The 72,089-nt window shown below is 39.3% G+C and overlaps 1 protein-coding gene and 1 long non-coding RNA gene across 10 annotated transcripts; both read right to left on the reverse strand.

Moving 5' to 3' along the window:
- Positions 1-13,598: 13,598 nt before the first annotated feature.
- Positions 13,599-18,475, reverse strand: LOC110890850 (MATH domain and coiled-coil domain-containing protein At3g58210). Of its 3 annotated transcripts, XM_022138495.2 has the most exons (7): positions 18,347-18,475; positions 17,970-18,099; positions 15,997-16,166; positions 15,647-15,925; positions 14,691-14,867; positions 14,405-14,568; positions 13,599-13,819 (listed from the first exon to the last, which is right to left on the reverse strand). In XM_022138495.2, exons 5-7 carry the CDS (start codon positions 14,798-14,800, stop codon positions 13,662-13,664), a joined length of 432 nt encoding a protein of 143 aa, XP_021994187.1. In that variant the 5' UTR covers positions 14,801-14,867; positions 15,647-15,925; positions 15,997-16,166; positions 17,970-18,099; positions 18,347-18,475; the 3' UTR covers positions 13,599-13,661. The 3 variants fall into 3 exon arrangements, 2 of the variants coding, with proteins under 2 accessions (XP_021994187.1, XP_021994186.1); XR_004872640.1 differs by lacking the exon at positions 17,970-18,099 and having other exon boundaries at positions 18,347-18,442; XM_022138494.2 differs by lacking the exons at positions 15,647-15,925; positions 15,997-16,166; positions 17,970-18,099; positions 18,347-18,475 and having other exon boundaries at positions 14,691-14,995.
- Positions 18,476-23,411: 4,936 nt separating this feature from the next.
- On the reverse strand, positions 23,412-29,260 carry LOC118484098. 7 transcript variants are annotated; one of them, XR_004872642.1, is made up of 6 exons: positions 28,853-29,260; positions 27,569-28,733; positions 26,061-27,021; positions 25,374-25,623; positions 25,187-25,246; positions 23,412-24,506 (listed from the first exon to the last, which is right to left on the reverse strand). It is a non-coding gene; the product is annotated as an uncharacterized LOC118484098 (long non-coding RNA). The 7 variants fall into 7 exon arrangements; XR_004872644.1 differs by having other exon boundaries at positions 27,569-28,157; positions 28,853-29,257; XR_004872645.1 differs by having other exon boundaries at positions 27,569-27,918; positions 28,042-29,256.
- Positions 29,261-72,089: the final 42,829 nt, after the last annotated feature.

Raw genomic sequence — 72,089 nt, forward strand, 5'->3', positions numbered from 1 at the left:
TGGCTTACGGACCGTATGACTAAGCCCTTACGGTCCGTAAGGGAACCCGGTCAGCTTACGGTCCGTAAGGCTAATCCTTTACGGTCCGTAAAGGGTGCAGCCTACTTCCTAGCCTAGCTGAGTTCGGTTGTAGCTTAGGTGATTCAACAATTTCAACAAATAAGAACTGAGCAACGAATTAATTAAGATAATTATCAACGAGGGTTTGCCCCCTCGAGTTTTAGGGGCCCTGATCCTGATTCCGATTGTTTCGGAAATTTCAGGGTTTATGCCAAATTACTTGGGTGTCTTAATTAGGGTTTTCTTATTGGATAATTATTATCCTAATTACGGATTTTAGTGACAGTTGTTACAGTTAAGACATTGTAACTCCTTTAATCAATAAAACAAAATTTCAATTTTCCATGTGTTATGAAACAATGATTCTGTTACAACACTCCCCGACGATTCCGCCATGTTTTGTTGTTTTACGTGGTCGGGGTGTGACAGGTCTGTCTAAACCTCTCTAAACCTTAAATGAAAAACGATAAGCAGCTCAATATAAGTTGTATCAGTAGGCTCACAATCATTTTAAAGTGTGCAGGGCGATATAAATCTTAAATCGACTGAAGACTAGGTGGGAACCACTCATTGGCATATGGTCTTAGTACCGAAATTTCGTTTGATAGATTGCCGAGGTTCTGAGATATTCGGTCTTTATGCTGCTTATCATCTGGGTTTCATGGTTGTATCTTTTACCGAAAAATAACGGGGACACAAGTCTAGATCTTCCATGATACTATACATACGTGTACATATTGCATTCGACCTCAATAAGTGATCAACCATCACATGTCCCTCAAAATAAGTTATAAAATATCACATTTATCCGGGAGTCAAGTTCGTCTCTCTACTGTACGAAAGTACTGACCTGTTCACGGACTTGCTCCTGTGCCCTCATGCATATGAAAATCAAGTTCCTCATTAATAAGTGATTCTATCACATAGGGCTTGTTTTCAATCAAAATAAGTGAGTATCTCACATCATATACGGTCAAACAGATGATAAATGGTATACTCACCGGTAAGATGAATCCTCGTGCATACCTTGACACGGGAATGTGTCGTGTGTGGATGAACACCGGTCTGTAAGTATAAATCATACCTTAAAGTATCCCCTCGCCATGATTACATCTGATAAGTTGAGCTTAAGCGGACAACAATACCGATAATCGCTATAGGATGCTTATCTAAATGTTAACTAATTGAACAAAAAGAGCGTTTTGGCATGACCGTACACTGATATGATTCTTTTACCCTCGAAACTCGCAAAAAGAATGTCTGTATATATTTATTTGCTGCTTTCAGTTTCTGCATCTTTGTATATATTTATTTATTGTTTTCCGTCTATACATTTGAAAAATGAAAAATACCAAAAAGATTTTAGGTGTGTTTTAATATAAACTTTATAAAATCCAAAAAGATTTTGCTTCTAGTTTATTTTTGATTGACCGATGTTGGAACTCGAGTCTATCCTACCCAAAATCCTGATCGTAAGCCGGAAAACAATTGCACCTTCATAAACGTTCGAAGTTAATAAGTTTTGAAAGTTAAAGGATTAAAATTGATCATTTTCTAAACTTTCAAACTGTTGTCGGTCGGTGTTTGATTGAGATTTGATCTCATATGTGTCGTCTGTTTAATTTGTCTATATTCCAAACGGTTGTTCTCATTGCGTGTTTAGCTTTCTTGTATGTGCAGATGCGACATCAGAACCAGCTAAAGACGAAGAGAACGTGTCAGATGACAAGCCGTAAAGTGAAGACATGACGTTGATGCAATCAGAAGATCAAGATGATCGGGTTGCAGCTGATCACTCATCAACACCACAAGGATCTGAAGAATTGACAAGTCAAAATATTCACGAGCATGACTCAATGGAGAGTTCATTCTAAGGGGGAGTTTGTTAACACACTTTCTAAATGAAATGGGGAGTTTGTTGATACACTTTCTTCTCACGACGCGTGAAGACTTTGAAGATCCTCCGACATGAAAGACACAGAAGACGAACCATCACAAAAGACGAACCATCACGAGTAGCGTCCAAGGGGGAGTTTGTTGATACACTTTGTGTGGACGCGACTCGGCTCGGTTCGACTCGGATCGGTACGACTTGGTTTCGACACGGTTAGGTCCGGCTCAAGCCCGACGTCACGACATTCCTCCGTCGTGCGCCCCACAGTTCGACACGCGAAGCACGGAGAGCCGCGGCCTTTCCCGCCAACACATCACCATGACATCACCTTAGTGATGTCATAATGATGTCACAGATTTGTCTTATGTTGAATTTATGAAAGTTGTCAACAGAAACATTATCTGGGCCGTAATTCACTTCATTTGGGCCGAAGACTTGAATTGGACTTTGACTAGTATTTGGGCTCCACTACAATCGACGAAACAAAGAATAAGATTAATATGTATGTCGACGAAACAGATAGTGTTTCGTCGACTTTAGTGTTTCGTCGTGGCTTCGTTGCGTTTCGTCATAGTCTGTGTCTGTGTCTATGTATAAATACCCCTCACAGTTTCTGTGTGAAACTGATGAGAGCATACTCACCGTGAGAGGTTTACTTCAAACATTGTTTTTATATGTTTGTATCGGTTCTCATCCCGTTTAATCAATAGATTGTGTTTCTTTGGTTAAACCATGTTGTTTATTTTACATTGTGTTTGGTTTGCACCGTCACGGGGATTCCGCACCCGTTACCGTGTTTGTGATAAACAAGGATAGGGTTTTCGTTATCGATCCACCGGAAAAACGGGACCTACATATACAAGACCTATAGGGGACCTATACGATACTTATACTACATTATTCAATTCGATATGATATGATATTATACTACACCTATAGGCCTATACGAGACTTAAACAACACTATACGATACGATGCTACATTCATAGGCCTATACGAGGTCTATACGAAACTTATACTATACAATAGTTAAAAAAGTTTTTTTAAAGTACTTATTATTGAACTTTGATAAAACGATAAATAATGTATAAAATTGTCCCCTAAAAAAACCACCCTTTATATACGCTACGTATAGGACTATACGCGACGTATATAAAGGGTCAAAAAAGCAAATTTTACCACTAGTTTGGGGTAGAAAAAAATTGACCTTTTATGTACGCTACGTATAGGCCTATACGCGAGCGTATATAAAGGGTTAAAAAGACAATTTTACCCCTGGATTTGGCTGCATATACCCCCAATCCAGGGGTAAAATTGTCTTTTTTACTATACGCCGCGTATAGTCCTACATGTGGCGTATACATGGGGTAAGTTTGGTAAAAAAGACTATTTTACCCCCGGATTGGGGGCTATAGGTAGCCTAATCCATGGGTAAAATTGTCTTTTTGACCCGTTATATACGCCGCGCATATAAAGGGCTTTTTAGAAGTGTTTTTATACATTATTTATCGTTTTATCAAAGTACTTTAACAAAATAAATAAATTAAAAAATTGTTAAGTATCGTATCATATAGTATACGTCTCGTAGCCCTTATATAGGCCTATGGATGTAGTATCGTATCATATAGTGTAGTATAAGTCTCGTATAAGCCTATAGGTGTAATATAGTATCATATCTTATCTCTTATCGTATCGTATCCTATAGTATCATATCATATAGTTTGGTATCGTGTCGTATCCTATAGTTACGTATCGTGTCATATCATATATTGTACTATAAGTCTCGTATAGGCCTATATGCCTATACGAAGCGTCTATAAAGCTAAAGTTTGGTGTGCAAATAGGCATCTTGGTGTGCCAATATGTCCACCCTTAGTTAATTAGGTTTCAATTAAGATAATATTAATTTTATCTTTATCATACTAGAAAAATTATAACGAAAACAAGGTATTTAACTATTTATGGCTTTAGGTGCTTGAAACCGGTTAGTAAAGCATTTAGCAATTAGAGATTTTGATGAATAAATATAGATCTAACAGGAAAGAGAATGGAAATGGAATTGTCGTTCTTAGAGCCATAGGTTCTTGAGGAGAGGGCTTGGTTTTAAGGGCTTATGATTCTGAAACTTTTAACGAAAGTGAAGAAAATTGAAGTCCAAGGAGATAGCAAAAAGAATAACTGAATTCCCATATGTGTAGCCCCTTGAAAGATCACAACTAAAAAGCGATAGCACAACAACTTCGTTTCTGGGAAGTCGTGTTTTAGAAGCAGTTTGGAGGTTGAATACTCAATAGAAATGAGTGAAATTGGTGGGGATGATTTTGGGTTAGATAAAAGTTTACTCTAGAAAAAGAATCACTAAAAAAGACAAAGAATTGAGTGAGATATGGCCTTGCAAAGTTGGGTATACGAATCTGGCAGATTCGCGAATGAAGAACACAAAGTAAACTTGAAGAAAACTCTTGAATTTTTATCAAAGTTGAGAACTCTGAATTTTGTTGTGAAGAAAGAGTTTCTTAAGAGGTTCTTTTGTGTTTTCAAATGTATGAAATAAATGTGGATACATGTGAGCTTTATGACAAGTCTTCCAAACAACATCATGGTCATACCTATTCCCAATACATGCAAACTCTTTTACAAGCAAGAAGCAAGAATTATTTGGCACGGGGCTGCGAAGTTTTCTGGTGAATTCAAGTGAGGGAAGGTGTAGTGTATTTGTCTTATAGTGGTTTGGAGGCTTGCATGAGTTAATCAAAGGCGTAACTAAGGCTAAACAAGGGTTAATTTATATGTTTTATGTAGTTTTAAGCCTCTAAAATTGTTTAACACATTAGACAATGTCAATTAATTAATTACACATAATCTAATATTATTTAGGGTGTAAGAATGTTAATTAGTGAATAAATTAACAATAACACGCGAAAACTGCACAATAAAACTTTAACGTATCAAATTATGGTTTTTACGCAATTTTGCACCTAGTCACATAATAATGCCAATAATTTAATGTTCGAGTCATATTGGAACAATTCCAATTATTAATATTCACTAGGTTATCACCAACGTTTGTTTCGTTTATTAATACCGCTACGTGATACGACAAAAACTAGTATTTATTGGGAGTTAATATTCACACACCCCTCCTCTCTATCTCTCTCTGTTGGTGCACTTGTGTCTGTACTTTGTCTGTATTCGGTCACGATGTAAACGATGTCCTTGTCAGTCCTGTAAGTTTGACCAAGTCAACTGTCCTCCTAGTTTGACTTGGCCAAACAGTTAGTATATGGTTATATATTGTCTGTCTCGAAGGATGAGACATCGAAGGATGATGTGGATCCTTCGATGTGCTCGAAAGTTAACCTTCGATAGTTAACCTTCAATAGATGCAGTTGGATCTCGAAGGATATACCATCCTTCGAGGTATATGTGTATCGTTCGAGAGCTGGATACTCGACAGATGATCTATCGAGCAGTCCACTTGATCCTTCGGTCAGACCTGCTGTGTATGGGTATAAATACCCATGCAGTGTGTGTTAGAAGTTAGACTTGAGAGTGATAGATGCACACAGAAAGATAGAGAGTTTCCTTGAGAGCATTCTGTCCAAAAACACACACACATACTTGAGAGTTTGCAAGTTAGATTTGTAAACATTGTGCTTGTAACCGGAACCTTCATACGTATTAATACAGTGGTGTTAATCGGTGAACCTTGTGTGTTGTGCTTTATACTTGTTTCATCTCGGTTTGCTTGCTAGCTTGGATTCCGCACTCGCTAGTGGGTTAGTATAACAAGGTTTAGGTTCGTCATCCTCCGAGAAGGGACCTACAAGTGGTATCAGAGCTAAGGCTCTTTACCTTGTTTAAAACCGGGTTTTGTTCAAGTCTTGGGTTAGTTTTCGTCAAATCTAGAAAACTAACAGTCGCTGTGTTCTTGATGATCTTATCATCTTCATATTTCGAAAGATAAAGTTCATCATTTTCTTCATACTTCGAAGGATCATCTAAGAACCTCGAAAGATCAAACAGTTCCCGAAGGATCAAGCAGTTCTTCGAAGGGTCATCCTTTCATTATTCGAAAGATCATAAACAATTCGAAGGGTCATCCTTTTGCTTCAAAGGATCATCTATCCTTTCGAAGGGTCATCTCACAACAATTTCGAAGGATCCGAAAGATCAATATTATCCCAACAACTTCGAAAGATCAAGATATTTGTGGGATTAAGATCTGTTTGTTTCGAAAGATATTTGTTGTTTGTTGTGCACCGCCCACTTTCAGATCAGATATATTCGAAAGATATTTTGTTGATTGGTGTGCACCGCCCAAGTGACCAATAAGCTTTGTTTGTTTGTTGTTTGTGTTCACTGCCCAAGGCACCGCCCCAATAAGCCAATAAATTTTGATTGTTTGTTGTGCACCGCCCAATTGATCATATCAGATTATTTTGTTGCCAACCCGCAGATCTTTCATACTTTGTTGCCCACGTGTCGGCCCAAAGCACCGTCATTTCCACCGCCCAAGTGTCCAATAAGTTTTTTTGTTGTGCACCGCCCACGTTTAGAAAATCACAAAGCCCAAGATCTGCTAATCATTTTTCGTTTGTATCAACTTACGAAAGATCATCTTTCGAGACCGGTTTGGTGTTTGTCTTTCTTGTGATCCTTCGGTTGATCCTTCGATAATTTAATCCTTCGTCAATCATCTTTCAAGCTATTGATATAGAATTTATTTTTCTTATCAAAGATGAATCCGAGTTGGTGGGGAACTCCGGCTCCAGACAGTGGAAAATATACAAGTTCGGGTTCCACTCCCTCATGGTTGGGTACACCGACTCCAGACAGTGGAAAATACACGTGTATAAGTTTATCTCCATCATGGGCCGAATCTCCCACACCACCTCGAATTACTGCAGAAATGTGGGCATCAGTTACCAATCAAAGGCAAAGTGAACCGAAAATAACAACAGATTGGTTTGGCAATCCAATACAAGTTCCTGTAAAGCCGGCTCCAACCACAGACTTGTATGGAAATCCATTACCCCTAGTTGGTTTACAACACCATCGTTCTACTATAGAACCATCATCTCTTGATCCAAAGAACAGTAGTCAGACAAAATCGGCGTTGTATGCTGAAATTGTCAAAGATGCAAGCAATGGTGAATCCTCGGGAAATGATAACAGTTTCTGAACGTGATAGAAGTTCAGATGAAGATGTTTCAACTTCAGTTGAGGGTGATACAACTTCAAGTTCGAGCAAGGATGGATCTAAATGTGAATCATCAATGGAGGTTATTAATTCTGATGCAGAAAGGCCAACACCTGAGAGTGATTCCAGTCAGGTATGTGTCGATAAACCCACTGCTGTAGATTGTGATAATTGTGCTAGATTAAGAGTTAAGTGTGCTGATCTAGAAGCAAACATGTCTGAGTTGCAAGGCAAACATGATGCTTTACAAGCTAGTCTGTTTGACTTGCAAGACAAACATGTTTCATTGAATGCCAAGTGGTGTGAATTGCAAAGCAAACACGAAGCTTTGCAAGAGAAATATGATGTGACATTTATTCACAACCAGAAGTTGACCGTGGATCTTTCAAAATGCACTGAAGCCAACATGTTTTATGAGAACCATGAAAAAGAGTTTAAGTCGGTAATTGAGAACTTGAAGAAAGATAAAACCGAATTAACAAAAATGGTTTCGAGAAAACAAACTGACATAAATTTGTATATATCTCGCCTTGAGACTATGCAAAAAGAGATGGCTTGTGTGAAAACCGAAAGTGAGGCGATCCAACTTAAGCTAGACAGTTATTTGAGCTCTAGCTATGTGTTGGATCACATCATTGACGTTCAGAAAGAAAAACGGGATGTCACATGCATAGGCTACAAGAAATGTCCACCACCAGTGAGACACAATTATGATGCAATGCCTGACGAGGAGGATAGAGTGTTCTTTGAACCATCTGTTCCTCTAGATGTAAAGGAGTTTGCAACAGGACTTGGATATAAGAAGGAAGTATCATCAGATTCAGATGTGTCAGCAGATACGTGTGTGTCTTCTGCTGAACTGAATCAGGATCCTCCAGTCATTACTGAGGATGCTGATTCTTCTGATGATGAATCTGATAATGCTGTCCCAGCAAAGTCTGATGCGGAAGTCAAAGATGGGGACATACCTCTCGAGAATTACATTCTATGTGATCCTCCTGCAAAACCCGCTAAGACTGTTGCAATCGAGTCCTCGTCTGCACAAGAGTCGGAGGGTGTGAACTTGCTGTACACTCTTGTTGGTGATGATAAAATTTATTCAGACAAAGATTTTCCGATTAAGAATGTTAATCAATCATTAATCAGTGAAGTCTTTCAAAATTCGACAAGTAAGTTTTTGGGAAAGACAGGATCACGTGTTACAGTTACACAGTGTCCTCCTATTCCAAAGGCTGAAATTCGAAAACAATATGGCAATCAGAAATTACCAACAGAGAAGAGGCAGCCAAATCATACCAAACCTAAAGGAAAAGCACCGACTCAGGGTCAGAAGAAACAGACCCAAAAGAAAAACAAGAATGTGAACTTTGTGAAATCTAAGGGAACGGACAAAATCGAAACTTTTGAGAACAAATCTAACTTAGATTTTGTTAAACAAGCAACAGTGTTGAAAAGAAATGATCCAAACTGTTCAAAACCTAGTACCTCGGGATCACAAAGTTCATCATCGTCGGCAAGACGATCACATGATGCTTCGGGGATTGTTGAACGAAGATATTGTTTTGAGTGTGGAACAATTGGACATATCATTCGAAATTGTCCATATCTTCATAAGTTGAAAGCAAAGGTTGATGATCCCCGTGAACAAAATCATGCCGCCCAAGAGAATAGAAAAGGCAAACAGGGCGAAAACAAGAAAAAGGATCGGAAGATAAACTTCGTGAAATCAAGAGGGACTGATAAAATTGATACTTTCCAAAACAAATCCAACAAGGATTCTGTTAAACAAAGTAAAATTTTGAAAAGAAACAGTCAAAACAACTATACACAACATACAAACGGTTGTGATGTAGGACCAAGTACCTCAAGATCACGAAGTTCATCATCCAGCTATTGCAGTTATGATACTCCGAGGTTTGTTGAGCGGAGATCGTGTTTTGAATGCTGTGAGTATGGACACATCATTAAGAATTGTCCATATCTCACCAAGGGAAAGTCGAAAGTTGATGCCCCCCATGGTAAAAATTACCATAAACGATCTGTTTCACCAAAACAGGACCCTCGTCTTGTTAAACAACGAGAAAAGAAACAGAAAAAGAAAAAAAGAAAAGAAGTTGAAAAGGTTTTAAAACCGGAGGTCATCCAAACAAAATCTGTTAAATCAGATGTTAAACATGAAAAACATAAACAAATTTGGATACCAAAACCGGTAATTGTTTCAGGGGGAGCTACATCAATTCCGAATCATCGGGAAATGGATGTTACAATTCTCGATGATGACGGACGACCCAAGTCAGTGAAGGCTTGGGTCCCCCTCTCCAACTAATCTCTGAATGAGTGTGCAGGATGTTCCAGGAGGAACTATTGATAGTCTTAGGATTGTTGATAGTGGAGCGTCCATGCACAAGTTTGGCGACATAAGGCTCCGAAATATTGTTATATCTAGGAGAATGTTGTTGTCATTGATGGAGAGGAAGGAAAAAGAAAAGAAGACAAAAATGTCTGATGAAAGAATGTGGCTGAATGAAGTTGTAGAATTCGATCAAATGAAGAACATGCCAAAAATTTGGTCGTTATGGTTTTTGATCGGGTTCTCAGGAAAGAATACAATGAAATGTGTGCAGATGCCGTGGCGTGGATTGAACATCCGCACACCACTTCTGAAAGAGAAAGACAAAGATCTTCGCTGGTGGAATATGGAAGACCAGCCGGACCCGGAGGTTTATGATCTTGTTGCTGTCAAGAGATTTCTCAGTAGCTGCAAATTCGACTTTGAAGTCCACACCGGGTGGATATCCAATTTGGGAGAGCACTCAGATTCCTTGCAATGCACGAAGCAGTTGCAGGATACGGTTTTTAAAATTTCTAATCTCTCCTATACTTGTTGATTTTTACGCTGCTTTATGAATTATATCATCTCATACAGCACTCTTTGGCCTGACACGTTGATCTCGAATATCACCTCACACGTGATTGTTTCTCTATGAAACTCGTCAATGTTGTCAAGGTCCACACCGATGACCAACGTGCCGACTTATTTACCAAAGCATTTGACAAATCAAGATTTGACTTTTTATTATTGGTAAACGGCATTAAGGTCAAGCAAGAGTAAAACCAACATCGGAAAATCATTTTTGTAAATATCTTTGTGTTTTAAATTTCTCTTAGTTTATTGATTTTAGGGGGAGTAAATCCAAAAATCTGAAAATCCAAAAACATCGAAAAATTTCAAAAACACAAAAACAATAGAAAAACAAAAATGAGTTTCCTGGCGAGCAAAAGAGAAAATGATAGTACATCAGTGGTCTATCCAAACCTCTTTAAACCTTAAATGAAAAACGATAAGCAGCTCTATATAAGATGTATCGGTAGGCTCACAATCATTTTAAAGTGTGCAGGGTGATATAAATCTTAATCTGACTGAAGACCAGGTGGGAACCATTCATTGGCATATGGTCTTAGTACCGAAATTTCGTTTGATAGATTGCCGAGGTTCTGAGATATTCGGTCTTTATGCTGCTTATCATCTGGGTATCATGGTTGTATCTTTTACCGAAAAATAACGGGGACGCAAGTCTAGATCTTCCATGATACTATACATACGTGTACATATTACATATTGCATACTGCATTCGACCTCAATAAGTGATAAACAATCACATGTCCAATCAAATAGGTGATAAAATATCACATTTATCCGGGTGTCAAGTTCGTCTCTCTGCTGTACGGAAGTACTGACCTGTTCACGGACTTGCACCTGTGCCCTCATGCATACGAAAATCAAGTTTCTCATCAATAAGTGATTCTATCACATAGGACTTGTTTTCAAATCAAAATAAGTGAGAATCTCACATCATATACGGTCAAACAGATGATAATCGGTATACTCACCGGTAAGATGAACTCTTGTGCATACCTTGATACGGGAATGTGTCGTGATGTGGATGAACACCGGTCGGTAAGTATAAATCATACCTTAACGTATCCCCTCGCCATGATTACATCTGATAAGTTGAGCTTAAGTGGACAACAATACCGATAATTGTTATAGGATGCTTATCTTAATGTTAACTAACTGAACAACAGGAGTGTTTTGGCATGACCGTACACTGATATGATTCTCTTACCCTCGAAACTCGCAAAAAGAATGTCTGTATATATTTATTTACTGCTTTCAGTCTTTACATTTGAAAAATTCAAAAATACCAAAAAGATTTTATTTCTATTTTATTTTCGATCGTACGATGTTGGAGCTCGAGTCTTCGTTACCTGAAACCTGACTGAAAACCGAACTGACTAAATCTTCATAAACGGTCAAAATTTGCAGATTTTGAAAGTTAGAATTTAAAATTTATTAAACTTTCAAACTGTCGGACGGTGTTTGATTGTGACATGGTCATACGTGTGTCATTTGTTTATGCTAACTATATTCCAAGCAGTTGTTCTCATTACGCGTTTAGATTTCTTGCATGTGCAGATTCTAAAGGCTAGGAGAACATGGTCGATGACAAAGCTTCGGAATGAAGACACGACGTGAAGGCACTCAAAAGATGAAGATGATCGAGTTGCCGCTGACCATCATCAACACCACAAGGATCTCACTTCATAAAGATCAAGTATTTCACGAGCATAACTCAAGGGGGAGCTTATGTTAAGGGGGAGTTTGTCAACACACTTCCTACATGATACGGGTAGTTTGTTGATACACTTTCTGCTTTCAAGACGTGAAGACTTTGAAGATCCTCCGACATTGAAGACTTGAAAGGACATCAGAGTCTTGAAGACACAAAGATCAAAGATGATCAACATCGAGACGAATCTACAACCATAGAAGATCGAGACAAAGCTACAGCCAAGGGGGAGTTTGTTGGTGCACTTGTGTCTGTACTTTGTCTGTATTCGGTCACGATGTAAACGATGTCCTTGTCAGTCCTGTAAGTTTGACCAAGTCAACTGTCCTCCTAGTTTGACTTGGCCAAACAGTTAGTATATGGTTATATATTGTCTGTCTCGAAGGATGAGACATCGAAGGATGATGTGGATCCTTCGATGTGCTCGAAAGTTAACCTTCGATAGTTAACCTTCAATAGATGCAGTTGGATCTCGAAGGATATACCATCCTTCAAGGTATATGTGTATCGTTTGAGAGCTGGATACTCGACAGATGATCTATCGAGCAGTCCACTTGATCCTTCGGTCAGACCTGCTGTGTATGGGTATAAATACCCATGCAGTGTGTGTTAGAAGTTAGACTTGAGAGTGATAGATGCACACAGAAAGATAGAGAGTTTCCTTGAGAGCATTCTGTCCAAAAACACACACACATACTTGAGAGTTTGCAAGTTAGATTTGTAAACATTGTGCTTGTAACCGGAACCTTCATACGTATTAATACAGTGGTGTTAATCGGTGAACCTTGTGTGTTGTGCTTTATACTTGTTTCATCTCGGTTTGCTTGCTAGCTTGGATTCCGCACTCGCTAGTGGGTTAGTATAACAAGGTTTAGGTTCGTCATCCTCCGAGAAGGGACCTACACTCTCTACACATACATAGATAAATATAGAGAGAGATAGAGTGAAAAGGGTGCGAGAATAAGATGTAGGGATGTGATAATAGTGATAGCCGTATATTAATACCTCTACGTATCGTGACAAAAACTAGTATTTATCGGATGCAAACCTATGCATTTATATGTTTCTTGCTATACTTCTATAGACTAAATTTAATCCTCATTAAGACTAAATGTATGCAATTAGTGCTAAACATGATTAAGTAGGTGTACGGATTAATGTGATTAATTGTCGGGTGTCACATCGGTGATGTGGTACCAACTTGGCGTCTTTATGGTCATGTTGTGAGCGCAATTCGATACGGCATCAATATGGTATGGACCCATGCACATTGATCTATGGGTGAAATATCTATGCACCTATATGTAGTATTAATTAATCATAATCTCTTAAACTTTAGTTTCATTTGTGCGATTACTATATATGTTACTCATATTTCTGTTAATTTATTGCATTTACGATTACTCCTTGTATTGGTTCATTATGAAAGGTTTGAGTATTAGTGTTTAAGAAGACTTTTATATAATTGATGTTATAGCAATTGTATGTAATTGTATCTCTGATTGTTGTACATCTTAACATTTATGAAATTATGTTATGTGCTTGTTGTTCAACGCATCCTGTCTGGCATGTTAAAGATATGTCAATGAATTGTAAACTCTTTGTTGACACGAAATATCTATAGTGCAGTGCAACCACAGACCTACTAAATCATATTGATCGAATATTGAATCACGCGTAGGGGTGTCAAAGAGCTGCGCCAATTGACGCGATGTGAGGGTATAGGCACGGTTTCTTAACATGAAGAGGTTTGATTCGAACTGCGCACTTTGCAACTTATTATACATGTAATGATCCATATGAACTTTATTTAGCTACAGTTCCTTATTGTTAAATTTGACAATGACATATCAAATGTTCTATATGAATAAACTTATCCAAAGACGGTTACCTCTCCATGGATGGCAACCTCTGCCTCTATACAACAAACATCTTTTAACAACAACCCTCTATTTGTCTGAAAGAACGTGCCATGTGTTATGAATCTTTGCCAACCCCATTCCGGATTTGAAGCGCTAAACCAGTAGCTAGCTGCAATTTATGATCGTATTTGAGTTTGTGATAAGAATAATATTGACAATCATAATTCAATTTGATGGTTTACATATTATTGTTACTTAAAAAAGTAGTAAATATAGCGACTGATCTGCGACATAAATGACAAAGTCACAATATTAGCGACCACACCAACTTTAGTTGTAAACAGTATGTTTGTGAAATTTGGATATTTTGAATTCTTGGATAAAATTTGGATATTTTGTGAACTTGGAAGTAATATATGAATATTTAACATTCTAAAAGAATAAAAAAAACTAGAATTTTATTAAGTAATGTTGGCTGTAAAAACAGTCACTAAAAATGCCGGTCACAAACAATTTGCAAACTGGCCACTCAATATTCGGTCGCAAAACCGTAACTGAAAATCAGTCGCTAAGTAGAAGTCAAAAATCGGTTGCAATATAAGACCAAGATTGTGGTCACAAAAGCAGTCTAAAATGTTCACATCTGGATTTGACACATACATCTTTGTGACTGCAATTTTGATCACAAATCGGTAGCAAACGGCTATTGGCAACCAAAATACCCAACGTTCACTCATGTAAAGGATACATATACCTTTGCCAGAGTAATGCCTTGAATCCAGCTGATCCACCATACGAAGAGTAAATTCTGCGAGTATCTTAGTTCCAGATGGAAGCTTTTCAGGTTCAGCCAGAGCGAGTTTTAGCGATATATAGCCACCAATACCACCTTTCCCGTTAGGATATAGCTGCAACTTCCTGCACAATTGCAAGTTACAAACATCTAAATAAATTTGATCAACATATGATATGATAACTTATACCCAGTCATCCTTGGAGCAAAACACGCGTTAGATTCGCGTAACAACAACGTTGTTTACCATTTGTGATCCCCGATGTTGAATACATTGGAACTTTCACAGTCTGCAATTACTTTCGTGTAGTTGCTGATTCTCCATGTGCGCTTGTAAATAACTGCATCCTTTACCATTGACAACGACTCGGTTTTGCCTTTGCTTCGCTCTTTGTGGACATACACCTCGGCTCCAAACACGCAGCTGTCTCCGAGAAGGTACCCGTTGTTAGAGCAGAGCCGGTCCAAGCTTTTTGGAGGCCCAAAGCGAATATTAAAATTGGGGCTCTTTTGAATACATATTAATTTACTCACCATCTTAATGATAATTGATAACTCACCAATATTACTAGATTAATCGCTTAATGAGTCGATAACGTGTTAACGAACATGGATCCATTACACTTTGTTAATGGAAGAAAAACATAATTTGTTAAAATAAAGTTAAATGACGCCGAGTGATTAAGATTCCAGAAATTCAAAAGATACTAATTGCCATGTTTCCAAAAAAAATATTAACAATTATAACAAACTTGTTGAGACTATCTAAGAGTTAAAACGCCAGTAGCACAAAAAAGTGATAAACTTATTCTTGTTTCTAAGGGAACCAGTTCTGATTTTGAATTTTTGGTTGTGACCAACGACTATTTGAAAGCAAATTAGGATAACATAATTTACTAATCAACTTTAATAAACCAAAAAGACAAAAACCACTATTAAATTGATGATTTTGCTAATAAAACCCAAAAATCTTAACAAATAAAATCAACATAACAATAATCTTAACAAATAAAATCAAAATAAACCTAAACCATTAAATTAAAATATATCAATTAATAAACACTACAGGCTACAAACCATGATAACAAAGAGACTGAACATTAGATTTATCCATTGTATTTTTTGGATCTGGCCCTACGGAGGCTTCTCCAATTTAAAAAGAAAAAAAAAATAAGGTTTAAAAATTGATACTGGGAATCGAACCTGAATCTGGGCTTTGACAAGCACGGAATGATTACCACCACACTACAGGGATCAGATTAAACAAGCTAATCAAACTTAATGTTATTATACATAATATATAAACATAATATTTTTCAAATAGAGGCCCTAAACTTTTGGAGGCCCAAAGCGGTAGCCTAGGTTTGATACACTGACGGGCCGGCCCTGTGTTAGAGTCACCAAATTCTTCAAGACTGATGAATTGATCAAAGCCCCATTCAGTTCTCAACCGATGAAATCGTCTTCCGTTAATCCTTTCATCTGGATGACAAATGTCAAATGAATGTCAATATTATAACCACTAATGCATAATTGACCAAAGAAGCTGTTACCTTCAAGTTTTAAGTAAGTATCATTGTTCTGATCAAGTAGAAATATCTTGAAAGCACCATAAACCTCCCAACCGGGTGCGAGTGAGGTCGTGTCCGCCATGGCTAGGTATACTGACATGAATTCTCCAACTTTTTTACTCTTGTTGCCATTTGGGTGAATCACCAACTTCCTGCAAGTTACAAATGTTCTACTTGGTCAACATGTTTCTCTATGAAAAGTGACTGAAAAGAAAGGAATCTTATCTGAAATTTTATCCTTAGTATCACTGACGGATTACAGAGGGCTAGTCATCACTAAGTAGTTATGACAGTCAACGACGATTGGATGACCAACGTTGATGGTTGTCGGTAATCCGTCTATGATAAACTCAACTTTGTTGGTTAGGACATCTGTTGGTGATTACAGGTGGTTGTTTCAATTATATCCTTATACAAAAACCAACTGGTGTCGGTTAAAACCAATCATCGAACAACTCCCGTCGGTAAGAAAAGGCACAACGTTTCGGTTCATATACTTATGCAATTAACTAAGGCGCCGGTAGAAAAAAACAATATTAATATATAGAAACCCAACTTTACACTTTTCTTGCCGGAAAGTAACCGACGCGCGACACTCTGTTCGTAATTCAAACCCAAAATCCATCATGTTCGACATCAAAGCAACATACTTCTCTTTATTCATTTCCATGACTATCATTTTCCAACCGTAATTCCACAATCAAGTCACGTTTTGCCGGCGAGGGTGATTACTTTCTCACCCAAAAATCACCAGAATCGTTGTCAGATTGCGACGCCGACCATTCCGATGCAGATTTCGTTGAAATTGTGACCGAACCTTCCGGAGTTCCGGTCGTTACAGACGGTTTAGAATCTCAATCTCACATACTTTACGTTATATGTTTCTACGATTTTTTTTCATTTAATTGGTGGTACTCTATTTTGAATTTGAATATTGGTATGATTTGTAGTATACAAGGAAAGGCCTGTGGCTTGCAAAAAGGTGTCTTCTTTATATATGTTTAACCGCCTACAATTTAGGGTGTTAATTGGGTTTATCGTTCAAGTTTTTGATAGTTCGGGCCGGTCTATTTGGTAGTTTGAGTCTGGATATCTTTGTTGATTTAAAAAAAAAGTTGGTTTACAATTGTACATACTGCACTTTTGTTCCAAAAGATTCCAATCGTCGTGCTGTTTGAAAAAGTTAATATAATACAGGCCAACAGTTGAATCGATGTTGTTCGGGTTAATCGGATTACGGATATATATGGCTTTTGATGTTCACTCATACAGAAACAGAGATAGAAGATTGGTTTCGCACGGTTGCGAGGGGTGTAAATCAGTCTTCAGGTTTGTGCTTCATTTTGTCGCCGTTTGTAGAATATTTTGTTTTGAATCCGGTTGATTTGGTCGTATTGTAAGTTGCATGGGCTAGCTTCTAACGGTTAGAATATGAAGATTCGTTTGATCACATTAGGAGACACGACCCGTTAGGACATTAAGTGTAACACATGGTAAATGTTTAAGATGGGTAGTATAGGCGGGTCAGGTAAAAAGGTCAACATGCGCGATTAAATGGGTTGGTCAGGTCGGGCCACAAACACTTTCGGTCAGTTTTAAAAGCTTTTTATATATAATTATGCTTTAATTATGTCCCGCCGCAACGCGCGGGTTGGCGTCAACTCGTTTTCCAACATTTTTAAAACTTAGTGGGATCCGTTGATGATCCACAGGGGCGTCTTAGAGGGTGTGCACGGTGGGTGACCGCACAGGGCCCATATTCTAGAGGTGCCCATCTTTTTGCTTATGTATCGTAGTTCGATTAAAGGTTCGATTATAGTAGTAATTTCAGGTGTTAAAGGGTCCCATTTGTATTTGGCGCACAACGCCTCAGGGTGTAAGTACGGATCACTTTCGCTAATACTTATTTTTCTATAGTAGTGTAACTAGGTAGATAAGCAAGAGAAAAAAATTACCATTTATAGCCTCCAGCTTCAAATTCATTTGATTCATATCTTTCAACATTATGTTTTGTTAGTGAAGAAAATTGCTGAATGTTAAGAATGTAGTGAGCTGGTGGTGCCTCAGATGTTGATCTCAAATCCCCTGATACATTTCCTTAAATGGATGATTAACTTGAAAGAAATAGAAATAGGTTTTAATATCTTCTTAATTTATTATAATCATCTTAAGCATGACATGAGAAATGCCTTGGATAGCCGGTTTAACCGAATAGCCAAACTGCTTTCCCTTTTAACCATAAAAAATCATACCGTTTGTAGCCAAAACCGTTCGGCTATAGATATTTAAAATCCAAAATAACTGCTAGATGTTAAAATACCATGCTGGTTACCTTGGGGAAGACTTGCCTGTGAACATGATTCGCCAATGGCCATGTGAACTTGATAAAAAGGTCAAATGTTTAATGAGAAGTGAGTATCTACCAAAGAAATGGCTTGTTAAATTTAAAGGAAATTTGGAGACTATATATACTTAAGAAGTTAAGAGTTGTAGCCTTTCCTCCAAAGCACCTATTCCCTACCTCCAATAAAAGCAAGCATTTAATGTTCCTTACCTGAACCTCTAGATTTGAAAAATATGCTTTCCTTAGACCATGCGTAGTCGTTTGGGTGAATAATGTCCCACCCTAGGGCGTTTTGCGCCATGTGGCAGCCCACTCAGCAATGGGGCATTATTGAGCGTTTTTACAAAAGAGGTGTAGTGGGATGTGGGGATTGTGAGACATTATGTTTGTAATAAAACAAAATAAAAAAAACATTTAAAAAATCTTATTGGACAAAAAATGGAAGCTCAAATGTGATTGGCCAAGAAATCCCTCCATTTGGCGTGATTTATAACACGCCTCAACAAAAAAAATGCCAAACACACCCATGCGTAGTGGCTAGGGGGCGAGATTGAGCGTGATTGAGCAAAAAAAGCCCCTTTGGGCAACCACTACGGGTGGTCTTAGCCTTTTGATTTGAGTTTTGGAATGACTAATCGCTTGCTTTTATTAGAAGTAGAGAATAAGTTAATTTTTAATCAGAAAAGATTGCATTTTATTCAATTTAACAAACTTACTAGCCAGGAGCTAGAAGTCAACATATTACATTAGTATTTCACCCCTACTCTATTGCTAACACACCTTCATTACACCACTTTTCTACATTCAAATCTCCTAATTTGGCTCTATGTTTTAGCCACAGTAAAGAGCATTCTTTTATTTCATCCCAGGTTCTGTTGATGGAGCTATGTTTTCCATCAAATACCTTTTTCATTTCTATTATTCCATAACTTCCAAAATGCTGCCATGGTAACGCACATCAACGCCTTCTTTTGTTTCTTTGGCAATACTTTTTTTGACAGCTTTAAGTCTTTCTTTTACTACATGCTGACAACTCCAGATATTTCTGGCATGCCCCCATACGCCACCAGATTGCCTTAGCCTTAGTACAAGCTACTAAAACATGATCCAATGTTTCCTGCGAAACTCCACACACTGGACATAGCAAACTCCCTGCTTGGACCCCTCTTTTTGCAAGTTCTGTCTTCGTTGGTATCCTGCCAGAAATGCTTCTCCATCCACACCAATCCATCACAAAGTCTTCACTACCCGGGTTTGTTCTGCCGCCTATCTCCTTTCTCACCACTTTAGAGAATAAGTGCTTTAGAGGAAACACCAACACTTCTAAGCATAGTTCTCTAAAATCCCTTAGAAAGTTAGAATTTAACAAGCAAGCCATTGCTTTGGTACATACTCACTTCTCATTTAGTTATAGACTAATTGCTAACTCTTTTTCATTGACAAATACCCACTTTTGTTTTAGTAACAATAATATGTGAACCATCAACTTGAATCATGATTGTCATTACAGACTCAAATTTGATCGTAAATTGCGGCTAGCTACTAGTTTAGTGCTTCAAAACCAGAATGGGGGTTGGCAAAGATTCATTACACATGGCATGTTCTTTCACACAAAAGATATCAAGATTGAAGATCTTAACAGATATCTAAGACCACCTTTAGAATATTATTCAATCAAATTGATTGTGTCAATAAAATGGCATTTCTACAGGTTTCAATAAAATTCGCCATTTATAATGGCTTGTGTGCAGAAAATTACCTTTTCGTCATTTTTAATGGCATATTCTGCAGGTTTCAATAAAATTCGCCATTTCATATGGCTTGTGTGCAGAAAATTAACTTTTCACCATTTTTAATGGCATATTCTGCAGGAAATTCGCCATTTGTAATGGCTGATACTTCCTGGACAGCCCTGAAAAGTTCTGCACAGCCCTGAGCCAATGATTGGTTCTACAATTCCCTGCAAAAGCCTGTAAGATTAAATATTTTATATTATATTTAATCTAGTAGCCATTATAATCATTTATTTACATTATATGGATCAAAATATATAACAATCCTATTAAATAATTAGTTGGTAATTGTTGATGGGCCTAATTACCCTTATTAACTAATTAGGGTTTCCTCTTGGGTGCATATATAAGGAGACTTATGTAGAGGTTTTAGGGTTAGACACATAACCTAATTACTCTCATAACATCAATCGACCTCCACTCCATAACCGATATCCTTGTAGGTTTCTCATCATCACCATCATTAGATTGCACCCTAAGGAGGAACCAGATCAAGCTGACAATCATTTCAAACATTGTTGCTGCGTCAACATCTGGATTCTCTGTTGGCCTGTACTGATGCAATCAAAGGTATGTTTTCATGTTTTCCATTATGTCTAAACAAAACTGATCAACATGTGGTATCAGAGCATATGTTGATTAATCAGTTCTGTTTTCATATCCATTAATTCTGGGATTGAAATCTGGAAAATAGAAGTTTTGAAAACTCAATAAAACTCACGGCTGTTTTCGGGTCATATGTGCCGAGATCAATGTTTTTAGGGAAAAGAATGTTTTTTAAAATGACTCGGAATCATAATGGTAAATCTTAATTATACCGAAATCTGTTTAAAGCCTTAAAATTCAGGTTTCGGGTTCCAGAATTTATGTTTTATTTTTTAGGGTTCATCATGTTCTTAGGAAAATTCGAAAATTCCATTATGTTTTGGAATGTAATTAGGATTGATGAGTGTTTTTTCCTGTTTGATCCAATTTTATCTTTTAAGTTTATTCGAAAACTGTTAATTGATAATCAGATAAAAGTTTCGAAATATTTTGATAAAATTAGATCATCATTAAAACAGGAAACCATATCTCAAAATCCCTTAGAATTCAAATTTTCAGTTATTATCACAATAAACAGCTATTAATGGATTACGGCTCGAGACCATCAGATTACGACTCGAGACCATCAGTCTCGACTCGAGACCATAAGGTCTCGACTCGAAATCATAAGGGCTCAAAAGTTTACAACTCGAGACAAAGGTCTCGACTCGAGAACATAAGGTCATAACTCGAGACCATAAGGTCGCGACTCGAGACCACAAGGCTGCAACTCGAGACCGTGGTTGCGACTCAAGACCTCATTATGAGTCGATATCTCATAAAATACAGTAGTCGAGACCATGGTTCCAACTCGAGACAAAGGTTGCGACTCGAGACCTCATAACTGACTCGAGATCTCAAAACTCAGTCGAGACATAACTCGAGACCTGACTCGAGACCTCACTCGAGACCTCATTACCTTAGGCTGTTTGATGTGAACTAAAATTTAGCTCGGGGCTCCGCCCCGAAACCCGTGCGGGGGCACGCTGTTCCCCTGCAACCCCAGCGAACTCACCGCGGAGTTCAATCCGCGCTAACAGGTGGTTTGCTACTAAATAATTGGTTTTTGTAATTAGTTAGTTAATTAATAAGGATCAAATAATGTTCTACAAAACCAAAATGGCTTTACTTGAATGAGCTTCTGATGTATCATTTCTGGCCAAAGCTGATTTGATACATCTACTTATCATCCAAGTATTACGAAAGCTATGTTAAGTGTGCATCATAAACATGAATGTCTTAATATCTGGCCAAAGCTGATTTAATTCCTCCATAGATGGCATACTTAACAAGTGCATAACTAAAGTGATTGTCACACAAATAAAGGGTACTTAACATGGCATGTCTAGGGATAATTTATTCATACAGAAAATTTATATGTATGCATGTGTCCAATTTAACAATAACGAACTGTAGATAAATAAAAATCATATGTATCCTTACATGTATAAACTAGCTTAAGAACCCGTGTATTACACGGGTTGATTAAAGATAATATTTCATCATCATCATCGTTTACATAAAATATATTATGAATAAATACACGTGTTGAAACGGATTAGGTAAAAACCTTTTATTAATCATCAATATGCACAAATCACAATTCGTTGAAAATCTCTTTATACACCACATTAGTTGTTTTATCTGCAGGTTTTCCGTTGTTGTCAAGTATGAGTAGTTTGACCCCATCTCTTGTTTTCACCCTTGATAAGGCAACATACAATTGACCACGTTAGTTTAAGAACCCGCGAGTTTCACGGGTAGCTTAACACAAACATATAATATCTACTGGTATTGAGATGAATTTTGTAATGAAAGAACTTTCCAATATAAATGTATAAAAATGATATTGAACAAAAAAATTATAGATAAATGAGTACATGAAAATCACAAATCACTAAATTTAGCTATGAACTTTATTTATGATTTAATTGATTTTTTATAATATATTAAACATAGTTTAAGAACCCGCGAGTTTCGCGGGTGGCTTAACACAAACATATAATATCTACTGGCATTGAGAGGAACTTTTTGTAACGAAAGAACTTTTCAATATAAACCTATAAAAATGATACTGAAATAAAAAATTATCACCGTCGACATAAATATTATGATTTTATACACGTAAAAACACAAACGATTATATTAGAGTACGACGACAATTTGAAATACATGAATATACAACGATCACAATTCGTTGAAAATCTCTTTATAAACCACATTAGTTGTTTTATCTGTAGGTTTGCCGTTGTTGTCAAGTTTTAGTAGTGTGACTCATCTTGTTTTTTTACCCTTGATAAAGCAACAAACAATTGACCATGAGAGAAGACGGGTTGTTTCAAGTACAAACCAACCATAGAAGGTGACTGCCCTTGACATAAAATTTAAAATGAAATAAACGTTCCATTACTTTTGTAATGATTGATTTACAATGAACTCACAAAACCAAATACGAAGTTTTGTCCTTTTACATTTTATTTTTTGTGCTTTCTTTTGTATTTTTTTTCTACAAACCTATCATTAGCACCTAAATACACAAATGAATTGATATAGGCAGCATAGCCAAAAGTGTTTCAAAGTTGTAACTGTAACATGCCTTTAACATTCAATGAGCAAAAAAAAACACATAATTATCCATATCATAACCATTGCAATAAAAACATATTAAACCCGACGATCAAATAATTGAATAAATGTAAATGAATTTAAAGTATTAGAGACAAAAAGGTAGCAACTCCATATAAACGTTTTTCGCCATGTGTAAAAATCGGCATGTGTAAATTCTCGTCTGCTTCTTGCGACTGCTAAAAACGTTGTACCATATTTATATACAGTTGTACCTACAGCCCAAACTCTTCCCTTTTAATTCTGACTTATTTAACCATAGGATCCTAGCCCGCATCTTCCAGATGACCCAATCATTACGACCTATGACTTTTTAGTCAAAATAACACATAGGAGTAACTCACCTGGGTATCAGAATTTCAATCCATGCTTATGCTATAAGACTTGTAGCTTGCACATGCCCGTTGACCCGGTCATTGAACATGCTTAGTCTAGTATTCACCTTGAGCAGATTTAGAAACCCACTGATTCAAGTCGTGTTAAAAAAACCATTTCTTTTATAAAAACTCACAAGTTTAATAGAAAATGACCCTTGTAACAAAACTGTTCATTTAACAGATATAACCTACTCAACCGTTTAATAGAAAATGATAGTTCTACCTGACTACCTCTTTAACTAAACTGACTTTCCAGTTACCTGTTTGACACATTTAACAAAACGTTAGAACTATCGAGCTCAAAAAGACGCACACAATAAAACTTTAGAACTACTTGCATGCAATATAACGAATCGATTGGCATGTCCTAAAAGGCTCGCTCATTTGACCCATAATAAAACTTTAGAACTATGTAGCTCAGAAATGCACACCTTTTTTTAGTGTAAGATTAAAATGATGAAATAAATAAAAAAAAATGTCGGTGCCCGTTGATAAAAACTTACCAGGTTCTTAAAACTGACCGACTCAACCCACTGGTTCGAGCCATGTTAAAAAAACAAATTATTTTCTGTATATAAAGTCAAAGATACTAATAAAACAGACACTAATTGGCAATTTCTTGAAGCATACCTTGATGTTTTATCAAAACATTATAGACCTAATTTAATACTAAACTTTAAGAAGTAGTGACCTAGCCAGATACACGTAGATTTTTCCATTATAGCCAACAGGAGCAAATGGACTACCACTCGCAAAGATTGCACGACCCTGTAATCAATAAAGTAGATATATTCGTTTTGTTAGATAAATTGTTCGAAAATCCAAATCCACTATAAAAATCGCAAATCAACTTGATTCAAGTAAAGCAAGATCGTGTAGTAAAATACTCGACCCAAAAAATGGGTACTGGTACCGGAAATAGCTGGTATGGTACAGTTCGGTACTGGTACAGACCGGTATTTGAAGGAAAATCGGTAAATACCGATACCAAAAACGCTAAAGGTCGGTACCAAATCGGTACCGAAAATCAAGTCGGTTCGAAAAATTCAGTACTGGTTTCGACTTCTAACCCAATTGACTTCCTTGACCCATTTTCTTTATAGCAAAACTTTTTTTTATGTTGCTACTTTGACTCTTTAGAAATAGAATACCACTCAAAATGATCAGATTTCACTTTCCCATAAATAGGTTGAATTCACGTCTCCGTTCCTAGCTAATTCCTAATAAAAATAAAAATTTTGACAAACCATTGAAGCGGGTGACATTCTAGGGGCTTCAAAAAATTAATGATTGACAAATGCACCATTTGTCCACTCAGTATTCACCTAAAATGTCAAACAGCTTATAAGGTATTTTTAATAAGAAAACATTAATTGATTTAACTTAAAAAATCTCATAACAATTATATTGAAAACCTAGTATTAAAAACTAATTAAATATTAACTTACTTAATTAGCTTGAAACCCTTGCTCTATGGCACAAGCTTAAATGGTTGCAGATTTCCTACTCTGCATAAAATAAGAGTTACTCTTGAAACCTAGCAATGTTTTGGTCATATGATTTACAATTACCTTAAAATTTCATATATAAGTTGAATTAAAAAGAAAATTTAGGAAAATAATAACCGAAGATTACCCCATAAAAAAGCATTTCAATCAACCGGCATGCTTTATCCTTTTTGACCCATGACCTATGAACCAGCTAGTTCATTTTGGGTTGAAAAATTACAGAAAACTCCCCATGGTGGCACGACTGATCTAGCTTCCAGCTGGCAAGATATACACTTGTTGCAACTATCTATTTAGTCGAACGTCATAATCTTGTCAAGTGCACAATTTCCGGAGTAAATTCTATGCTTTCTATGCTTTCAAAAGCTCGAAGAATTCTGTTAACACAAATCGACCACTTAGTCAGTTAAACCAAATTGGGTTCGATAATTGAATGTATGTTGTGATTTGGTTTCATGTATTAAAATAAAGCTTGTTAGAAACTAACTATTGTACAAAAAGAAAATACAAAAAGCTATAAATTGAAACACCATTATCATGATTCAAAACTTTAAAAAGCTAGAAACTAAACATGACATATAAGAGAACCATCGCCATGACCATCATATACCTTAATCATCTTCATTTAAGCCTAACTAATCAAGTTTAAGTTTCCTAATTTGTTCTTTCTAGAATCAAGTAAAAATAAGCAAAAAGCACAGGGACTGAAATCGCAATTTTTAAACTAATGGACTGAAATAGTGATTTTTAACAAACCACATGGACGAAAACAGTAATTAACTACTTTGTCAAATATGATTATGATGACTAATACCTTTTGTGATGTATGTTTGTCATTTTCATCCCTTGCGTTGGATTCGTGGTTTAAAAAACCTTGAGGCGCTCCTAAGCGTTTTCGTGCCAATTGCCTAGGCGCAAGGCGAGAGCTTCACGCATGATAGAACAAATACTTTCTTGGCTTATGCTAAAAACGTGAAACAAAAGATTAGATGCCCTAACAATGAAAGGGAATCAATACTTTCAGTGCTGCATAAGCCATCTTCTTGTTTCTGTTAAACATAATTGTAATCAATATTGCATTAAAGCCTGAGATGAAACAAAGTATTATAGATATAAAAATCTAAACTAAATAACTTAGTTTGGGCCGGAACGGGTCAAAGTTAATCAAGCCCAAGTTTTAATCAAATGTAAACTAATATAACCAAATTACAAAAACTATATCGGATAATAGTGCAAGCTTTAATCAAACTCAAATCTTAATCAAATGTAAACTAATAAAACCAAATTATATTAGAAACCGGACATCATGATGTCAAGCTAATAACTTAACCATGTATACATCTGAGTATATAAACATTGCTAATCTTATATTCCACCTTTCCCTAACAGTATCCAGGGAGGGTTCAGAAAATAAAAAAGTTGGTTTTCTTACGCCCGCTAAGTTGGGAAATTATATTATTAAAGCACATTGGCAGAGCAACCAACAAAATAAATGTTGATAAGACCCATATATAGATATCGTTCTGCCAAAAAACACAATAAATATGAAATGGGTCAGCTTCAAATGAAATAGCATTTAAGGTGGCACACGAAACACCTTAACTGGCCCACCTGTTATTAGATGTATACCACTGTTATTAGACAATCTGTGTCATTTGGTGCATAGATTCTTTACTGGCCAGCTGATACCCGGGTCGTTAGGAGTGGAAGTGGCATTATAAAACAACTTACAGGCTTTAGCTGTCACTGTAGGGAAATCCAAATGCAGTAACGATCTGCAAAAATTAGAGAGAAAATTTAATCTCAAAATGTCATGAAATGAGTAGAATTTTGCAGAGGTGGAAAAATGTGTAGATTGGACACGTTAGGTCACAACTTAGAAGTCAAAACAGGTTTGGGTCGGAACGGGTCACACTCAAAAAGGTCCTGATGTGTAAATATAATTACAAAACAATATCATTTTAATGATTATTCACTTCTTTGAATAAAAATCACTTAGAAGCTTGTAACTTGTATGGGTTAAAAATACGTTTGACGGACAATTTAACTTTACACCCAAGAATGAAAGTAAGCCTTCAACTAATTAAAACATAAAACAAAAACATAAGAACATAAAAGGTCTTGAAAGAATCGATGCTTGAAAGAACAGAGAAATGGAGACAAAAAAGTCTTGAACCCTCTTTTTTAACGGTTAAAGTCAATGGATAAAGAAGTATAAAAAGCAATGTTCTCTTTTTAGGGTTTAGAGAAGTCTCTTAGGCCAAACAAAATCCAATCTGAATCTGAATTTGACTATTGGCCGAGATAAAACCTGATTTTGACCTAATATTGACTGGAGCGCCACCTCAGGCTCCTTAGCACCTCATGCCTCAAGCGCGCCTCACAATGCTTTATGTCGATCAGCGCTTCAGACAAAAAAAAAATATGCTTTATCAAACATCTCAAGCGCCTCCCAGCTCAGGGACTATCTAGTTGCCATGCAAATTTGGAAAAAACTGTTCTCGAACAACTTAACATGGAAGGCTGTCATTGAAATATGAAATTACTTGTGCAATAGTGCAATAGCCAACTGCCGAATACCAATACCTAATCACCAAATTCACAATCGCACCTTGTTGCATTAACTGAATCAATCAATAGCTTCTACTCAATCAGTTATGTCTTGGTAGCTACTGCGAATTGGTTCGGTATAAAAAATTATGAATTGGCAATTAGGGAGGTAGGGCAAACAATATGAGTACATCGCATAAATAATAAACATTTCTAAAAAAATTAGCCGTTAACATATCACATACCTGGAAATCCCTGATACTGGTATAAGTAACCACCACAACAAACTTTCATCATCAATTCATCTTATAAGCAAATTCAATGTGTAAATAACATCAAGTATGATCTGACCCCCTGACTCCTGTAAATGTTCATTTAATCTTTAAAATATAAATTTACAACTGCTAACATCGAACTGGCTACTATTGCCATGTCACTAAGTAACCTTTAGTGCAACTTTATGTATATCAAGCACCATTCATATAATATGGGTATATGTTATAATTATCAGAAACAAACACATAAGGTAGGAAAACAGCTTGCACACAACAAAATACAAATTACAAAAATTGAAGGTGAAACCAACCGAACTTATATAGGCTTATCAAATATAAAATGAGCTTGCACAAAAAAACATGTAAAACGAAATCAAATATCAAGATATGTAGGATTTTATGTTCTAATGATTAACCAGATATCAAGATTGGTCATTCAAAAAAAAAAGAAAGAAAAACACATCAAATTAGTGATTGCAGAAAAATAGATAAGATTAACAGCTGCAAACTATCAAACGCCATCAGAAGCTAGTATTCATTGTCATAGGGATTTGAGTGCAGGAGATATGGGGAATAAAGGAAGCAAATGCGTTTGAAATTGGAAATGAAATTAGGGTTTCCCACTTCTCCCCTCATTCAAAGTCCCGTCAGGCAATGTAACCCTAAACAACAAAAAAAAAATAATAAAATAAAAAATGCGATTAATAGTGCAGACCAACTGTTGTTCAACGATACACTTGAGAGAACAAATTGGTCAAACTATGTAAAAATCGAAACTTACGTCGCCGGAAATTGAGTTAAGATCTACAATCTATTGAGGTTTTACAAAACCACCACCATCCCTGTTCCCACCGCCAACACAACCACCATCATCCCTGTTGCCACTGCCATGACCGCCACTTAAAAACAAATATGGCCGATGAACCCAACTTTTGATACCTTTTTCCTAAAACAACTGTTCTGGTCCAAACCAAATTAATACTTTCTCAAAACGACCTGTTTTGACCCGACCCAGTCCACCCGTGACCCGTTTGCAAGGCTTATATGCAAAGCACAAAGGGTAATATGAATAGGAAAACAGCTAAGCAGTCCTATAAACTATTAATATGCATCATAACAGAACATATACATCGATTGAAGCAACTTTTCTCTTAACCGATCTATTCAAACAGATTTAAATCTTCAAATGCATATCACAATTAACAACCTGCACAATTGACATGCTACCATAAATTGTAGGTCCCTTTTCTCGGAGGATCGAGAACAAACCTAAACCTTGTTATACTAACCCACTAGCGAGTGCGGAATCCAAGCTAGCGGGCAAACCGGGATGATGCGAGAACAAACACAAGAACACACAAAGTTCACCGATTAACACCACTGTATTAATACGTATGAAGGTTTACGGTTACAAGCACAATGTTTACAATCTTGTTTGCAAACTCTCTAAAGTGTGTGTGTGTGTGTTCCAGCAGAGTTTCTCTAACTCTCCAAATGTGCATCTCTCTAACACTAACACACTGCATGGGTATTTATACCCATACACAGCAGGTCTTGGTCGAAGGATCGATAGATGGTCCGAAGGATCATCTATCGATGACACTGTGTCCGAAAGATCAGCATGGACATCGAAGGATCATCCTTCGATGCCTAATGGTCGAACCATGGTCGAACCATATCTTTCGAGCACCTCGAAGGATTAGCAGTATCCTTCGAGGCTATCCTTCGATCCAGACAACATCATGTTGTCCAAGTCAAACTAGGAGGATAGTTGACTTGGTCAACTTACAGACTGATTTAGGACATCGTTTACATACAGACCGAATACAGACAAAGTACAGACACAAGTGCACCAACAAACTCCCCCTTGGCTGTAGCTTTGTCTTTATCTTGTCTTTATCTTCTATAGATGTAGACTTGTCTCGAACTTCGACAGTCTTTGGTCTTCGAGTTTCCAAAACTCTGATGTCCTTTCAAGTCTTCATGGTCGGAGGATCTTCAAAGTCTTCACGTCTTGAAAGCAGAGAGTGTATCAACAAACTACCCGTATCATGTAGGCAGTGTGTTAACAAACTCCCCCTTAACATAAGCTCCCCCTTGAGTTATGCTCGTGAAATACTTTAACTTTATGAAGTGAGATCCTTGTGGTGTTGATGATGGCCAGCGGCAACTCGATCATCTTCATCTTTAGAGCGCCTTCTCGTCGTGTCTTCATTCCAAAGCTAGTCATCGACCATGTTCTCCTTGCCTTTAGAATCTGCACATACAAGAAATCTAAACGCGTAATGAGAACAACTACTTGGAATATAGTATAAACAAATGACACACGAATGACCATGTCATAATCAAACACCGTCCGACAGTTTGAAAGTTTAATAAATTTTTCAAATTTTAAATTCTAACTTTCAAAACATGCAAATTTCGACCGTTTATGAAGATTTAGTCAGTTTGGTTTTCGTTCAGGTTTCAGGTAACGAAGACTTGAGCTCCAACATCGTACGATCGAAAATAAAGTAGAAATAAAATCTTTTTGGCTTTTATAAAGTTTATATTAAAACACAGATTTCAGGTATATACAGACATTCTTTTTGCGAGTTTCGAGGGTAAGAGAATCATATCAGTGTACGGTCATGCCAAAACACTCTTGTTGTTCAGTTAGTTAACATTAAGATAAGCATCCTATAACAATTATCGGTATTGTTGTCCACTTAAGCTCAACTTATCAGATGTAATCATGTTTAGAGGATACGTTAATGTATGATTTATACTTACCGACCGGTGTTCATCCACATCACGACACATTCCCGTATCAAGGTATGCACGAGGGTTCATCTTACCGGTGAGTATACCGATTATCATCTGTTTGACCGTATAAAATTGTGAGATACTCACTTATTTTGATTTGAAAACAAGTCCTTTGTGATATAATCACTTATTGATGAGGAACTTGAATTTCATATGCATGAGGGCACAGGTGCAAGTCCGTGAACAGGTCAGTACTTCCGTACAGCAGAGAGACGAACTTGACACCCGGATAAATGTGATATTTTATCACTTATTTGATTTGGACATGTGATTGTTTATCACTTATTGAGGTCGAATGCAGTATGCAATATGTACACGTATGTATAGTATCATGGAAGATCTAGACTTGCGTCCCCGTTATTTTTCGGTAAAAGATACAACCATGATACCCAGATGATAAGCAGCATAAAGACCGAATATCTCAGAACCTCGGCAATCTATCAAACGAAATTTCGGTACTAAGACCATATGCCAATGAATGGTTCCCACCTGATCTTCAGTCGATTAAGATTTATATCACCCTGCACACTTTAAAATGATTGTGAGCCTACCGATACATCTTATATAGAGCTGCTTATCGTTTTGCATTTAAGGTTTAAAGAGGTTTGGATAGACCACTGATGTACTATCATTTTCTCTTTTGCTCTCCAGGAAACTCATTTTTGATTTTCTACTGTTTTTGTGTTTTTGAAATTTTTCGATGTTTTTGTATTTTCCGATTTTTGGATTTACTCCCCCTAAAATCAACAAACTAAGATAAATTTAAAAACACACAAAGATATTTACAAAAATGATTTTCCGATGTTGGTTTACTCTTGCTTGACCTTAATGCCGTTTACCAAAATTAAGTTTTATCAGAAAAGATTTAACAAATTTTGGAAAAATGAGTTGGCATCTCGGTAAGCGGTGCGGACCATGACAACATTGATGAGTTTCATATTGAAACAATCACGTGTAAGGTGATATCCGAGATCAACGTGTCATGTCAAAGAGTGATGTACGAGATAATAACAATTCACAAAGCAGCTAAAATATCGACAAGTATAGGAGAGATTAAGAATTTAAAGGCGTATCCTGCAACTGTTCCGTGCATTGCAAGGAATCTAAGCACTCTCCCAACTGGATATCCACCCGGTGTGGACTTCAAAGTCGAATTTGCAACTACTGAAAAATCTCTTGACAGCAACAAGCTCATAAACCTCCGGGTCCGGCTGGTCTTCCACATTGTACCAGCGAAGGTCTTTGACTTTCTCTTTCAGAAATGGTGTGCGGATGTTCAATCCATGCAAAGGCATCGGCACACATTTCACTTCATTCGTTCCTGAGGACCCGATCAAAAACCATAATGACCAAATTTTGGCATGTTCTTCATTTGGTCGAATTATGCACCATCATTCAACCACATTTTCTTTTTCTTTTCTTTCTCTCCATCAAAGGCAACAATTTCTTCTGTCGCCTATCTTGTGCACGGACATTCCACTATCAATAATCCTATGACTATCGATAGTTCCTCCTGGAACTTCCTGCACACTCACTCAGAGATTAGTTGGAGAGGGGGACCCAAGCCTTCATAGACTTGGGTTGCCCCTGAGAATCAAGAAATGTAATTTCAATTTCCTGATAATTTTCAAGCACAACACCTCCCCCTGAACTTTCACCCGATTTAGGTTTCCAAGTTTGTTTTTGTTTACCAGATTTTTGTTTTTGTTTACCAGATTGTGTATTATGTACAATTTCTGGTTTTAATGGTTGTGACAAACTCGGTTTCCTTTTAATCACCGTTTCCGGTTTTAAAGCCTTTTCGATCACCTTTACATTTTTACGTCGTTGTTTTGTTTCTTGTTCTTTAATAGTGCGTTTATCATGTTTTGGAGAAACAGGACGACGTTGTGAGTGACCTCGTTCAGTGGGGGTTCTTTCAACAAAATTTGGTTTGGGCGAGTTTGTGCAGTCTTTAATGATGTGCCCAAACTTCCCACATTTGAAACAAGTTCTCCTTTCAACAAACTTAGGAGAATTTGTTCGACTGGCAGATGTTGAACCTGTAGAACCTGAGGTACTTGCTCGTTCATCACACCCGTTTGTGTGTTGGGTGTAATTGTTATCACTGTTACGCTTCAAAATCTTGACTTTTTGTACAAAATCGGTGTTTGATTTGTTTTCGAAAGTCTCAATTTTATCGGTACCCTTTGATGCTACAAATTTAACATCTTTGCCCTTCTTCTGATTACGAGCTCCCTTTGTTTCAACCTTAGCCTTTGGCTTTGGAGCTAGTTGATGTTGTTTACCCTTAAAAGCAATCGGTTGTTGCTTTGTCGGTGATTTCTGTTTTCCAAATTGTTTTCTGATTTCAGCTTTTGGAATTGGATCACATTGAGTTACAGTAACTCCAGGGATCGTCTTTCCCAAAAACTTGCTTGTGTTATCTTCAAAAACTTTATCAATCAGGGATGGATTGACATTTTTAATTGGAAAATCATTGTTTGAATAAATCTTAACATCTCCGACCAAGGTGTACAACAAATCATTGCTTTTAACAGCAAACACACTTCCTTTGTCATTCTTGACATCTTTGACAGGATTTATCACTTTCTTGGCAACAGGTTGCACGACAGGAGTAGGAGGATCACAAAGAATATGATTCTCAATTGGAATTTCTACTCCTTTCGCCTCATCAAGTGATTCATCCTGGTCATTCACATCTGATTCATCATCTGAAGAATCACAGTCCTCAATAGTTGGAGGACTTTGATTTGAAGCACATGATGACTTTTCTTTGTTATCAGATGAGCCCTCCGATGAATTGTCCGGTTTGAACCCTAGCCCAGTAGCAAATTCCTCAACGTTAAGAGGCACACTGGGTTCATACCGGGGCATTTCCTCTTCATCGGGCATTTTGGTATAGTTGTTCATCAAAGGGGGCGGACATTTCTTATATCCTATCCCCTTCTGATTTCCTTTCGGTTGTTGAACCTCGATGATGTGATCAAGCACAAATTGGGAGTTAGAATAACTATCCAATTTTTGTTTGATCGCATCATGCTCGCATTGGGCAATGGCTAATTGCTTTTTGGTTTCCTCAACAAGGTTGATATAGTCATTAATACTAACTTGTTTATGATACACAACTTTGTTCAATTCGGAAACACTTTTCTTTAGAGTTTCAATCACAGTTTTAAACTCCTTTTCGTTTTGAGTTAACGCCATGTTTGCCTCTTTGCACTTGGCCAGTTCAATTACCAAACTTTGATTGTGACTATGAACCGTTTCTGATTCACGTCTCAATTCAACACATTCATGCTTCATTTTAGCACATTCACTACATATGCTAGGAGTTTCAACCTTTACCTGACTTGAAGAAGCTGTGACATTAGTCATGGAGACAGGTTGAGAAGAGAAAGATCCATCTTCAGTGAGAATCTTCTCCATTTCTTTCGATGTAGTATCAGCTTTCTCGATCAAGTCAGATTTCTTGTCAGCCTCATTCGACAAATTATCAGCTTCAGAATCAATTCTTTCATTTAGATTAGATTCTTCATCTGAACTGCCACTATATCCTGAACTGTTATCATCTTCCGAAGATTGACCATCATTGACATTCTTGACAATCTCAGCGTAAAATGCAGTTCTTGTTTGGTCACTGTTTCCCAACTGTATATTCGTACCACAATCGACGCTTTGCTCAAATTGAGGTTTTGTTGTGGAAACTTGAGGTTGTGGTTGTGGCTGTGTTGGGACAGGAATGTACGACCTCGGATCGAATTGAGGTTGTGGAGCAGCTATTGACTGAGGAAATGAAAAGGAACTCATATTGGACACAAAAGCAGTTTGAAGCTTCGGTTGCTGAACAGAACTAGAACTAGCTGAAGGACCAAAACCAGGCAAATACATTTCTGTGTTTTTAGGAACAAGAGCTCGCTTAGCTTTCCAGATTTCTTGGTCATTCTTGTGTTCCAGCTTCTCAATGAATTCATAGATGTTGACTGTATTCAGAGTACCCGTATGCTTCAGCTGCTCGATGAATGAACCCCACTTTGGTGGTAGAGCATCAGCAAACCGTGCCACCATTTCCTGTTGAGATGTAGGAACACCAAAAGCACGCATTTCACACATTAAATGATAATAACGATTCGTTATATCATTTAGTGTTTCTTTCTCTAAGAAACGAAATGATTCGAATTTCTTCTTCAACTGATCCTGGCGTATCTTAGTAGTAGCTGCATATCCTTCTCCTCTTTCTGCCACAAAATTCTGCATGTCTTGATTTTGCTTTGACACCAAAGCCCATTGACTTGCACTGATTGAAGGCTGTGGAGTCATACTCTTTGCCCAATCTGCAGCAGTGACTAACTTTTGATTGGTTCGTGAGTCCAAACTCCAATCCCATGGACTTGTACAGCTCATTTTGATCAAATATTAATTGAGATCCTTCACAAACACAAACTGTTAAGTTTAAACAGACAAGAATTGAAAGATAAAAACCTGTTCGAAAGATCAAGACTAGTTCGAAGGATCAACAGTGATCGAAAGATTACTGTTGAGTTTCGAGCAAAGCCTTCGAAAGATTCTCAATGAAAGATCCTTATCTTTCGACTGATTATCACGAAAGATTCACAGTTCGAAAGATCTATATCTTTCGAATACTGATCTCGAAAGATTCACAATGAAAGATCCTTATCTTTCGAGATGTATCCTTATCTTTCGGACAACCAACTTTCGAAAAGATTCCAACTACGAAGGATAACCCTTAGACTTCGAAAGACTACTCGAAGGATGCTTATCTTTCGAGCTGCCTTTGATCGAAAGATGTCGAAGGATATCTTTCGATGTCGAAGGATATCTTTCGACAGCTCTGACACACTGACACAAAGTACGACGGGTTGGTGAAAAAGGTGATGTGTTGATGTACCAACTTTCGGCAGAAAGGATGGTTCTGCAACAACTTTTCACCAAACAATTGACTTTCAAAAATTTTTGCCAAAATAAGCAACCTTATCTTCAAGAACTGGTCACCGGAAACACACCGGAGATATAGCCGGAAAAATCAAGGTTTCACAAAAACGATTTTTATGTTACCCAAACCGACCCCGAACACTCCCGATAGGTTTAGTACGCGTTTTTATGCAGAAAACTACCAAAACGGGTGCTAAACCAAGTGTCCAAACACACCAAGAACTTGAACAAACCGGTTTTAAACAAGGTAAAGAGCGAGGCTCTGATACCACTTGTAGGTCCCTTTTCTCGGAGGATCGAGAACAAACCTAAACCTTGTTATACTAACCCACTAGCGAGTGCGGAATCCAAGCTAGCGGGCAAACCGGGATGATGCGAGAACAAACACAAGAACACACAAAGTTCACCGATTAACACCACTGTATTAATACGTATGAAGGTTTACGGTTACAAGCACAATGTTTACAATCTTGTTTGCAAACTCTCTAAAGTGTGTGTGTGTGTGTTCCAGCAGAGTTTCTCTAACTCTCCAAATGTGCATCTCTCTAACACTAACACACTGCATGGGTATTTATACCCATACACAGCAGGTCTTGGTCGAAGGATCGATAGATGGTCCGAAGGATCATCTATCGATGACACTGTGTCCGAAAGATCAGCATGGACATCGAAGGATCATCCTTCGATGCCTAATGGTCGAACCATGGTCGAACCATATCTTTCGAGCACCTCGAAGGATTAGCAGTATCCTTCGAGGCTATCCTTCGATCCAGACAACATCATGTTGTCCAAGTCAAACTAGGAGGATAGTTGACTTGGTCAACTTACAGACTGATTTAGGACATCGTTTACATACAGACCGAATACAGACAAAGTACAGACACAAGTGCACCAACATAAATGCATATCAACAACTAAAGGATTTGAGTTAAGTTACCTTGTTACGCATCAATGGTGGATCAAAATATATTTTTTGAAACATAGATGAATGCGGTGCCTGTTTACCATCTCTAATATTCACGAATCTTGAGAATCCCCTTAAACCCTTAATTTAATTTACAAAATTCAGGTATAGATCATAAAAGTATCATAATTCCTTGAAATTACCTTTAAGTGGAAGAAACCTAGCCGTCGCCGCCATGGCCGATGCTCTAATCGGAACCCAAACATCACCACTATGGATGGCTCCAACCACCACTTGTTTCCATTGTCTCTCTCTCTCAAGCTTCAAACTTTTCTGAAGATTTTAGGGTTTCTCAATGGACGCTGAAAGGAAGGAGAGTAACCCACATCACAAATTTCATATGATTGTAAAATTAAAAGCTTGAATAAGAGATGTAAAAAACAATAAACATACCCGGATTCAATTCCACGATTACAATTTAGGGTTTCCAATAATCACTTTGATGAGAATCGCCCAGATTAAGTGTTTTGAATAAAATCGCACATGTATGAAAATTGCCAGAGAATCACCTCACCTATATGATAATTAGGGTTTTTGAATTATACGATGAAAAGCGTGTCTAAGAAGCCGCGGGAAAGGAAAACAGAGGAAAAAAGTTTGGCGCTCTTGAACAATTATCTGGCCAAAGAGGGTGTCCACATCACCCAATTGATTGGCCAAGAATAGGGCCATATGGCAAAGATGAATTCTTTTAGTATAGTAGATAGATATTGGCTAATATTATAGAATAATATTGTAATTAATGTAATTTATTTATTCCCTTTTCTCCTCCTCAATTTATGGAGTGAACATTACATCAGTAGTATACATAGAACATGAATCCTCATCTAATGAGTGAGACTGGTTTTTGATTTTTACCAAAACTCACAATAAAACTCCAATTAAGTTGCAAAGTGATTCTGTAGTTCACATTGAACATCTTCCATAATAAATCTTTTGCATGTACATATTTTAGATTAGTAATTTTATGTTTATAAAAATATTTATAAGAAGATGAGATTTAGACTAAAAATATGTTTAAAGATTTAGTCAATGTGGTTCTTGGGGTACAGTGGTTAGAAAGATTTGGGTTCATCTTGGATACTCAAGTTCAATCTCCACTAGTGCCATATTTGGTGGATAAAGGCAATGAAGGTTATTCCTTCCAGACTGTAGGTCCCGATACGGATCGCCGGACTACGATGATTTTTTGTTTCAGATGCCGTAGCGAGTGTGGAATCCAAGCTACGACACAAACCGAGCGAGAGAATGGACAATACGCAAAGATATTTAACGATTAACGTTTTCATGTATTGATTTCGACAGAGTTTCGGTACAAGATTCGACTAATACAAAGCAACCCGACAACTCTCTCTCACTACACTCTCTCTCTCTCTCTCTATTTGATGTGCTCTATGTTTGTCTTCATATCTGCTGTTTATATAGCAACAGGTCGACGAAACTTGTTGACGAAACATGATGGAGCCGACGAAAGTTCATGGACCCGACGAAACATAAGCAGCCGGCGAAAGTCCACAGCCATTGAAAAACTCATGACGAAAGACATCATTCACATGTGCAGGAGGATTTTCGTCATTCTCATGTGCAGGCTGGACTGGGATTTTCGTTGGAGAATATGGACAAACAGTCAGACATATCAGGCCCAATAAACATTCTGATCCAATAACCATTTGATCTTTGTTGATTTCTATTGGCCCATGGTCTTTTGCATGTTCTACGTACATGTGTATTTTAGACATGCAAAGTTCCATTATGATATTAGGTGACAACATCATATGACATCATCAAGTTGATGTCATGGTGATGTCATCTTGCGGCACTTCGTGCTTCGCGTGTCGATCTCTGGGGCGCACGACGGAGGAATGTCGTGACGTTGGGCTTGAACCAAACCTAACCGAGTTGCGTCCACATAATATGTATCAACAAACTTGTAACACCTCGAAATTTTGTGTCCAATAACGTATTGACACGTGTCTTAAGTTTACACGTGGCGTTTCATATTTAATAAAGGACTAATATTGACAAACCTTGAAAGTATATAAATTCGAGGGTTATAAATGTCAAACAAGGGTAAATATACTGTACAGTAACCCTAACGATGCTCGTACCTTCAAACGAATAAATCATGGATCGTACGGAAGCAAAACGTGGAAGAAAGTGAGAGATTACAAGTTGCGGGGGTTAACTGTGTCAACATGTTTAATTATACCTCTGAGTGACCCTTTGACGTACCCAAGGCTTTGTAACGGTAAAATACGCTCACTAGAATGTACTGTATAAATTCTGCGAAGTTCCGTTTTAAAACGAGAAAGTTATGATCAAATTCATACGAGAAAGGTTAAAAGCGTCAACAATGAAAGTTAAGGCTTTCCGAATAATTAACAAGATAACCGGGGACTTAACAGTACGGGTAAATAACACGAGGCCCTTAGTTGTAAATAATCAAGGGCCAAATCGCAAAGTTACCCCTTCAAACCCGAAAGGTCAGGTTATTAATTACCAAAGATTTCGTTACTAATTACAAGATTTTGTTAATCATTACAAAAAGATTGAAAAAGATTTAAAAACAACCTTTACGGACCGCAAGGGTCCTGCCTTACGGACCGTAAAGGGGTGAATGATTAAGTTTGTCTCCGCCACAGGCTTACGGACCGCAAGGCCCAAGCCATACGGTCCGTAAGCGATGCCCAGCGACAGAAACTTGGTTGTTGGCTGTTTAAAGCGGTAAAACAATTATGAATGGGTTTCCCAGAGGTATGGGCGTCCCCTACTCGACCCATAGCACCTTAGGACACCTGCCATTCATCCATACTCATTTGTAGTGTGTGTTGTAATGATCTAGAGGCAAGTTGTGTACTATAAATAGGCATTCATAGTTCACTATTAGAACACACCTCAAAACACACTCTCTGATCATTTCTGAAGCTCCCAAGTGTTCTTCTCCAGTTCTAAGTCTTACATCAAGTCTCTGTAAGTATGCCAAACCTTCTATGGCTTTGTTTTTGCTTAGTTTAGCCAAAAAGTCAATCCGTCGTAACTAACGATTGACTTTGCGATAAATCACGAATGGTCCAGTGAATTCTCGAATCAAAAGTAGTTATGTGTTGGTATTCATGAGGGTAATAAACCTCTGAAAGGGTTCCCCCTGATCACCACTCTAACTAGTTCAAATATCGAGTCAAATGTATGCTTAAAAAGTCAACAGAAAGCCGTTTTGCGATTTTGTACATAATCTGTAATGTATATGCTATGAAACTTGTTTGAACACTCATAAAACATGATATTAAGTATATTAACTTGTCTAAGCTCGTTTGATTCGGTCATTTGCCATATTGACCCGGTTTGGAGCCGAAAGTCGCAAAAGTTTGACTTTTGCTTTGCCTTCAGTTCTGACCCGTTTTAATACAATGTAGATATGCCTTAGGACTCTCTTAGGACCAGGTCACGTGATGGTATCACCCTCTGTGACCGGTTCGTTGTTTGTCCGAGTCTTTTGCGCATTTCCGTTAATTGCTTAAAAGTTGACTGTAACGCCCTTTTTAAAATAAAACGAGTATTTCGGACACGTGAAGGGACCATAACCTTGCTTACTAAATTCTAAGCATGTCCCTAAAGTTTCACGCCAATCCGAGGTCTAGAATGGGAGTTATGCTAAATAGCGCATTTATAAGAAACTTTTGTAATAAACGGCGCAATTAGCATAACGCCTACCTAAACCAAGATTTCGTCACCAAAACTTTTACCCACTGTAGTAAAATAATATTTTGGGATTTTTAAAGATTTTTAATTAATTTTAACCTGCTCATAACTTGCGGTTATGGCTACGGTTCGGTAATTACCGAATATGCCCTTTTCAGCCAAAACTCGAGTTCTACAAGGTCTTTTGACCTGATTCCAGTTGCTACTGATTCTAAATAATAAATAAGATATTTTAGACTTATTAAACTGATCGGGAAACTCAGGTTTCCTGTAGAACTCAGAAATCCCTTTAAAAGTCTTTAAAATGACCGGAAAACCCCTACGGGGCGTATAATGAACTAAAACTCGTTACGGGCATTATGGAAGGTATCCTACTGATACCACAACCTCTTTAAAGTATATTGACTTAGGAAAACAGTGTAGGACTCCTACGGTTACCCGTTGCGCCTATTGCGCGCATGGTTCGGCTTATGTAACTAGTTTACATAAATTAGCCGATACGGGTCAAACCATATCATTTTGACCCCAAGATTCAGAGTGTGAATATTAAACCCGTATAAAACAAGTCTCCGAACTTGTTGGGTCAGAATCACATTCCATTCTCGGTTTTCGCCTTTCACGCGATTAAACCGTATCTATCCCTCGAAACTAACCGGTTTAGGCTACGGCTAATATAAAGACCCGTTAGGATTCTAATAGGTTATTTTAAAACCTTCGTTCCAGAATAGGAGCCCCAGTAAAAGATATCTGTGATTTAACTGATTAAGGACAATACTTGCAAAGGTAAATACTTTTAACTTATTTTCCCTTATACGGGCTTGGGTTACGGTATATAAAATACCGCTTGATTGAGCATCAAATCTTCCATCGCTTAGGTGGTTAATTGAATAATTTGATCGGCTCATTTAAACAGTCTTGTTACTTAAAAGCCTTTGGGGGGTTAATGACCATGTCCCGGATAACCTTGGCATCATTTTACGAAATGGCCACGACCTCGACACCCGGGTGTAGGCGTACACCCGGTATGATGTCTATACTATTAAAAGACGTAGCCGATGGTTTACCCGCCTCGGTTTTACGCAAATGTGGTGTGTCTATTGATCTTTAACCCGGACAGGATCCGGGCTACTGAACGCATAGAAGGAACATGTAATTCGTTCACAAGATTATAATTTTAAATAATTCTCCCAAGTTATAAAAGAATTTATGCCTCGTGCATTCAAATCAATTTTAATAAACATTTTTCAAAAGTGTCGGTCGAATGTATTTACCAGTGTAAACTGACGTATTTTTCCAAAAAGATTAAGTGCAGGTACTACTCGTAATCGGCTGGCAATAGCTCCTTAGCATCTTAAGAAGTCTCGCAAGCTTGATATCTTATCTGTTGAACAATATTTTTATTTATTTTGATCCCTCCTGTGGATACTATTCAACTACTTGTGATACATTGATATTACAGTAAAAGGTTGAATTATATTTATCTTTATGCTTCCGCTGTGCATTTATATATTCTGGTTTGACTATATTGTTGCCAACTACGTCACGGTAATCCCCCACCGGGCCCACCGGTGATACACGTGGAAATTTGGGGTGTGACAGGTTGGTATCAGAGCCAACATTGAGTGAATTAAACACTACCCTAATGTGTTTAATCTCAGTGACACAATTGCACATACTTGAGTCTAGACGAGAACATAGGACAAATTCGAATTGTTATTCCAAGTTTGTCTTTTTCTTTTATTATGGTATTTAAAGTTTTAAAAAGCAGGAAATATGCCGCCGGTGATTTTCCGAGGAAAAGGAAGGGGAAGAAGAGGCAGAGGAGAGATCGTTACTCATCACGATCACGAAGCCGGACCTTCAAATACGCGAGCTCCTTCGACCACAAGGAGCGAAGAACCGCAAAGGCGAAGAGACCTTTATGAACCTGCAAGGCATTCCACCTCGCATAGCTCGACGCCATCATACCGGCACTCATTCGGGCCAAATTCCGAAAATGATCCCAACAACCCGCAACCCTCCTTCATACCTCTACAGCGTTCGGTATCACACCGAAATTTTGACGACCCTACTCCATACTTCAGGGGTCAGTTTAATCCAGCTGACTACATCAAGGAACCTTCAGGCTTTGTTCCGTTAGGGCCACAAGATCACTTCTCCGAAGATCATATGGACGAGGATACTGATCCGACAGAACCTGCTCGTGGTACGCCCACGCATCCAATAGAAATCTCTGACGGGTCATCCTTTCATGGTGCACCCTATCAGGGACCAGATATTTTCATGGCGCTGTTTAATCAACACGAGTGGTACCACACGCCACAGACATCACAACAGCCGCAACATCCGCGAGATCCCTCCGAGGATCCACATTCCGTGGCAGTTACGCCACCACCTCCGCCACCGGTACAGCCAGTAATGCCTGATCCGTCAAGGCGTAGGAGGACAAATGCTCGTATGTCCACCCGAGGAGGGGAATTTCACTTCAGCACCCCTCGACACTCTAGTAGTAGCCACTACCCGCCACTACAAGAAGAAGGACCTTCAAGTCCTGTAGAGGAGGCGAACTCCGCACCAGCTGCACCAACTTCGCCACCATTTGGGTATGACCACCCAATACCTGCATACACGGGTCCGTCGGCTTACAACCCGTTCGAACCATCATCACAAGCCCATTACAATTACAACTATGAGCGCGACCCATATGTGGTAGGGGCTAGGTACAATGCCCGCTATCCAGACGGGGCATATGGAAACATGGGAATACCGGACTACTCAGCTCATGGGTATCCAGCACCTCCCAGACCTCCAGTTCCGCAACAGGCGCCACAACCACGTTTCTCTCCTCCCGAAAAAGAAGAAATACTCCACCGTTTGAGCCGTGTGGAAAGAGAATTCGAGGAAGAACGTAAGAGCCACCGAGGATTCCTCAAGGGCTTAGCAAACCTACTGAAGGGCAAGAAGAAGAAACGTGACCATTAGTCCTTATGTATGTTCTAATGTAATGTTTGTTTTAAGTAAATCCCTGCGTGGACATTTATCGTATTTCAGTCCCTACGCGGACTTATCTTTAGTCCCTACGTGGACACTTATCTTGTATTAGTCCCTGCGTGGATTTGTCTCTTATTTTAACCTCTATGTAGGTAAGTACTGTTTAAAAAGACCCGTTTAGGGCGGTGTGTAATCGTATTAAAATTATGGAATGTTATATTATGAATTTCATTTTGTTATTACTAAATATGAAATAAATCAAAAAAAATCATTCCTTTTAATTTGATCTGCCTAAATAAAGAATCTTCAGAGTGAAACCTAGCCAGGTGTCTTTTAAGATCCGGCCAAGATGGTAAGACCTAATTAAAAGATTCAGATCCCCTATTAACCTCTGTAAGCATGTTAACAATCATGGCAGATGTGATTCGTTAAAATTACACACGTCATTCTTATACAAGAATCCTTAAGGATTCCAAAGCCCAAATTAATGATATAATAAATCATGGGTTAAATCATCAATAAAGATGATCACTTGTTAAACATCCATAAGCGATGTAGTGCCTACGGGCCATACATATTGTCATATAAGGCAAAAGACAGTGGTGGCTTAGGACTCCCTGTCAGAAGGAGTAAAAGGACTACGGTTCAAACCTTCATACCTTGATTCTCTGTAATCTCGGCTAGTATTATAATGACGTCATCGTGACTAGGCATTTATGCCACTAGCAATATTAATTGTGATTAGGATAAGTATGTTCAAATCCTAAATATAAAGTGAGTAACAAATTAACCAGATATGGTCTTCGATACCATGGTTAATGAATTGCCATAAAAGACAATTCAACGATAAACTCCTAAATAAAATTTTCATTATCTTCTGCAGCAGATACAAGCTACTATGGCGAATCCAAATGGAGGAAGTAGTCATACAAATGAAGATGATTATGATAATGCCCAAATAAATTTAACGGGCGCTCAACTCAAGGCTCTTGTCGACAACGCTGTGCAAGCAGCTCTAGATCGACAATATACAGAATCTCGAAGCAGAACAGTTTCCAAACCACCATCAAAGCCAAAGACACACTCAAAAACCCACAGCAAACCACTATCCCAACCCAAGAAGGACGACGATAACCACTCGTCCAAGCCCAAAAAGGACGACGACAATCACTCGTCGAATGAAAATAGTGTTCGTCGCGAGAGGGAGTATACTGATGCTTCCCGTGCCAGGGGCTGCACATACAAATACTTCGTATCTTGTAAACCCCGAGACTTTACGGGGGAGTAGGGCGCCGTCGAATGTATGACATGGTTGGATGAGATGGACACAGTGGTGGACATCAGTGGCTGCGCTGAAAGGGATGTAGTGAAGTTTGTGTCGCAGTCTTTTAAGGGCGAGGCCTTAGCTTGGTGGAGGGCGCTGGTTCAGGCCTCGGGAAAAGCTGTGCTTTACAGCATGACGTGGGAGGAATTCGTTTCTCTCATCAAAGAAAATTACTGCCCTCAGCATGAGGTGGAGAAGATAGAGTCCGATTTTGTGTCATTGGTGATGACAAATCTGGACTGCCAGGCCTACTTAACGAGCTTCAACACGATGTCTCGATTGGTTCCATATCTAGTCACCCCGGAACCAAGGAGGATTGCTCGTTTTATCGGGGGGTTAGAACCCGCGATAAAGGCTAGTGTGAAGGCCTCTCGGCCAACGACCTTCAGGTCTGTGACTGACCTCTCTTTGTCCCTCACGATGGACGCGGTCCGACTGAGATCGCAGAGGAACAAAGAGGCCGAAAAGAGGAAGCGTGAGGATGATACCTCGCGAAGGTCGGGAAAGAAGCACCGTGGGAACGGTGATGGCAAGGGAGGAACAGAGTCGAGAAAAGATGGGCAACAAACCGGAGAGAAGCCCAAGTGCAAAAACTGCCAAAAATTCCACTTTGGGAAGTGCAGGTTTGGGCCGAACTCACAGCCCCAGTCAAAGACGCATACTTGTGGACTGTGCAAGTCCAAAGACCACAAGACTGTGGACTGTAAGAAGATTAAAGACGCGACCTGCTACAACTGTAGTGAGAAGGGGCACATCAGGAGCAACTGCCCCAAGCTCGCCAAGAAGACTGAGGAAACCAAAAAGAATAACGCTAGAGTCTTCAAAATGGATGTGAAGGAAGCGTTGCAGGACGACAACGTAATAACAGGTACTTTTCTCGTGAATAATATATTTGCAAGAGTACTTTTCGATTCAGGCGCTGACAAATCCTTCGTAGACCAAAAATTTTGCAAACTGTTGAACATGCCTATCAAAACCCTAAATGTGAAATACGAAGTAGAGCTAGCAGACGGCACTGTAGAAACCGTCTCCACTATATTAGAGGGATGTATGATATCCATTAAGAACCATTCTTTTCCTCTATCTCTACTTCCCTTTAATCTAGCCGGTTTTGACATCGTTCTGGGCATGGACTGGTTATCACATAACCAGGCCCAGATCGTCTGCAATAGAAAACAAATTGTGCTAAAGACCCCGACTGGTGAATCGCTCACCATTCGAGGGGATACGCAGTATGGATTGCCCGAGAACGTAACTATGCTCAAAGCTTCAAGGTGTTTAAAAAGAGGCTGTGTCATCTACATGGCACAAGTGATTATTGAAGAGCCCAAATCAAGGATAGAAGACATTCCTGTCATTGCGGAGTATCCAGAAGTTTTCCCCGAAGATCTACCTGGGTTGCCACCAGATAGGCAGGTGGAATTCAGAATAGATATCATCCCTGGAGCAGCTCCCATTGCTAGAGCACCCTACAGGCTAGCACCGACTGAAATGAAGGAATTGAGGACCCAGCTGGATGAACTGTTAGCAAAAGGTTTCATCAAGCCTAGTTCGTCTCCCTGGGGAGCACCTGTCCTGTTTGTGAAGAAAAAGGACGGATCGATGCGTCTATGCATCGATTATCGTGAACTTAATAAAGTCACGATAAAGAATAGATACCCATTGCCAAGGATCGACGATTTGTTTGATCAATTGCAAGGGGCTAGCTATTTCTCGAAGATCGACTTAAGGTCGGGCTACCATCAGCTGAAGGTCAGAGATGAAGACGTGCATAAAACAGCATTTAGGACTCGCTACGGTCACTACGAGTTCCTAGTGATGCCTTTTGGGCTCACAAATGCACCGGCTGCGTTCATGGATCTCATGAATCGCGTCTGTAAGCCGTACTTGGACAAATTTGTCATCGTATTCATCGATGACATTCTTATCTATTCAAAGAATAAAGCTGACCATGAGAAACACCTACGATGCATTCTCGAATTGCTGCATCGCGAGAAACTCTATGCCAAATTCTCTAAATGTGAATTCTGGCTACGAGAAGTCCAATTTCTTGGACATGTCGTAAGCGAGCGTGGTATCCAGGTGGATCCCGCTAAGGTAGAGGCGGTCATGAATTGGCAAGAGCCAAAGACGCCCACAGAGATCCGTAGTTTCCTGGGATTGGCAGGATACTACAGGAGATTCATTGAGAATTTCTCAAGGATTGCTGCGCCCTTAACTTCTCTAACCAAGAAGAAAGAAAAATTTATTTGGGGCCCTAAGCAGCAAGAATCCTTTGATATTTTGAAACAAAGGCTGAGCAACGCTCCTGTGTTGACGCTACCGGAAGGTACCGAAGAGTTCGTAGTTTACTGCGACGCGTCACACACTGGCATGGGGTGTGTGCTCATGCAGAAAGGCAAGGTGATTGCCTATGCTTCAAGACAGTTAAAGGTGCACGAAAAGAATTACACCACCCATGACTTGGAATTGGGTGCCGTTGTATTCGCACTAAAACTGTGGAGGCATTATCTATACGGAATCAAGTTTGTGATCTATTCAGATCACAAAAGCCTTCAACATCTGTTCAACCAGAAGGAGCTAAACATGAGGCAACGCCGTTGGATGGAGACCTTAAATGATTACGATTGTGAGATTAGATACCATCCCGGCAAGGCGAATGTAGTCGCCGATGCCCTGAGCCGGAAAGAAAGGATGAAACCCATCCGAATCAATGCTAGGAGGATGGAAGTAAAGAATAACTTGATTGAAAGAATATTAGCTGCACAGCGAGAGGCTGTGTTGGAAGCTAATTATCATAAGGAAAAGTTAGGAGTAACTGAGGAGCAGTTAACTCTTCACAAGGATGGACTTTTGAGATTGAATGGGCGAATATGGGTTCCTATTTATGGAGGACTACGAGACGTTATCCTCCAGGAAGCCCATGGTTCCAAATATTCTGTCCATCCTGGAGCAGATAAAATGTATCAGGATTTAAAGGCAAACTATTGGTGGATAGGCTTGAAAAAGTCTGTAGCCGCTTATGTAGCCAAATGCTTAACTTGTGCGCAAGTCAAGGCTGAGCATCAAAAGCCATCTGGCTTGCTACAACAGCCTGAACTTCCTGAATGGAAATGGGAGTGCGTAACTATGGATTTTATCCCCAAGTTACCAAAAACGAGCAAAGGAAACGACACAATATGGGTTATAGTTGATCGACTGACTAAGTCAGCTCATTTCTTACCCATCAAGGAGACTTATAGCTCCGATACTTTGGCCCAGTTATACGTTGATAAGATTATAGCCTTACATGGTATACCTGTGTCTATTATCTCTAATCGAGATACTAGATACACGTCACATTACATTTCTGGAAGAGTTTCCAACAATCTTTGGGCACGCGTTTGAACTTTAGTACGGCTTACCATCCCCAGACAGACGACCAGAGTGAGCGTACTATTCAAACGTTAGAAGACATGCTGCGGGCATGTGCTATCGATTTAGGTGGTAGTTGGGATAAGAACCTACCCCTAATCGAAATCTCCTACAACAATAGCTACCATACCAGCATAAAGGCTGCGCCTTTCGAGGCATTATACGGTAGGAAGTGTAGATCGCCTGTTTGTTGGGCGGAAGTGGGAGAGGTCCAATTATCAGGACCAGAGATAGTTTTCAAGACAACAGACAAGATTGTCCAGATTCGGGAACGTCTCAAAGCTGCCCGTGATAGGCAGAAAAGTTACGCTGATCCGAAGCGTAAAGATTTTCACTTCGAGGTAGGTGAAAAAGTGTTACTAAAAGTATCACCTTGGAAGGGGGTGATGCGTTTCGGTAAGAAGGGTAAACTGAGCCCGCGATACATAGGACCTTTTAAGGTTATCGAACGTGTCGGGTCAGTTGCCTATAAGTTGAACTTACCGGAAGAGCTCAATGGAATTCATAATGTGTTCCACATCTGCAATCTAAAGAAGTGCTTCGCTGATGAATCATTAGTGATCCCACACACAGATGTGCATATAGATGAGAGCTTGAAATTTGTGGAGAAGCCTTTGTCGATTGAAGACCGACAGGTGAAAAAGCTCCGAAGAAAACATGTGCCGATAGTTAAGGTTAAATGGGATGCCCGGAGAGGTCCCGAATTCACGTGGGAAGTTGAATCCACGATGAAAGATAAATATCCCTATTTATTTGAGTAAATATCGGGTCGAGATTTATTTTAAGGGGGTGAGGATGTAACACCTCGAAATTTTGTGTCCAATAACGTATTGACACGTGTCTTAAGTTTACACGTGGCGTTTCATATTTAATAAAGGACTAATATTGACAAACCTTGAAAGTATATAAATTCGAGGGTTATAAATGTCAAACAAGGGTAAATATACTGTACAGTAACCCTAACGATGCTCGTACCTTCAAACGAATAAATCATAGATCGTACGGAAGCAAAACGTGGAAGAAAGTGAGAGATTACAAGCTGCGGGGGTTAACTGTGTCAACATGTTTAATTATACCTCTGAGTGACCCTTTGACGTACCCAAGGCTTTGTAACGGTAAAATACGCTCACTAGAATGTACTGTATAAACTCCGCGAAGTTCCGTTTTAAAACGAGAAAGTTATGATCAAATTCATACGAGAAAGGTTAAAAGCGTCAACAATGAAAGTTAAGGCTTTCCGAATAATTAACAAGATAACCGGGGACTTAACAGTACGGGTAAATAACACGAGGCCCTTAGTTGTAAATAATCAAGGGCCAAATCGCAAAGTTACCCCTTCAAACCCGAAAGGTCAGGTTATTAATTACCAAAGATTTCGTTACTAATTACAAGATTTTGTTAATCATTACAAAAAGATTGAAAAAGATTTAAAAACAACCTTTACGGACCGCAAGGGTCCTGCCTTACGGATCGTAAAGGGGTGAATGATTAAGTTTGTCTCCGCCACAGGCTTACGGACCGCAAGGCCCAAGCCATACGTTCCGTAAGCGATGCCCAGCGACAGAAACTTGGCTGTTGGCTGTTTAAAGCGGTAAAACAATTATGAATGGGTTTCCCAGAGGTATGGGCGTCCCCTACTCGACCCATAGCACCTTAGGACACCTGCCATTCATCCATACTCATTTGTAGTGTGTGTTGTAATGATCTAGAGGCAAGTTGTGTACTATAAATAGGCATTCATAGTTCACTATTAGAACACACCTCAAAACACACTCTCTGATCATTTCTGAAGCTCCCAAGTGTTCTTCTCCAGTTCTAAGTCTTACATCAAGTCTCTGTAAGTATGCCAAACCTTCTATGGCTTTGTTTCTGCTTAGTTTAGCCAAAAAGTCAATCCGTCGTAACTAACGATTGACTTTGCGATAAATCACGAATGGTCCAGTGAATTCTCGAATCAAAAGTAGTTATGTGTTGGTATTCATGAGGGTAATAAACCTCTGAAAGGGTTCCCCCTGATCACCAATCTAACTAGTTCAAATATCGAGTCAAACGTACGCTTAAAAAGTCAACAGAAAGCCGTTTTGCGATTTTGTACATAATCTGTAATGTATATGCTATGAAACCTGTTTGAACACTCATAAAACATGATATTAAGTATATTAACTTGTCTAAGCTCGTTTGATTCGGTCATTTGCCATATTGACCCAGTTCGGAGCCGAAAGTCGCAAAAGTTTGACTTTTGCTTTGACTTCAGTTCTGACCCATTTTAATACAATGTAGATATGCCTTAGGACTCTCTTAGGACCAGGTCACGTGATGGTATCACCCTCTGTGACCGGTTCGTTGTTTGTCCGAGTCTTTTGCGCATTTCCATTAATTACTTAAAAGTTGACCGTAACGCTCTTTTTAAAATAAAACGAGTATTTCGGACACGTGAAGGGACCATAACCTTTCTTACTAAATTCTAAGCGTGTCCCTAAAGTTTCACGCCAATCCGAGGTCTAGAATGGGAGTTATGCTAAATAGCGCATTTATAAGAAACTTTTGTAATAAACAGCGCAATTAGCATAACGCCTACCTAAACCAAGATTCCGTCACCAAAACTTTTACCCACTGTAGTAAAATAATATTTTGGGATTTTTAAAGATTTTTAATTAATTTTAACCTGCTCATAACCTGCGGTTATGGCTACGGTTCGGTAATTACTGAATATGCCCTTTTCGGCCAAAACTCGAGTTCTACATGGTCTTTTGACCTGATTCCAGTTGCTACTGATTCTAAATAATAAATAAGATATTTTAGACTTATTAAACTGATTGGGAAACTCAGGTTTCCTGTAGAACTCAGAAATCCCTTTAAAAGTCTTTAAAATGACCGGAAAACCCCTACGGGGCGTATAATGAACTAAAACTCGTTACGGGCATTATGGAAGGTATCCTACTGATACCACAACCTCTTTAAAGTATATTGACTTAGGAAAACAGTGTAGGACTCCTACGGTTACCCGTTGCGCCTATTGCGCGCACGGTTCGGCTTATGTAACTAGTTTACATAAATTAGCCGATACGGGTCAAACCATATCATTTTGACCCCAAGATTCAGAGTGTGAATATTAAACCCGTATAAAACAAGTCTCCGAACTTGTTGGGTCAGAATCACATTCCATTCTCGGTTTTCGCCTTTCACGCGATTAAACCGTATCTATCCCTCGAAACTAACCGGTCTAGGCTACGGCTAATATAAAGACCCGTTAGGATTCTAATAGGTTATTTTAAAACCTTCGTTCCAGAATTGGAGCCCCAGTAAAAGATATCTGTGATTTAACCGATTAAGGACAATACTTGTAAAGGTAAATACTTTTAACTTATTTTCCCTTATACGGGCTTGGGTTAAGGTATATAAAATACCGCTTGATTGAGCATTAATCTTCCATCGCTTAGGTGGTTAATTGAATAATTTGATCGGCTCATTTAAACAGTCTTGTTACTTAAAAGCCTTTGGGGGGTTAATGACCATGTCCCGGATATCCTTGGCATCATTTTACGAAATGGCCACGACCTCGACACCCGGGTGTAGGCGTACACCCGGTATGATGTCTATACTATTAAAAGACGTAGCCGATGGTTTACCCGCCTCGGTTTTACGCAAATGTGGTGTGTCTATTGATCTTTAACCCGGACAGGATCCGGGCTACTGAACGCATAGAAGGAACATGTAATTCGTTCACAAGATTATAATTTTAAATAATTCTCCCAAGTTATAAAAGAATTTGTGCCTCGTGCATTCAAATCAATTTTAATAAACATTTTTCAAAAGTGTCGGTTGAATGTATTTACCAGTGTAAACTGACGTATTTTCCCAAAAAGATTAAGTGCATGTACTACACGTAATCGGCTGGCAATAGCTCCTTAGCATCTTAAGAAGTCTCGCAAGCTTGATGTCTTATCTGTTGAACAATATTTTTATTTATTTTGATCCCTCCTGTGGATACTATTCAACTACTTGTGATACATTGATATTACAGTAAAAGGTTGAATTATATTTATCTTTATGCTTCCGCTGTGCATTTATATATTGTGGTTTGACTATATTGTTGCCAACTACGTCACGGTAATCCCCCACCGGGCCCACCGGTGATACACGTGGAAATTTGGGGTGTGACACCTAGCTACTTACCTAAAAATTTGCCCAATTTGACCCGGTCTTGTAGTATTAGTAGTAGTTGTGGTAATGTGGTGTAGATATGTGATGCTTTATTGCATGGTTATTTTCTCGAAAAAAGAAAAAAAAAAGAGAAGAAAAGAAAAGAAAAAAAGAAAAAAAATATGAAAAATGAAAAGAAAGGATGTTAGTTGTCTTGTATTTAGTAATTAGTTTGGTAGTTGTTTTTTTTTTTTTGTTTATTTGTGTAATAAAAAGACCGGGCCAAATTTTCGCTACTTCATATATATCCCATTTCCTACCTATACACATAGCCACGTTACAACCTTGAAGTCCCTTTGATTTGCATTCATGTTTGGCACTTATAGGAGAAGGATTGATTTATGTACAAGCCTATGATTGCACAACCACCCGTTTGCCTATTGTGTGTCTAGCTTATCTTTGCTAGTATTCAATTGTAGCCGAGAGGAGAGATTTAGAGAGGGGTGCATTGGTTGGGTGTTAAAAAGGGGTTAGTAAAAAGATTGCTTGTTTTGCTTGGTTTACATTGATCACTTGTTTAGAAACTGATTTGATGAGTTGCTTTGGGACACGCAACGGTTAAGTGTGGGGATGTGACAGGTGGTCCATTGGACAACCCTTTGTAATGCTAAAAGATAAGTTTATCCCTCATTTATGTACGTAATTATCTTGAATTAGATAACTACTGTTGTCTATGTCTCAGGTACGGTTTAGCGGCTCAAATGAAGGAAAAGTGCAGCTTTGGAAGCTTTCGAGTCGAACGGGTTGAGATGCGGAGCAAAAGAAGAACAAAACACAAAACTCAGGTTGCCACCGTAAATTACGGTCTCACCGTAATTTACGGTGGACCTGAGATTCATTTGGCTTCCACCGTAAAGCAGTCTCTTCATACCGTAACAATTTGAAACTCACCGTAAATTACGGTGATACCGTAATTTACGGTGGAACTGACGGAATTTGTGTAACTACCACATTAAGTGAGTTTTGATGGTGTCTTTTCATCATTCTCATCATTGGACGTTTTTGGGAGCTTGCTAGGGGCGATTTTGGTGATCTTGCTTGGTTGTAAACATTGGCTAAACATTTCGTTTGTGTTTTCGATCCGTATGAACATTAAACTTTATGCTATGATGATTCACCAAGCTATGTGTGGCCAAACTCATGGTGATCATCCTGAATTGAAGGTTTATCTAAGACTTTTGTGTTTGGATTCGTATTTCTAGAATAATAGACTTGCAATGTTTGTTTGTTTATTATGGTGTGTGGATGTTTGTTTGTAAATTGTTGATTGATTTTATACTCATATTCTATACCGTACGTTCTTGGTGTCGTTGACAATCGAGATATCACGGGAGGGATTAGGGTTGGATATTAGTCAATTGGTTATCGGGTAACAACCTCGCATTGTCATAATCTGAGTACTTAGTTCCCTTTTATCACAACAAACACTTACACACGAATCATGTCTATGTGATTCTTTCTAGTGAATTTAAACACAATTGTCCAAAGCAAACCGGAAATTTAGGATGGTCGCTTGTTCCTAACCTGTTTACAAACTACGGTCTTTGAATTACATTCTAATTAGTTAAGTTTAGTTATTAAAACCAAAACAAATCACATCTTGGATACTCAAGTTCAATCTCCACTAGTGCCATATTTGGTGGATAAAGGCAATGAAGGTTATTCCTTCCAGACTGTAGGTCCTGATACGGATCGCCGGACTACGATGATTTCTTGTTTCAGATGCCGTAGCGAGTGTGGAATCCAAGCTACGACACAAACCGAGCAAGAGAATGGACAATACGCAAAGATATTTAACGATTAACGTTTTCATGTATTGATTTCGACAGAGTTTCGGTACAAGATTCGACTAATACAAAGCAACCCGACAACTCTCTCTCACTACACTCTCTCTCTCTCTCTCTCTCTCTCTCTCTATTTGCTGTGCTCTATGTTTGTCTTCATATCTGCTGTTTATATAGCAACAGGTCGACGAAACTTGCTGACTAAACATGATGGAGCCGACGAAAGTTCATGGACCCGACGAAACATAAGCAGTCGGCGAAAGTCCACAGCCATTGAAAAACTCATGACGAAAGACATCATTCACATGTGCAGGAGGATTTTTGTCATTCTCATGTGCAGGCTGGACTGGGATTTTCGTTGGAGAATATGGACGAACAGTCAGACATATCAGGCCCAATAAACATTCTGATCCAATAACCATTTGATCTTTGTTGATTTCTATTGGCCCATGGTCTTTTGCATGTTCTACGTACATGTGTATTTTAGACATGCAAAGTTCCATTATGATATTAGGTGACAACATCATATGACATCATCAAGTTGATGTCATGGTGATGTCATCTTGCGGCACTTCGTGCTTCGCGTGTCGATCTCTGGGGCGCACGACGGAGGAATGTCGTGACGTTGGGCTTGAACCGAACCTAACCGAGTCGAACCAAACCGAGTCGCGTCCACATAATATGTATCAACAAACTCCCCCTTGGACGCTACTCGTGAGGTTTGTCATCTCGTGATGGTTCATTCATTCTTGACGTAGGATCTTCGAAGTCTTCACGTGTCGAAAGTAGAAAGTGTATCAACAAACTCCCCTTTTTATTTAGGAAGTGTGTTAACAAACTCCCCCTTAAAATAAACTTCATTTTCAGCACTTAGATCCTTGAGGTGTTGATGATAGGTAAGCGGCAACTCGATCATCTTTATCTTTTGAGTGCCTCCATGTTGTGTCTTCATTCCGAAACTAGTCATCGAACACGTTCTCTTTGCCTTTAGCTTGTTTGATTGTAGCATCTGCACATACAAGAAAGCTAAATGCGTAATGAGAACAACCGCTTGGAATATAGTTAACATTTAAACAAACGACACACATGTGACCATTTTTCAATCAACTACGGTCCGACAGTTTGAAAGTTTAACTAATTGTTCAATTTTGGTTTTTAACTTTCAAAAACTTGCAAATTTTGACCATTTATGAAGATTTAGTTGTTTTGACTTTCGTTCAAGTTTCAGGTGTCGAAGACTTGAGTTCCAACATCGGTTAATCAAAAATTAGATAGAAATAAAATCTTTTTGGTTTTTATAAAATTTATATTAAAACACACCTAAAATCTTTTTGGTATTTTTGAATATTTGAAATGTAAAGACTGAAAGCAGTAAATAAATATAAACAAAGATGTAGAAACTGAAAGCATTAAATAAATATTTACAGACAATCTTTTTGTGAGTTTCGAGGGTAAGAGAATCATATCAGTGTACGGTCACGCCAAAACGCTCTTGTTGTTCAGTTAGTTAACATTTAGATAAGCATCCTATAACGATTATCGGTATTGTTGTCCACATAAGCTCAACTTATCAGATGTACTCGCGATTAGGGGATACGTAAAGGTAGAATTTATACTTACCGACCGGTGTTCATCCACACACGACAAATTCCCGTATAAAGGAATGCACGAGAGTTCATCTTACTGGTGAGTATACCATTTATCATCTGTTTTCAACGTATATAATGTGAGATAACTCACTTATTTTGGATGAATACAAGCCCTATGTGATTAAATCACTTATTGATGAGGAACTTGATATTCGATGCATGGAGGGCACAAGAGCAAGTCCGTGAACAGGTTAGTACCATCGTACCGACAAAGAGACGAACTTGACTCCCGGATAAACTGTGATATTTTATCACTTATTGATTCGGAACATGTGATTGTTTATCACTTATTGAGGTCGGATGCATCATGTATTATATACCTGTTTGTATGATATTTACACGTATGTATGGTGTAACACCCCATGTTTCGAAAGTCAAAGCCAAAGTCAAGATTAAAGTCAAAGGGAGACAAGATTGCTAATTGCGATCTGTCACTCCTTGCTCAATTCTTGTTTTGACTTCTTTGACTCGTAGATAGTCTATTTTATGCTTTACGTTAGTTGTATTATGTGGAGTATTTATTAATAATCGAGGTTTATTCGACATTTATCGCATATTTGATTGCTTATCGCTTATCGCAATCGCACTCGCAACTCGAAATACGCATTTTGGTTATTGTTAGACGTGTGTGTCCCTTTTAAGTGTTACTTGTACATGTTTTATTATGTTGTGTTGTGGTGATCAATCAAAACGCAATCGAAACTCAATCGCAATCGAATCGCAAACGCTAAACGCAAGTGAAATAGGATGATTATATGTTAGATATAGTAATTGGGATTAAAAGTAATTTGAATTAGAAACTCTATCGCATCGCAACGCTCGTAATCGCAATCGAAACAGCAAAACTCGTCGCACCGAACACCCGAACTAACTGGCCAATCGACCAAGTGAACAGCCGATCGACCAGCAGTTCAATCGAGCTACTGCTCGATCGATCAGCCAGTCGACCAGGCTGCCACTTGATCGAACCACTCTTTCCACTTTGGGAAACCCTATAAATACCCCCTGTCACCATCATAACTTACCACTTTTTGTACTCTCGTGGCCGACCAGCGCCCAACCTTACTTTTTCTCTGATTTCTCTCAATTCCGGTAAGATCTCAACCTAAATCTTGTACATCTTTGATCTACACATGATTCTACACCTTTCTATCTTTTGGATTTTAACTTTTAACCATAAAATCACTAGATTTGAGGTGTTCTAGGATGATGTCATCATGGTGTTCTTGAGAACTACATGTTTTGGCCTCAATCCACCAAGAACAACTTAGATCTAAACGATTTCCACACAAATAAGCAAGGATCTTTCATAGATCTAAACATATTCACGGTGAAAGGGATTGAAAGATGGTTTTCCAACTTTCTTTCAACTCTTTTACACTTAATGCAATTAAAAACCGATAGAATCGGAGCTTGTATCGACTTTCTACTCATTCTTGTGGTTGTGTTGGTTCAAGATTTGGATTCTATCCGCGAGACCACCGATTTCGGGTTAACCATGAACAACCGTCTTGGACCGGTTAACTTGTTGAACTTGGGCGATTCCTGTTCAATCGGGTCACTAGAGTCAAGATGCGGTTCTGTTGATTAACACGTTGTCACACCGTCTCGATAAAACAACAAACTATCAAAACAACCAAGTGTAAGATGTTCGGAAAGACCAGGATGGAATGCCGTCCGATCGGATTACCATCCGATCGGACTGACATCCGAACGGATTGTCACCCGACTGACTTGCACCTTGGCCCCACACTTAACTTTCGTTTTCAAAAACTTGAAGGATGAACATTGAACGAAGGGCTGACCGATCGGATTACCACCCGATCGGACCACCACTTAACCATGTAATGATCAGACTTCAACACTTAAACAGTTTTCAACATGTTCAATATCAACGGATTGCCACCCGATCGGACTACTATCCGATCGAGTGACAAACTGTTGTGAACTTATTCTCACTAAGGTGTCCACCCAATCGGGCTATCGTCCGATCGAACGTTCGTCCGATCGACCGACCTGAAAGGTAGTGATACTTCTATGTTTTCAAAATGCTACAACGAAAACTTCAAAGTCAAGCCATCATACACAAACACATCCTTCCCAAAGGAAGTAATAATTCACTCGAAAGGTCACCCGATCGGATGACCATCCGAGCGGACTGTTACTCGAACGACCGGCTGTCCGATCAGACTGCCATCCGATCGAACTGCTGTCTGACCCATTCGCACTCTTTATCGTTTTACGCATCGCTTATCATTATGCTATCGTTCTGATCAGGCTAACCCTACTCTAGCGCTCCCTTCAATCCTCCAATCGCTGTGAGTATACTCGATCCCTTTTTGCTTTACGCACTTTTGGGTGTTACATACGTTACTTATTCTAAATCACATCAAACACACTACGCAATACTTTTAACGCTAACCATTACCGCATGTTATACGTGACTTAATGAATGCTTGTTTGTTATGTTTACACATGGAATGCTGTCTACCTGCCTTAGCAACGATAGTACTATAGTTTGGACACAGCACCTGTTCACTCAGGGGTTGTTAAGGACAATTAGTTACATGGCTCAAAGTGGTGAGTGTGTATCGTGAACTGCCTTGGGCAGTCAACTCGCAGTCATTGGTATCGATAGGTTCATGTCGATAACTAACATGCCTCATTTCACACTGTGTACGTGCTGGTTATGCGTAATCGATTTTGAACTCTATTATATCTATTAAACTTGTATGCTCACCTTTACACTATGTGTATTGACTTTTACTTTAACGTATGTGACAGGTGCTTAGGATGCCTATTTGCTTACTTTACTGTGAAATCGAGGCTAGGAACGACCTAGGTTAACAGTAAACAGTTGTCTGTAATAAAAATCTGAGTTGTCGGAACAGAACAATTTGACTAGATCTTTTCTGTAATAATTGTGTTATCATTTATGACATGGTATGGGACGTGTTGCTTTAAATATTTGGTAAATATAGTTGTTATGGAAACTTCTGGACAATCTGTTTCGCTCAGTGCCGCGCCCCGATGATTCCGCCATCGGTTGGGGTGTGACAGATTCGTATCAGAGCCATAACTATAGGGAATTAGGCAAGATTCGACCTAGTCCGGGTTGGTGTCTTAGAAACGACCTAGTCTATAGTTAGGTACCAACAGACCGACTTGTGCGTACCCTTAGGGGCGCCGTACAAGCTTACTTGCTACTTCTCGTTATTCTCGCCTACGCTACACTATTACTGCACTTTAGTTTTCGAAAACGAACAAACGATTAGGTCGAGATTAGGTGTGAAAACCGCAAACTCTCAACCAAGTTATTTGTTCAACCCGTATTTTATCTATAAACACGAGAATTTGCGTTGAATCAGGATTGAAATCCATACTTTAACGTAGATCTTCGTCTCTATTTTATTAAAACAGGAACAAAGTTGTTAAGTTAGGGGTGAAACCCGAACCTTGATGAGTTGTTCCGACCTCTATTTTTGTTTTTACAAACTCTCACCAAAGTCTCGACGGACTCCAACGACTTGAAGTCGCACTGTAACTGAAAGGATGCGTGCCGATCGCCCAGATTCGAGGCGAGAGCACAGTCCCGAAGGCCAAAGTGTGGATTAAATCTCGTGTGAATAGTCGAATCACTTTGGTTAGTCGATGTCTAAATAGCCGCAGACAATCTATTTCTCGATTTTTATGTGTTTCGATTCTGAGCTTGCTACAGCCGACTCTGATATTTCGTGTTTTATGTGATTTTACCTGTTTATATGTTACGATTTTTGGTAATTTATTCGCTTTTCGCCCTTCGCTTTGATCGACACACATGACTCGCATTGCACCTCTATCACAAAACGTTGACAAATCGCTACTACATGAGAAATGACCTTACGCCCTATTATTTGCTAAGTTATTCGATTATACTATACTACTCGCTATGTTAATCGCAATCGCTACTTTCGAACGCTTGCGGACTGGGAATGATAGGTTTCTGTATTCTGACTGCCTCTTGTGATTACATGCGTATGTGCTTCTGTGTTTCTGTGCCCTACGTGCTTATGTGCTTCCGTGTTTATGTGTCTATGTGTTTATGTGTTACGTAAACGTGTTCCTGAGCTTTAGTAATATTAGGGTTGTGAGGTGAGATTCGATTATATTGTGTTGAGTCCTGTGGCGATGTCTATTGCAGACAATGTCGTCATCTGGATCCGCGCTACCCGAGATGCTCGCCGAAAGCAAGCAGACAAATGCCTCGCCGCCATGATTACCAAGCAAATGGCAAAGGTTGTACCCCAAGTCGTCAGTGAACTGTACGAAAACATGAGCAAATCGTCTAAAGAATCCAGGACCGAGACTCCCAAAGCTGCTTTCAACTTCAAACAGTTCAAGGCATGCAGACCGAAAGAGTTCACTGGTGAAGAAGGCCCTACGGCTTTGTTCCAATGGTTCGACTCGATCGAAGTCACCCTGCGACAGAGCGGATGTCCTGATAATCTCCGCACACTGAACGCGACCGGCGTCTTCCAGTCCCGCGCTCTAGACTGGTGGACAGCCGAAAGGAACAAGCGCGGAAATGATGCAGCCTATGGTCTATGATGGGATGAGTTGAAGAGCTTCATGCTTGAAGAGTTCTGCCCTCCCCATGAGCGCCAAAAGCTAGAGGATGAGTTCTGGCATATCAAGCAGAAAGATGGTGACAACGCCGCCCTGACTGCTCGCTTCAAGCAGCTCAGCATTATCTGTCCCGATCAAGTGAAGACTTCCGACATGGCAATCAAGAAGTATATCCGCGCTCTGCCGGATTGTGTTGCCGATTTTGTGCAAGCTTCAAAACCTGCAACGATCAAAGAAACTTACTTTCTTGCCGCTGAAATCAACGACAAGTGGGTAAAAGCTGGTTACTGGGATAAAGCTTCGAAGAACCTGCACCAAGCTACCGCCGCACCAACCGCCGACACCACCACCACCGCATCGCAGTCATCCAAGTCCTCCCGCCGCAAGAAGAGGAACAACAACAGCAGCTCCAGCAACAAGAACTGTGCTGTCACTACTGTTGCTCCACTTCAAGCGGTACCAGCCCAGCAACAACAACAACACTGATCAGCTCCAGCTCCAATCACCTATGCACCGCCTGCAAAGCGCGCATACACAGGTCCCCACCCTGTTTGCCCAACATGTACCTACCATCACCCGGTGGGTCTAGCCTGCCGTTTTTGCGCTCACTGCAATATGTACGACCACTTCACCGCAAACTGCCGTACTGGTCCCCGTCAAGCACCAGCTCAAGCCACTGCTCTTCAAGCTCTACTCCCAGCCCCTCAAGGCCAACAAGCGGCTCAGGCACCCGCGATCAACGCCAGAGTCTACTTCGCATGTGGTAATCCCAACCACTTTGCGAACATGTGCCCCGAACAGGGTTGTGAAACAAGAGCAGCAACAGCCTCCACAGCAACAGCAACAAGCCGCCCGCGCCAGGACTTTCAACATCAACGCGCGCCAAGCACAAGCCGACAACAATGTGGTTAATGGTACGTTTCTCGTGAACGATATTTATGCTTCGTGTTTGTTTGATACTGGAGCCGATAACTATTTTGTGTCATTTGTATTCGAGAAGCTCCTTAACCGTAAGCGCTCTCATCTCCAGTCGACGTTCAATGTCGAAGTCGCCACCGGAAGAACTGTCGCTGTCAATTCTGTTCTCCGTGATTATACTCTTGAACTCAACAATCACATCTTTCCGATTGATCTTATTCCGATGCAGCTCGGAAGTTTTGACATCATAGTAGGCACGGACTTTCTTCATGAAAACCATGCTGAAGTTGTGTGCTTTGATAAGTTGATTCGATTCGCGCTCGCTAACAGTGATATATAGTGTGTTTATGGTGAAACTCCTTCGAAGGGTCTCAAGCTTGTGTCCAAGCTAGCAAGTATCTACGCAAGGAATACAGAGCTTTCTTGGCTAACATCGTAGTAACGGAGAAGGAAAAGAAAGGCAGTCATGGAATGAACGATGTTCCCGTGGTTCGTGAATTTCCTACTGTGTTTCCCGACGAACTACCTAGCCTTCCGCCAAGTCATGATATCGACTCTCGTATCGACCTCATTCCTGGAGCCAACCCTATTGCTAGAGCTCCTTATCGACTCGCTCCGTCCGAAATGCGTGAACTCTCGAGTCAGCTCCAGGAACTACTTGATAAAGGCTTCATTCGCCCGAGCACCTCTCCATGGGGCGCACCAGTCCTTTTCGTCAAAAAGAAGGATGGGTCGTTCAGGATGTGCATCGACTATCGGGAATTGAATAAGTTGACAATCAAGAATCACTATCCCCTGCCTCGAATTGATGACTTGTTTGACCAGCTACAAGGTGCTACGTGTTTCTCGAAGATCGATCTACGCTCAGGCTATCACCACCTACACATTCAAGAGGAGGATATTCCCAAACCGCTTTTCGCACTCGATACGACCACTATGAGTTCGTTGTTATGCCTTTTGGTTTAACTAACGCACCCGCGGTTTTAATGGATCTGATGAATCACATGTGTAAACCATTTCTTGACCGCTTCGTCATCGTGTTCGTCGATGATATCCTGATCTATTCCAAGTCGAAAGCCGAACACGCGCAACATCTACGTTTGGTTCTCGAGCTACTCCAAGGGAATCGACTCTATGCCAAGTTCTCCAAGTGCGAATTTTGGCTGGAGGAGGTTCAATTACTCGATCACATTTTCAATAGTTAAGGCATTCATGTCGATCCCACGAAGATTGAAGCAGTTAAGAGTTGGGTTACACCAAAGAACCCGTCTGAAGTCCGTTCTTTTCTCGGACTAGCGGGCTATTATCGTCGATTTATCGAAGGATTCTCTAAAATTGTTGTGCCGCTTATCGCTCTCACCCATAAAGGTAAGCCTTTTGTTTGGGGAACCGAACAAGAGTCTGCTTTCTAAACCCTCAATCATATGCTCTGCAACGCTCCTATCCTTACCTTACCCGACGGAAACGACGACTTTATCGTCTATTGCGATGCCTCGAACCTTGGTCTTGGTTGTGTTCTTATGCAATGAGACAAGGTTATCGCCTACGCATCTCATCAGCTCAAGATCCACGAGAAGAACTATACAACCCACGACCTCGAGCTAGGCGCAGTTGTTTTTGCATTAAAGATTTGGCGACACTACCTTTATGGTACCAAGTGTACGATCTTCACCAATCATAGGAGCCTACAATATATCTTTGATCAGAAAGAACTTAATATGCGTCAACGCCGATGTGTAGAACTTCTCAACAATTACGACTGTGAGATCCGTTACCATCCAGGGAAAGCAAATGTCGTTGCCGACGTTCTCAGCCGGCGAAGCTATCTACACAGTATTCCCAATATTCCTGCCCAGCATCACCTCGAAACCCTCATTCGCGAAGCCCAGCATGCATGTTTTACCGAACGCACTTTGAAGAAAGAAAGGATTCACCACGATGGAGCCCATCTTGTTAATAAGTCGAATGGGATATTCCATTATCTGGACCGAATTTGGATCCCTAAGCGGAACGATTTGCGACAAATTTTGATGGACGAAGCCCACAAATCCCGGTATTCTATTCATCCCGGTGCCGACAAAATGTACCAGGACCTTCGCTACAAGTACTGGTGGCTGGGCATGAAAAAGGATATCGCTCTTTACGTTGGAAAATGCCTAACTTGCTCGAAAGTCAAGGCTGAACACCAAAGACCCTCTGGCTTACTCGAACAACCCCTGATCCTTATATGGAAGTGGGAGAGTATAGCCATGGACTTCATAACCAAGCTCCCGCGTACGCCATCAGGTCACGACAGCATCTGGGTTGTCGTTGATCGTTTGACCAAATCTGCCCATTTTCTTCCAATACGAGAAGACTACAAGGGAGAACGATTAGCCCGAATCTACACCGATGAGATCATTTGTAATCATGGGACGCCTCACGACATCATCTCTGACCGTGATGCTCGGTTTACCTCTTGACTGTGGGAAACGTTTCAAGCAGCTCTAGGTACTACGCTTAATCTAAGTACCGCATTCCATCCTCAAACCGACGGTCAGACTGAGAGAACGATTCGTACCCTTGAAGATATGTCACGTTCGTGTGTCATAGATTTCGGTGGTAATTGGGACGCTTACCTGCCGTTAGTCGAATTCTCGTATAATAACAGTTATCATACCAGCATTCAAATGGAACCGTTTGAGGCTTTATATGGAAGACGATGTCGATCGCCTATTGTATGGCACGAGATCGGGCACTCGCAATTAACCGGTCCTGAGCTATTGCAAGAAACGACTGACAAAGTTCTCCAAATTCGAGACAATCTGCTGAAAGCTCGGAGTCGTCAGAAAAGTTACGCCGATAGACGACGCTAGCCCCTTGAATTTGACGTTGGCGACTACGTACTCCTAAAGGTATCACCTTGGAAGGGTGTGGTCAGATTCGGCAAGAAAGGGAAACTAGCGCCTCGATATGTTGGACCTTTTAAGATTCTGGGAAGGATCGGAAAAGTCGCCTACAGACTCGAACTACCGGAGGAACTTAGTAACGGCCACACGACTTTCCATGTTTCGAACCTCTGAAAGTGCCTGGCTGAGCGTGATTTAATTGTACCTCTGGATGAACTCCAAATAAACGAAACACTACACTTCGTGGAGAAGCCTGTCGAGATCATGGATCGCCAAACCAAGCAGCTCAGACGCTCACGCATTCCTATTGTGAAAGTCCGATGGGAAGGAAAACGAGGCGCAAAGTTCACTTGGGAACTCGAAAGCAACATGAAGGCGAAGTACCCGCAGTTGTTTGTTACGGCTTCGGCCTAATTTCAGGACGAAACTCCCTTAAATAGGGGAGGCTGTAACACCCCGTGTTTCGAAAGTCAAAGTCAAGATTGAAGTCAAAGGGAGACAAGATTGCTAATTGCGATGTGTCACTCCTTGCTCAATTCCTGTTTTGACTTCTTTAACTCGTAGATAGTCTATTTTATGCTTTACGTTAGTTGTATTATGTGGAGTACTTATTAATAATCGAGGTTTATTCGACATTTATCGCATATTTGATCGCTTAACACTTATCGTAATCGCACTCGCAACTCGAAATACGCATTTTGGTTATTGTTATACGTGTGTGTGCCTTTTATGTGTTACTTGTGTATGTTTTATTATGTTGTGTTTGGTGATCAATCGAAACTCAATCGCAATCGAATCGCAAACGGTAAACGCAAGTGAAATAGGATGATTATATGTTAGATATAGTAGTTGGGATTAAAAGTAATTTGAATTAGAAACTCTATCGCATCGTAATGCTCGCAATCGCAATCGAAACAGCAAAACTCGTCGCACCGAACACCCGAACTAACTGGCCAATCGACCAAGTGACCAGCCGATCGACTAGCAGTTCGATCGAGCTACTGCTCGATCGATCAGCCAGTCGACCAGGCTGCCACTCGATCGAACCACTCTTTCCACTTTGGGAAACCCTATAAATACCCCCTGTCACCATCATAACTTACCACTTTTGGTACTCTCCTGTCCGACTAGCGCTTCAACCTTACTTTTTCTCCATTTCTCTCAATTCCGGTAAGATCTCAACCTAAATCTTGTACATCTTTGATCTACACATGATTCTACACCTTTCTATCTTTTGAATCTTAACTTTTAACCGTGAAATCACTAGATTTGAGGTGTTCTAGGATGATGTCATCATGGTGTTCTTGAGAACTACATGTTTTGGCCTCAATCCACCAAGAACAACTTAGATCTAAACGATTTCCACACAAATAAGCAAAGATCTTTCATAGATCTAAACATATTCACGGTGAAAGGGATTGAAAGATGGTTTTCCAACTTTCTTTCAACTCTTTTACACTCAATGCACTTAAAAAACGATTGAATCGGAGCTTGTATCGACTTTCTACTCATTCTTGTGGTTGTGTTGGTTCAAGATCTGGATTCTATCCGCGAGACCACTGATTTCGGTTTACCAAGAACAACCGTCTTGGACCGGTTAACTGGTTGAACGTGTGTGATTCCTGTTCAATCGGGTCACTAGAGTCAAGATGGGGTTATGTTGATTAACACGTTGTCACACCGTCTCGATAAAACGACAAACTATCAAAAACCAAGTGTAATACGTTCGAAACGACCAGGACGGAATGTCTTTGTCACCCGACCGACTTGCACCTTGGCCCCACACTTAACTTTCGTTTTCAAAACCTTGAAGGGTGAACATTGAACGAAGGGCTGACCGATCGGATTACCACCTCATCGGACAACCACTCAACCATGTAATGATCAGACTTCAACACTTAAACAATTTTCAACATGTTCAATATCAACGGATTGCCACCCGATCGGACTACTATCCGATCGGGTGACAAACTGTTGTGAACTTGTTCTCACTAAGGTGTCCAACCAATCGGGCTATCGTCCGATCGAACATTCATCCGATCGACCGACCTGAAAGGTAGTGATACTTCTATGTTTTCAAAATGCTACAAAGAAAACTTCAAAAGTCAAGCCATCATACACAAACACATCCTTCCTAAAGGAAGTAACAATTTACTCGAAAGGTCACCCGATTGGATGACCATCCGAGCGGAGTGTTACTCGAACGACCGGCTGTCCGAACGGATTCCGATCGGACTGCCATCCGATCGAACTGCTGTCCGACCCACTCGCACTCTTTATCGTTTTACGCGTCGCTTATCGTTATGCTATCGTTCTGATCAGGCTAACCCTACTCTAGCGCTCCCTTCAATCCACCAATCACTGTGAGTATACTCAATCCCTTTTTGCTTTACGCACTTTTGGGTGTTACATACGTTACTTATTCTAAATCACATCGAACACACTACGCAATACTTTTAACGCTAACTGTTACCGCATGTTATACGTGACTTAATGAATGCTTGTTTGTTATGTTTACACATGGAATGCTATCTACCTGCCTTAGTAACGATAGTACTATAGTTTAGACTCAGCACCTGTTAACTCAGGGGTTGTTAAGGACAATTAGTTACATGGCTCACAGTGGTGAGTGTGTATCGCGAACTGCCTTGGGCAGTCAACCCGCAGTCATTGGTATCGATAGGTTCATGTCGATAACTAACATGCCTCATTTCACACTGTGTACGTGTTGGTTATGCGTAATCGGTTTTGAACTCTATTATATCTATTAAAATTGTATGCTCATCTTTACACTATGTGTATTGACTTTTACTTTAACGTATGTGACAGGTGCTTAGGATGCTTATTTGCTTACTTTGCTGTGAAATCAAGGCTAGGAAAGACCTAGGTCAACAGTAAACAATTGTCTTTAATAAAAATCTGAGTTGTCAGAACAGAACAATTTGACTAGATCTTTTCTGTAATAATTGTATTATCATTTATGACATGGTATGGGACGTGTTGCTTTAAATATTTGGTAAATATAGTTGTTATGGAAACTTCTGGACAATCTATTTCGCTCAGTGCCGCGCCCCGATGATTCCGCCATCGGTTGGGGTGTGACATATGGTATCATGGATGATCTTGACTTCGTCTTTGTTGTTTTCGGTAAAAGAAACAACCATGATACCCAGATGATAAACAGCATAAAGACCACGTATCTCAGAACCTCGGCAATCTATCAAACGAAATTTTGGTACCAAGACCATATGCCAATGAGCGGTTCCCACACAGTCTTCAGTCGATTTAGTTTATATCACCCTGCACACTTTAAAATGATTGTGAGCCTACCGATACATCTTATATAGAGATGCTTATCATTTTTCATTTTAGGTTTAAAGAGGTTTCGACAGACCATTGATGTACTATCATTTTCTATTTTTCTCGCCAGGAAACTCATTTTTGTTTTTCTATTGTTTTTGTGTTTTTGAAATTTTTCGATGTTTTTGAATTTTTCGATGTTTTTGAATTTTTCAAATTTGGATTTACTCCCCCTAAAATGCAAAAACTATGAGAAATTAAGAAAGCACAAACAAATATTTACAAAAATGATTTTCCGATGTTGGATTAACTTATGTTTTACCTCGATGCCGTATACCAAAACTAATTTTGATCAGAAATGATTTATCGAATTTTGGAAAAATCAGTTGGCATGTCGGTAATTGGTGTGGACCAAAACAACATTGATGAGTTTCACATTGAAACAATCACGTGTGAGGTGATATTCGAGATCAATGTGTCTGGGCAAAGAGTGCTGTACGAGATGTTAGAAAATCATAAAGCAGCTTAAATATCGACAAGGATAGGAGAGATTAGAAATTTAAAACCGTAATCCTGCAGTTTCTGCGTGCATTGCCAGGAATCTGAGTGCTCTCCCAAACTGGATATGCACCCGGTGTGGATTTCAAGGTCGATTTTGTAGCTACTTCAATGAACCGAGAATTCTCTTTACAGCAACAAGATGATAAACCTTCGGGTCCGGCTGGTAAGTGGCAAATGGAGCATGTGGGAAAGCTTGTACACATCATCGTTGGACGGTCCACACATGATGTATTCCACATGTTTTTGCACCAGCAAAGGTCTTTCGTCTTTCTCCTTTAGAAGTAGTGTGCGGTTGTTCAATCCACTCCAAGGTATCCGCACACCCGGTGTAGTTTGATCAACCAACACATTTTCTTCAATCATACCGTATAGAAAAGTACCCTACACGTTCATCTTCTGGACTTTGAACTTCTTGTGGAAGAAAAATCCATGAACCTTCAAAAGGCTTCAGACGTGCTGCAGGTGCGTACATTTCATTTGAATCTATCCTGTTGACCCGATCAAAAACCTTCAACAATCAAATCTTGGCACATTTTTCATCTTGTCGAATTTTTCAACTTCATTCTCCCACATTCTTTCACCATCATTCCTTCATCGGAATTTTTGTCTTATTTTCTTTTTCCTTTCTTTCCATCAACGGCAACAATATTCTCCTAGATGTAACAATATTTTGGAGCCTTATGTCATCGATCTTGTGCATGGACGCTCCAGTATCAACAATCCTAAGACTATTAATAGTTCCTCCTGGAACATCCTGCATACTCATTCAGAGATTAGTTTTAGAGGGGGACCCAAGCCTTCACAGACTTGGGTCGTCCGTCATCATCGAGAATTGTGACATCCATTTCCCGATGATTCGGAATTGATGTAGCTCCCCCTGAAACAGTTACTGGTTTTGGTTTCCAAATCTGTTTTTGTTTTTCATTTTTAACTTCTAACTTAATAGACTGTGTTTGGATAACCTCTGGTTTTAAAACCTTTTCAATTTCTTTTCTTTGTTTCTTTTTCTGTTTCATTTCCTGTTGTTTAACAAGATGAGGGTCCTTTTTTGGTGAAATGGATCTTGTATGGTAACTGTTACCATATGGGGCATCAACTTTTGCCTTTCCTTTCGTGAGATATGGACAGTTTCTGATAATGTGACCATACTCACCACATTCAAAACATGATCTCTGCTCAACAAACCTCGGAGTATCATAATTGTAAAAGCTTGATGATGAACTTCGTGATCTTGAGGTACTTGGTCCTACATCACAACAGTTTGTGTGTTGTGTGTAGTTGTTTTGACTGTTTCTTTTCAAAATTTTCTTTTGCATAACAAAATCTGTGTTGGATTTGTTTTCAAAAGATTCAATTTTATTAGACCCTCGAGACTTCACAAAGCTTATCTTTTGAATCCTTTTCTTGTTTTGAGCTCTTTTGCCCTTTCTCTTTCCTTGATTAGTATGATTTTGCTTTTGTCGAAGTGGAAGTTTTTTATTTCCATATTGTTTCTGAACTTCGGCTTTTGGGATAGGAGTACACTGAGTTACTACAACTCTTGGGCTCGACTTTCCCAAAAACTTACTGGTTGAATCCTCAAACACTTTATCAATCAAGGATTGATTAACATTCTTGATTGGGAAATCCTTGTCTGGATATATTTTATCAGATCCAATCAACGTGTAAAGCAAATTCACGCTTTCACAACCCTCAGACCCTTGCGCAGACGTGGACTCAACTAGAACATCTTAGCAGGTTTTGCGGGAGGATCACATAGAATATGATTCTCAAGAGGTATGTCCTCTTCTTTGATTACCGCATCAGACTGTGCTGAGTCAGTATCATCGGATTCATCATCTGAAGAATCAGCATCCTCAACAATGACTGGAGGATCCTGATTTTGTTCAGCAGTTGATACTTCCGTATCTGCTGACTGTTGGTGCATGTTTTGTGTCAATAGCTTAATAGTTTGTTTATTTAGTCTTTGGATATTTTGTATTGGGCTTAGCATATTGGTTAGGGAGTTATTTAGTGTTACGGGCTTGGAGAATGGCCTGGCCCAGACCAAAGCCCATGTGCAAAGCTTGTCCTATAAATACAAGGCTTAGCATTAGGGTTGAGGTTAGCCATTGGACACATCTAGAGGAATAGAGAGAGAGTTAGTGAAATCTACAGAGAGTGGCTGAGAGATTTCGTGTGGTCTTGAATTGGTTGTAAACGTTCGTGTTGGATAATCAATAGAAGACCGGATTGAAAGTGCATCGTGTTCTTGATTCTTGTTCTACTCGTTTTCTGTGAAATCTAATCTAGGGGATTCCGCACTCTAGATTAGATCGACGATTCTGTTACGATCCGCACGCGTTACGGGAGGGGGAGAAATTCCTCGAGTTTAGATAGTGCGTGAGTTTAGGGGGAGTAAGTTGTATATTTTAAAAATGAAAAACAAAAAAAAATATAGAAAATCAAATATGAGTTATCATTGTGTGAAAAAGAAGAAATGATAGTACATCAGCAAGTTAGACTGTCACACTGAAACTGAACCAAAATTGCTTAAGTGTGATAGCAGCTTCATCATATGATGTACCAGTAGGCAAAAGCATGAAATAATCAACTTACCAAAGTGATATAAACCTAAATGCACTGAGTATGAGTGGGGAACACATCAGTGGTGTATGGTTTAATGACCTTAATTCTTGCGTTGATAGATTGCCAAAATCTGAAGTTTTGGGTCTTTATACTGTTATTTCATCCGGGGATATCATGGGTGTCCTTCTGCTGCATCCAGATACATGCTGACCTAGACACACCCAGGATATCTTAAAAGAGCTAAAAATGCCAAAACCCTGAAAATGAAAAAGCTCTCAAAGAGAGTCATTCAATAAGTGCAAAATGCACAATTCGTACCAAAAAATGGTATCTGTCTTAGCCCTCGATAAGATATTTTGGTCTCTCTGCTGTACGGAAGTACTGACCTGTTCACCAATTATCTATCGTTGAAAAACAAAACGGATGAATTCAGTATACTCACCTACTACGATAAATCTTTGTGCATACCTTCATCAGAGGGGTACGTCCTGAAGTGGGACACGCTTGTATTTCGGTATTCTAAAATTACCTTAACGTATCATACGGTAATGGTACTTGAAATGTTCATGCATTTTGTTTAAGTGGACATACATACTGGTAATCGTCTTGAACTGCTTTTCACGAAAAATTAAATAAAGAATTATCTTACGGTGTGAAACAGTTTGATTTTGTTGATATGATCTTCTTGCACATGATTCTCACAAAAAGAAGTATTGTAAATATTTTTGAGTTCAGTTTAGTTAGTTTAGTTTGTGTTGAAAAATATCAAAAATACCAAAAATATTTTCTTTTTAAAAGATCTCCCATTTTGAACTGACAAGTAGTTGTTTTTGCATGATAAGATAAAATATTGGTTTATCTTTAAATGTGAAAAAGGCTAATGGTTTTTCGAGATACTTGCTTGTGTTTCTAAACAGATTGATGCAGTTATCAAAATGAAGTGCAGAATACAAGTAAAGTGCAGATTGAGAGTGAAATGCAGAACGTGTGAAGATGCATGGTTGGATCCTTCTACTACGTTGCAGAAAGAGAAACAGAGTGATATGGAAGGTTTGAAGATACTTGCTTAACCAAAGATTGCTAGTTCGCTGATCTACAACGAATGAAAGTTTTGGTGATTGGAAGCATCAGCTAAGGGGGAGTTTGTTGATGTCAGAAACTGTGTGTAGCTGACGCTATCCAAAGACCAAAAGGCCGCAAGATGTTTGAAGACAAAGTTACACTATGAAGCTATTGTCAAGGGGGAGTTTGTTGGTGCATGTTTTGTGTCAATAGCTTAATAGTTTGTTTATTTAGTCTTTGGATATTTTGTATTGGGCTTAGCATATTGGTTAGGGAGTTATTTAGTGTTACGGGCTTGGAGAATGGCCTGGCCCAGACCAAAGCTCATGT

The sequence above is a fragment of the Helianthus annuus genome, chromosome 11 (assembly GCF_002127325.2).
Source record: "Helianthus annuus cultivar XRQ/B chromosome 11, HanXRQr2.0-SUNRISE, whole genome shotgun sequence".
In the NCBI taxonomy this organism is placed as follows: Eukaryota; Viridiplantae; Streptophyta; class Magnoliopsida; order Asterales; family Asteraceae; genus Helianthus; species Helianthus annuus.

Coding starts and splice junctions, on each gene's coding strand:
- LOC110890850 (XM_022138494.2), bottom strand. CDS start 14,980: ATGGTGAGTAAATTAATATGTATTCAAAAGAGCCCCAATTTTAATATT. Junction 14,569..14,690: donor AACATCGGGGATCACAAATG/GTAAACAACGTT, acceptor GCAATTGTGCAG/GAAGTTGCAGCTATATCCTA. Junction 13,820..14,404: donor AAGGCATTACTCTGGCAAAG/GTATATGTATCC, acceptor CATAAATTGCAG/CTAGCTACTGGTTTAGCGCT.